Source organism: Aquila chrysaetos, chromosome 21, assembly GCF_900496995.4.
Source record: "Aquila chrysaetos chrysaetos chromosome 21, bAquChr1.4, whole genome shotgun sequence".
In the NCBI taxonomy this organism is placed as follows: domain Eukaryota; kingdom Metazoa; phylum Chordata; class Aves; order Accipitriformes; family Accipitridae; genus Aquila; species Aquila chrysaetos.
Genome location: NC_044024.1, coordinates 4,145,461 through 4,217,549, shown reverse-complemented (window position 1 = coordinate 4,217,549; position 72,089 = coordinate 4,145,461). Strand labels below are relative to the sequence as shown.

At 34.6% G+C, this 72,089-nt stretch overlaps 1 long non-coding RNA gene across 1 annotated transcript; it reads left to right on the top strand.

The window, feature by feature from the left end:
- The first annotated feature begins 52,710 nt into the window (after positions 1–52,710).
- LOC115333817 lies at positions 52,711–55,821 on the top strand. The gene is made up of 4 exons (XR_003920926.1): positions 52,711–52,993; positions 53,960–54,038; positions 54,566–54,709; positions 55,659–55,821. It is a non-coding gene; the product is annotated as an uncharacterized LOC115333817 (long non-coding RNA).
- The last annotated feature ends 16,268 nt before the right edge of the window (positions 55,822–72,089 follow it).

The following is a 72,089-nucleotide window of genomic DNA, read 5'->3' as shown; positions in this document are numbered from 1 at the left end:
TGTCTGGTTCTGAAGATTGAAAACAGTATTCCCCTTTCAGATGAGTCTTTTCAGACATAAAAATTCAATTCCCTTTTTTAGATCTATGACTATTTACCTGAATACAGGGGAAATAGTGTTCCCACAGAAAAAGAAAAATAACTCTTAAGAAATTTCTCAGATCATTGCAACTGAAGTATATAAAGTATGAATTGGATGCTTTGATTATCGACCTTCATGAAACTAGGGCTCAGCAGAACAAGAACTTTTTATGAAAGCAAGAATATAAGAGTATCTCTGAAAGTTGTTAAATGTTTACAGCAGCAGTAGAAGTTAGTGGAATGGTATAATCTTTGGCACTTTGCAGGAGAAACCCTGTATTTTGTCAGATTGATCACAGGTTGAACGTGCTTATCAACCTTTGTTAGTCAAAGGCAGCATCAGCTGAAACCAATGGGAGATCCTGGGTTGTAACATTTAGTTCAAAGTAATACATTTAGTAAAAGTCCAGTTCTTTTTTTTACACTGTCTTACCCTTAGTTCTAGTCATAACCTTTATTCAACAAGCATTTTTAAAACAGAATATCCTCAAAAAATGGAGAGGGAGAGATTTTAGCAATCCCCTTGCTATAAAGCTATATAAAGTGTTTAATTACTGACTTTTATTTTAAAAGTGGAATTAAATAAAGATATATAATCAAGTGAGATAAGGAGCTGGTAATTCTGTTCTACAGTTTTCTCTGTCTTAATCTTCCAATATTTATCTCAAATAATAATATAAAAGGTGGCTTGCTTTTTGGAATATTTACCTTAATAAAATTGTTTGTAATTGCAGAAGATGGTATCTTATTTGCCATATTTGTATTATATTTAGAAGGATGTCTAAATAGAAAATCTGAAGTGTTAAATATTTATCTAAGCTCTTAACAAAATCTCTTAAATATAAATGAGTAATAGCAGAACAGGGACAAAACTTTTATAATCCTTGTTGATTTTGTTATCCTTGTAAAGTTTTGCACTTGAAGTTAGTGTAATAAGTACAATATTCACATAAGAGAAAATGTCAGCATATTGGCAGTGTTGTAATATTTAATTCATTGTTTCCTTGGTTACATGACTTTATATTAAAACTGATTCATGTTGCCATGCTTCCTTGCACTATACCTGCATTTTAGTGTGCCTAGAACAAAAGTATAGCTTTTCCAAATCAGCAGTGTGTATTTGACCCACACTCAGGTTTTCAACATAGAATATCATCCTCTGAGCCTAGAAGCATGTATTTTTTTAAAAAAAGGTGAAAATTTAAGCTACATAAAATGATACTACTATCTCCTGCTAATAATTTCATACATTATTAAATGGTTATTATAATTTAGTCATGCTCAAGTTTCAAAGAAAGCTCTGTTCATCAGGATGATTATTTCTTTTATAACTTCCATTGAAGTTAGTATAACAGCAATGGTCTTTTGACATACTAATATTTTGCTTCGCTATAGAATTCCTTTTTAAGGAAAATTCATTTTTCAGTTACAGCTGGCAAGTTTTTCCCCATACCATGTATGCTGTGGTTTTTTTAATGGATTTACATATTAAGCTTCTGACATTATATAAATTGACTGTTGAATGGTATTGGTTTGTTCGTTAGTCATTATTTTAAATTATACTAATCTATGTTAATAGTTCAATACTCTGCTCACAGGTCAAAAAAAATGCTGGTCAGTCTCTTGTTTCTGAAATATTGTGCAATGAGAGAAATGAATTTATATGATTATTCCAGATGTAGTAATACTAGCTCAAGGCGTAATTTTTACTGTTCAGACTTTGCTCTTCTTCCCTTCCACCACAAAGGAGTCTCCATAAACATAAAGCAATTATTATAGGTATTTCTTATAAATTTGGAGCTCTTCTCTTTATCCAGGTTATCTGTTTTGTCCTCCATCTGCCTAACACAGTAGAAAATGCCAAAACTTTATGTTACTGTTCACATCATTCTGGGCCTTTTAATTCCACATTTTAAAAAAAAAAGATCTCTTTTAAACACATACTTTTAAGAACATCCAAACAGGAATATTTGAAACCCAGAGTGGAATTGGTAGCCCATTTGTTAATGCACAGGAGAGAATGAAAGGATATTATCAGGATTTTAAAGAAATTAATATTAATAAAATTTGACATACCATTAGATAATTTATACAATTACATCATATGAAAAAAGACAATGCAAGAATGTTTCCAGGTTACAGTGGTATTTAAAAGGGCTCATTTGTAGTATTCACTGGATGTGGGGTTACGATTTGCTTTGGGCTTGAAAATGGACCTCTGCATCTGTTGAGAAAATATATTAGTAAAACACATTAAGAAAACATAAGACATTCATTGAGCTGTTATAGTAGAAAATATGCATGTATGTCTTGGTCTTATTTGATAGAAGATTCATTGGATGAGATAATGTTATAAGATGAGTAATCAGCTGTGACACACAAGTGGGAAATAGTTTTGCAAGCAGTGTCTTGTTACTAGTTATTTTATCAATGAAATATGTTGGAATAGAACTATTAGTTTTTCAAAAATCATCCTCAAGTTTGCCAGAAATTTAGACGACTAACTTTACGTCAAGCTGATCACAGTTAGCAAATCAAAGGAAATGTTTTCTTTCATTTAATTTTTTACACTTGTCATGTTTCATCAATAGCATCACATTCTGGCCCCAGTTACCATGTCGTTGGCATAATATGAGTCAGGTATCACTGTACTGAAGTCAAAGCTCTTACAGCAATGTAAAACCATCAGGAAAAAGAAGAGAATTAGACCCCTTGTGTTAATATTTCATGACTGTTTAACATACACCAGAAGGATATTTAACTTTCACATTTTGGAAGTTTTATTCTGTCCATTGGAAAACAGCTTTTGCTGTTGTAGAGTCACACAACTGGAGTCGGAAGAGGTTTATTTGTTAACTCCCAGTCAAGGCAAAGCTGCGCGATACAGAGAAGGAAAACCTCTTCTTTCAGACATTTAAATTGGGTAGTACTGTGATGGGGCACACAGAATATCTTCCTTCTCATTCTTCTTGAAAAATTATATACTATCCGTTCGTACTGATGGGAGCCTGAAAGTTGAGTACGTATGAATAGCATTCCCGCGTGACATGCTTTTCTGGAAAAGAGGAACAGACATTTCCCTGGATTTCTGAGGAGACAGGGGACAGACAAGTTCTGTCACACTCCCTGTGTGGACCATGAGTGTCTTTAGAGTCTGGCCTATCTTCCCATTCATCATCTTCTATCCTTCACCTCCTTCTTTTGCTCTTACACTCAGCTTTACTTTGTTTTAGTCTAATCATCACAGTCATATGGTCTACTTTTGTCTGAATTCAGAGCTCATTGAAGGGTATGTGGACACTCTTTTGGTTTTTCTTTCCTGAATGTTGGCTACTGGCAGTGTTCTAGATTGCATTTTTTTAGACCACGGCTGCTATATAGATGATGTAGTCCTTAAAACTCACAGATAGAGTTTTGTTATATTCTTCACACTTTTGCAATAATCATCATAAATATTATAAATATGCAGCACTAAGTTTTTTAAATGAACTAGCAATCTTAGGTCGGTTACATGGTGGTGTATATGTTTTATTTGATGACAGAAGACTCACTCTTGCCTTAGGGAAACATCATCTTAATTGCCATTTTTTGCTAGCCAAATCTCCTTCTTTTCTGTCACAGTGGGCTCCCTCTTTTTGGTTCCCAGGCTTTGTAGATTCTGGAGGCAGACATGCCCCTCTCAATCTCAGAAAATAAAATTAAAAGCTTATTATTAAATGCTTAAGAATATAATTTCTCTTTTTCCATATTAATTGGTAAAATTGATATTGTACAGGCCTTAAAGACAAAAACAAAACCCTCAAAACTTCAAAACCAACATTATGGACATTTTTGCTCATGGCAAAACAAGATCTGACCTACAAAAAAGTACTCAGATAAAGAAAATTTGCTACACTAGAGCCTTTAAAATAGCTGGAAATCTGATCCATTGCTTTAAATAGACTGGCCATCAGATGCAGATGTGGTGCTTAGTATATGTTGGACACTGGAATTCATGCAGGTCTGTGTACAAGAGAATATGTTCGTTATCCTAATTGCCTGTCTCCATTTAGCTTATTTTCAAAAGAGTTTAAAGGAAAGTATTACATTATTTATTTATATCTAAGTTCAGAATGTTTTTTACAAGACACTGGGTGTCAGGACAAAACAACAGTGAACAATAAAAGGCAGTTTGCTGTGAAATTACATTTATGTTAAACCATATATATACTGACTTCAAAGGCAATGTCTGTCCTTCTGAAGGTATTTGCTGTCCTATCATTTCAAATTTACAGATGTGCAATGTCTGTAATAATGATATCAAAGACAAATCCTTAGCTCAGTACATTAAAAATGAATGATTACTGTATTGTTTTTTAAAGAAAAAATGCTTTCAAAATAAAATGTTAATTATGTGTGATCTTGTAAAAATGAAACAAAAAAACTTGATGCAATGGTTGCAGCTGCTTTGTAATTTTAGTGGTCTGCAATAATAAAGCTACAGCTGCAAAAAACAATATGGCATTTCTAATACAAATGAAAAAATTTGTTTACTGCCAAAAGAAAATTTTGATCTTACTTGGCTTTAAAAATTTCCATGCATAGGAAATTCCCTGTAAAGTGCATTTAATTGTAAACACAGAGCACTGAACTACTATTTCTGAGAATTAGAAGAGAATCGTGTCAGTCCTTAGCTGTTCACAAAACGGTACTGAGACAATATGCCATACCCAGGAGTGTAGTTGGACTGCTTTATTTATTTAAGAAAGACATGCAGACATCAAGGTGGCCTCAGAAACTAAGCAGGGCTCTAAAATTGCTAGAGGGGAACATTACCTGGAAGGGGGAGTGTGAAGGTAATATTAAAAAAATCCATACCTGACTTTTTAGCTGGCTACCCTACTAGAGTTTTTACAAGTAGTAAAGAAATGTTACACAAATATGCACATCCGCGTGTCCATCTTCACTGTAGTGAACAGTTTTGTAAAACTAGTGACATAAACAGTACTTTGATGACCTTTTTTCCCTCCTCTTCCATCATAGATAGTGCTTAAAGTTTGTATATTAAGCACTTAAGGAAGTGACAACAGTGTGGTCCAAGAGTGTGTTACATACCAGTCCAGAGGCACAGGACTCCTGTGGCATCTGGGTTTCTCTGGACTGTTACCCTTGATTGGTACACAAAGGACAGAACCTCTTCCAAAAGCTGGGAAGGCCCAAATATTTAGTCACAGTTGTTCATTTGCACAGCTGTAAGCCCTATCACCTGTTTTTTCAGTTAAGTTGTTTGGTTAGATTCAGGTGGAGGCATGGTAGGGTTGGTCTTGCCTCCTTTCCTAGAATATCGTGGCTTTTGCTTTCCTTAAAACTGTTTTTTTGCAGAATTTACTTGTATTAGCAAGCATTTTTCTGGGAGCTTATGCATTTAATTGGCACGTAGACTGTGAACCTACCATGCTTGACATAGGACAGTTACAGTGGTTTTATGCTATTAATCATCTAATAACAAGGAGTTCCAGGGTAAAGGTGGGGTTCTGATAAGGTCATATTGGCTGATGTTGAACTGGTGTTTGTCTTTGTCACGAGTACTTTTGATAATTGATGCACAGTTGTACTTAATGTCCTTCAGAATTCCTCATCTTTTGTCTGTGATAATAGACACAGGTGTCTTCAACAGCAGAGTAAGATGCCAGAAGCCATTTCTCTACAGAAAGGTGGGTCCGTGAAGGTTGGGAGCTGGCACCTCTGGCACTTGAGCAGCTCTGCAGAGGTGACTTGGGGGTAGGCATTGGACTTCGGGGAGTATCTGCATGGATTAGATTTCTCTCCTTTATAGTAAACATAGTGATATGCCTTGAGTAGAAATCCATATCTAGGTCACAGGTGTTGGAATAAGAAAGGTAAAATAGCAAAAGTACTTTCCCTGTGGGTAGTATGTGTGCGGTGATATGTGGAAGGGCTGTCCAACCTCACTTCTGTGCCAGGCTGTCAGTCCTGTCACGAGGCTTTTTATCGCTGTGCGGTGATGTTTTAGGTATTTGTCACAAAAACAGAAGCATAAACTGCCTAGTTTGAAAACCAGACTAGTGGTCTTTTTTTTATAGCTATGGCTATATAAAGTGATCCTTTTTGTTTGTGATTTAGTGAGAAAAAAAGGAGATAAAGGATGTCTAGAAAACCGTGACGTAGAGACCTTCCTCCACAGTTACCTCTGAACTTGTCTCAGGGTTTTTGTTATCTTCAGGTTTGTTTTTCTCGTTTGACTAGTTTGTTAAGTGTTTTCATCTTTTATAGTTATTAAGAGAATGTTTACAGCAGATGAAGGTATGTTCTTAACCTTTTAATTATAATTTGAGATCTTATTAAGTTTGATAGTTGGGAAATTCTGGGTCAGAATTCACCATGATTCTGGACAGACAGAAAACAGCATTTCTTAATGGCACTTAGCAATTATTAACAAAACCTCTCTACGTCCTTGACTTTTTTGACACTGCCAATCAAAATTTGTCTTCCCTTTGGGCATGTCTTATGAGCTGCTCAGATTCAGCATAATTTATAATGAGTAAATCAAACAATTCTCTAACATGTTAATGGCCTTAATTTCCTCCTTCTCCTCAAGGTCTGAAGATTTGATTGCTGTGTTGAGAATATAAAAAAGAACATTATAAATTGAAACCTGTCAGAGATGGTCAGAATGAGAAAAGTGCTGATATTAAAAAAAAAAGAATGTTAAAGGTGCATAAAAGTGGAAGACTTCTGGCTCTTGTTCATACCATGCCTAAGAAATATCTTCTCGATTTACATCATAGTAAATACTATTTATTTTCATGAAATGTACCCTATATGGCACTGAATCAAAGAAAGAAAAGTTATAATAGATATGCTGTATTGTAGTATATCTGTAATAACTCCTTTTGTTGTAAAGCTGCAAAGGTATTTGCTTGCATTTTGTGTGTGAGGAAAACTGATGATCCAAAAGAAAACGATGAAAAAATTAATCTGTATCCTGGCAGTACGTAGGGTTTAGTAACAGTTCATAATATAAGCAGTATATCAGTGAAAATAAAACTGGTGTATAAAAGCAATCATATTACGGGGCTTTGTCCAATAATTTTGTATTTGTATCAGTTTGTAACAGAGGCATTTATGACATTGGTCACTTTAATGTTGTTTTTTGCATCAGCAGAATATCACTTTAATTCCAGCTTGGAAGGCACTCTGGAGGTCATCTTTTCCAACCTCTTCTGCCCTCACACACCTTGCAGCAGGGCGAATTGGGTCAGGTTACTCCAGAAAGTTTTGAACGTCTTGAGGGATGCCAGTTCCTCAGCATGTTTGGTTCACGTGCCAGTGTTTGAGAACGCTCATGATCGGAAAAAAAAAAAATCCTAATATCTAATCAGAATTTCCTGTGCCCAGTATTTCCTGTTGCCTTTTTCCTGTTGCTGCACACCTCTGTCTCTATCTTCTCCATGTCTTTCCAGTGGGTAGTTCTAAACAGAAATAAGCTTTCCTCTCAGCCTTCCCCTTCAGGCAGAATGAACCTCATTTTCTCAGACTCTTCTCAGATGTGGCTGTGTGCTCTGCCTCTCAATCATCCTGGTGGCTTCTGTTGAACTGGCTTGAGGATGTCCATGTCTTCCCCGTACTGGGGAGCTGAAAACTGGGTGCAGTCCTCCAGATGCACTATCACACAGGAACACACCAGAGCCCCTAGTCATTGTTGAGGGCACCATTATGCTAAACGCTGTACAAGCACGGGACAAGGATAGATGGTTTGTGTCCCTACAAGCTTATAAGCTAAATGACTAGTGATACTAGATGGAAAAAGACAGAGATGGCGGTACCCGACAGTGACATAATAACTTTTATTTGGCACAATATGTAACATCATTGCCATATCAGCAGCCTAATTGTTGTTGAGTGTTTTACACAGTAAGGGAAAAATAAAGGAAGGGAAAATCATGAGAGCTATCTGTGCGAGTGCCTCACAAACACACAGAGTAGATTACATATGAAAATGTATGAATGCACTTGACTGGAAATGTAGCAATGGAGTTATTCGGTAAGAGTCAGGAATAAGCATGTCAGAAGTGATTGGTAGAATGTGGAGGTGACCTTGAAAATGAAAGCAAACAAAAAATAGTTTTGGAAAGTAGGAGGAGGCATGGTTGTAAAGGAAGGCCAATGATAAGGTTGATAAGGAAGGTTAATGATATAAACAGATCAACAAGCTAGAAAACTATCTTTTTAAAAATATTCTTAGTGAATAAGGCAAAGGGTGGGTCAGTACTCAAAATGTCGACAGGCTGGTCACCTTAACGTTGGAAGGACCAAGGCTTTGATGACATGAAGGGACAATCTGCAAATTTTTAGATGTACGGTATGTGAGAGCATTTGGAGAAAGAACTATGTCAAAGAAGATGATGGAGTTGTGTGCTGGAGTGACAGTTATGTGTAGCCTTAATTACAGTAATTAAAAGAGACAAAAAAAGATAAGCTATAGATGTGAATATGCTTGATGTATCATGGTGACAATGTTCATAAGCTACCTTATGAGATGTCTGTAAGATCCACTACATTTACTGCATATTGCATGACAGTAATGCTTGCTTGTGTCAAAAATTGACAGTACTTCTGTATTTGATATTCTGTTCAGTAATTAACATACAGCTTGCTTTGTGTGTGTATTATATCCCATATGTTTTAAACATAGTTTACAAGTTATTGGATGAAAAAGTCTTATTTGTATTTCTAGCTCTACATCAATTTATTTATTGTGCATTGTTAAAGGTAAGTAACAATTTCTTTAAGATTTACATATGATTAGGAAGCTGCTTCTCAGTGTCCATCTAATTCTATGATTCCAACATCATTTATGGAAGCAGCTGGTTTTCATTTGTCTCCTTGATTTACCCTTGTCAAAACTTGGACTGATAAGGGTCAGAACACGTATCCCCATTAAGAAAATTTTCCCCTTCAATTCTTTTTACTGTCATTTCAAGTAATCACAAAATAGACACAAGTTCAGTTAACATTTATGATTTTCACGTCTTACGTGAAAAAATTTCTGTGACCCATGTAGTTTCCCTGCCCGCCCCACTCCACCCCTCCGATGGTAATGACATAGTAATCTTCATGAAATCCTTTTTGTTATTGCATCATAGGAAATAGCCTGGAAAGAATTTTATTCCAAAATTTCCTCTTTCTTTCCTGAGGCCATTTAAAGAAAGCTGAATATTTGCATAGCTCTTATTATAAGACATGATTTTAACTGTTTTCCAATTAAAGTAATAAAAGCGTGTTCAAGGTAAATCAAAAGGAGCTGTTAGATATTTTGGATAATAAAATTCTCCTTCAGCAGGGTGTTTATGTTTTCAGTTTACTGTTGTAAAATTAATTTGTTTCAATTTTCAACAAGGTACTTCAGCATTCCATTTTGCTGACTTGAAGCCAGCCTGCTTCTTGCATCTGTGATAAGCAATTAAAACATTTATACTAAATACTTTCTGAAGTCTTGAAAAATTAAACATGGGACAATAAACCAAAGGCTGCTTCTAGCATGGATGGGATAAGAACTACTTTAATGACAATTTAATTTTGTAATATTTTTAAGAAGTCTGTTTTATTAAAGTCCAAAAATGAATGAATCTGACTTAAGTACAAGAGGAAAAAAGCCAAATGAATGAGATCCTATTTAATCTTTACACATAAAACTTGCATATAGAATTTTATGAGTTGATAGACTTGGAGAAAGCATTTGGGGGCTTTAGTCCTACCATCATTGTTTTTGAGACTAGAGGGAATTTTACAAGCATGCCCTCTTTAGAAACAAACAGTTTTGTGAGTAGCAAAGCTCATGACATCTGTTCTCTCATAGTTCAATTTTTTACCAGCTAACAGCTATGACTACAGTTTTTCCCCCGGTTTAAACATTCATTCTTTTTCTCTTTCTCTTTTCTATGTTGATACTCCAGTGTTTCAAAGGCCTGGCCTTAACCTTCTCCAGGGGAGATACAAATAGTATCCATCTTCCTTATTAGGGTACCTATTTCAGTAGAGGAAATAGGAATTTAGTGTCTTTGAAAGTGTGGCCATGTCAATTTTTGTTGGACCTGACCTACACATTGAGAAATTCGTAGGCAAAGCAGAATGCTTGTGTACATGCATTCACACAAAGTAAGATCTTGCAGGCATCATTTATATTTTTATTTATAGTATAATATGCTGGGTTTTCTAATACCCCCCCAAAAATTAGAAGTTAGTGCAATAGGCACAAAAAATGCTTAAAAGAAAAAGATAAATTCTTGATGATTCAAATGTCAAATATTCTCTGTAATTTGTTGGATATATTCAGGTTAATATTTCTGCAACATGCCAAAGATAAAACACATTTTAGAATTTTAATAGCATGATACTGAAATTGTTTCAAAAAATGCAGCAAGACTATTACAATTTAACACTGAGGGATTTTTCGAGGTTAGAATCTGTGCCACATAAAATTCACCTTTGACTTTGACAAAGATGAATAGCTATGCATAAAGACAGCTTCTTCCAGGAACTGGCTAAATAGGAATGAATAATTACTTTGTATCAAATAAAAGTATCATTCTTTAAACAGGTTGCTTTTTCTGCTGTTGTTATTGCTAATGATAAAATGCATCTTGTCTCTCCAAGCTTTTGACTTTAATCATAATACCATAGGATTTTCTTTTTACTTCTATGAACTGATTTTGAATTATATATGTAGCCGTCACTTATGGATACATTGAGGTCAACAAAAATGTGTTTTGTTAGAGTTATTCTGCTGCCCATCTTGAATTCTGGGAAAATTTAGAACTGTTTTCATTTGTATGAAAGCTTGAGCATCCAAGCTTTTCCCAAATGTGCATCTATATATTTAATGTGGGATGCTGCTACTGAGGATCTGTATTCTCATCCACAAAATATTTATTTAACTTAAGATTTAAGTCTTACAGGATATAGCTATTGGTATTTAGAAATGTTCATTTTGACACTTCATTTTTGTATGTTCAGGGTACCTCCCTCCAGGGTTATGGAAGGCCTGGTCCTCTTTCATTTCTTTATTTTCCTTATACATGCTCGGGGGGGGGGGAGAAAATCCTCAAAGAACTTGTGTGTATAAAGTTCTTGGTGTTGCCACTTCAGTCTCATAGCTCCAATACAAGGTGATTCACATATATCTATTATCTTCATGATCTCCTAATTAATCTCTGCCATGTTCCTCTGAGTTCCTGAGAGAAGAATGAGAAAACTAGGTCACATTCAATTCTTTTTTCTTTCCTATAACAGTTACCTTTTTTTTTTTTTTTTTTTTTAAAGTATTTTAATGGTGGTTTTTTAAGGTAAGAAAGATTGGCTGAAAGTGTTATTCTGGTGAATTTTGTGTGCAAGCATTTTTGGATGAACTGGGATCAGATCCAGGATTTTTCCAGTCATGGAGTTCTGAGTCTGGTGGGACCAGAGATCACCTTTCCATGTAATTCTCACAAGTTCTCTAAGAATCCCAAACTTATTCCCATTAAAATATTTCCATGCCAGAGAAATAAAAGTTGAACTCCAAACATGAGTGAGAGGCTTCCAAGAAACTTTTCCAGGCTTAAGTTAAATTATCATTCAGGTGGATGGAACGTGAAAGGAGAGGCGAAGAGAGGTTTCTGCATACAAGGATGTGGGGTGTTCACAACTCCAAATATTTGGAGTTGTGAAGTCATGGGAGTATTATCATGCTAGGAGCAGTATTATCTAAATCTTATAATTCTTTATTAAGTAAAATGCATTATATTTGTTTAAGTCTTTCTTTACTGTTTTAATGCTTTTTTAGTTGTGAGAAGATAGTGAGATTATTTACACATGTCCTGTTTCCTCTTTTATTTCTGTAAGGCTCATTTACCGGTGCTTGTCAGGGACCAGATTCTAGGTTTGCTGTACTCTGCTTCCATGTGATAGTACTTACAAGTCTTGTAATGAGGATAGAGCAAGTCAGAACATTGCATTAAGTGGGCATTACTGTGCAGCTATTACAGGGCAGAAGTTGCTTTAGTAGAAATCTATGCGGAGTCTCATATGAAGTTATTATATTGCCATTACAGTGTCAAAGCAATCTCTAAGTTAGTCCATGGAGACCACATTATTATGTCATGATAGGAGATTACGCCTTTGCACTAAATGGTTTCAGAATAAGTCTACAGAGACCTAATTATATTGCCATTGCTGCTTGAGAGGATTGTTTAACAGTAAAGCACTTTCTGTGGAAGCTCACTTACAAAGACAAAATAAAATGAAATTATGACAGTGTATTTTCTGCTAAAAAAAAGAAAGGAAACAAATAAAGCAAAATCAATTATCATGTCAAATAAAACCATAAATACATAGTAAATTCTGGATTTACGGTCAACCTAACTTAACTCTGATTTCCTGTAACTAAAATACACAGATAAAAACCAGTTCTTTAAATTCCCACAAATATTTTTTTACATGCAAATAATTTTTTAATTGTGAAAACTGTTTTTATTCATACAATACTACAAGAACTCTTAACAGTCAATTTTATGACCCTGTAATAATGATATGATGGGTTTTTAACAGACCAGCTCCTCTTCCAAACCATTTAATGCATCTGATGTTCCTAAACAGAACTTCTGATTGAAGTGTTAAGTGGTCAGTAGTAGTTTAAGTTATGGATTTATACATGGTTCTAAATGTATGGCTATTACCAAATTAATTTTAATGTATATGTTTAATCTTTATCCAGATAGAGAACAAAGTTATTGCTATGAAAATTAGATTAATATTAATAACAATCTACACAAAACTTTTCCCAAGACAGAGGACAAAACAAAGATGAGATCAATTCTTGCAAATGTTTATTTAGAGTGCCTCTCATACTATGAAGATGTTATTCATTACCTGTTCTATAGATGCAGTGTCTCCTTTAAATTGGTATAGAAAATCAATGCTCTGAGTAGGAGAAAAGACACTCTCCTCTATAAATCACAAGTATAGATTTTAGTGCTATAAATTTCATTCAGAAACAATGAAAACAAAACAAATATCTCTTTGCCATTTTTTTTAGTTAATAAAGAAAAAGTGTAAAGTTTTTATAGAATAACATTAACTTGAACTCAACCAAGATTTAGATTACCCTGCAAGAAAAAATAAAACCTGGAATTAAATTTATTAAATATTCATATGCAGGCATTTGCCTGTAAAGAAACATTTCGATTTATATATATATATGTTTAAACAAGTTTCAGTTTATAAAAATCTGCTTTTCATATATATAGTTGACTTCTAAGTATCTGTAGAAGTCTTCTGTCTCTTAAGTCTTCACCAGCTAAATAGAGGAAGCTGAAATTAGGCACAATTAGTTCTACAAATTGAAGAGTTGGAGAAAATTGGTTAGAGTTAATAAAGCTGGGGTTTAGAGAACAGTAAAGGGAATATAATACTCATCAAGTAATCAATCAACCTTAGCACATACAGTGCTAATTCTGTCTGTCTAATATATCTCTTTTGGTATTTCTAATGTATCTATCACCATAGTATATAGATACCATGTGTCAGATTTAGCAAGCCTCATTAAACATAGCATAAAACTTAAATTCAAAATAAGGCAATAACTGTTTTCTGTAATACAGAAATTCAGTAATAAAGACGTAAACTAAAGAAGTTATTTGTAGTTATTTTATATTAAATGCACATAGTTTCATCACTTGTTCACATACTGAAAAAAATATATATTTATTAATTCACTTACAGTAGTCTGAAAAATGAGATGAATGAAATAGTCTGTGATTCGTAAAAGTAATTGTTAAGGCATAGCCAAGTGTGGATTTTGCAACTGTAGAGCTCTGCTCAATGTAAACTGAGGCTAACATAGGAACATAATGATTTACCAGTAAGCTCCTGCTCATGTTGCTATTGCATAGACTCACAGATGACAAGGAACAACGTTACTTATATTAAGACTAACAGATTAAGGAAGGCTGTGATAGTGGGAAAGATCTGGTAAGGATGTTTATGTAAAGGAAGAAGAAAGGCCGTGTGTTTAAGGGTAGAATAATATAGAAGGAGGTGTTGGGAAGGAGATGTTCTTACCTCTTGTGTTTGAGATTAACATAGTTATTGAGTAATAACAAAATCGCTATCATGTAATGACATGTAAGATATCACATAATGGCAATGTAAAGACTAAGTTCTTCTCAAAGGAATGTGGACGGAATATTATCATTTTAATTAAAAAAAAAAAATTAGACTTGGTTAAAAAAATTGGAAACTGCCCTTTAGGGACAAATCTCGGAATGATCAAGGACAGACTTGAGAAAGAGTCCCTCCTTTAGCCTGTTTGCAGGAATGTACTCAGAATTTCAATGAATGAAGATAACCTTCATTCTCATTTAAAATAATGTCCTGGACAGGGGAAAAAAAACAAAACAAACAAACAAAAACCTAAGAATTACTTGACTTCATTTGTGTAGGACAGTACTATTGAAACAGCTGGGTTATTAAAAACATTGACATGCACAAACATTAATTTTTATAAGAATCTCTCCTCCTTCATCTTTTTCCTCTCCCCCCCAGCCAATTAACTATAAATTGTGTTAAGGAATGCAACCTCATAATGCATATGCTGTCCTTTCAAACAAACACTCTGATCCATAGAAAGAATGACAAATGTTATCTTTTTACAGCCTCTTCACTTTCATAGTTAAATATTGTACTATACTCACTTATTCATCATTTAACCCACAGATCATACTCACAAACAGATATCTGTCCTTTGCTACTAATACACCTGTAAGATATATACCTATATGACAAAGTGCTGAAATAATGTGGGTGGTGCTTTCCAAGTTTGCATTCTCTCTTTCCAATACCCACACAGAAATCTTATACCATCTTCCAAAGCTCTTTGCTAACTCAGATCACTTTATGTTAAAACCACTGGTCTGTCATGGTGCAGCTCTGGTACTTCCAACATTCAGGACATCTAAGCTTAACACAGTGAGCCGTAAAAGGAGCTTTTAGTTATTTAGTCCCTTACACTGCCAAAGGGCAGAACCAACAGTACCGCGTTGACTGCAGCCAGAATTCTTGCAGATAAATCCCCTTGGCTACTGTCAGAATTAAATCTATGTTTTCTAATTTTCAGTGGTGTGGGTTTTGCTTCTGGAAGGGCACAAAACGTTTTGTGTAGTCTTAAACTCACTGTTTTACTTTTGTGTTTGGAAGAGTGGACTGGTCACTTGGACTTTTATTTAAATAAAAGCCAAGATATGGCAGTTCTTCCAATGTTAGAGTAATACTAGTAAATGGCCATACTGGAAGAAGTTCAAGGAATGCTTGCTTCATCGTAAAATGTATATTTAAGAGCTTATGCTTTCCCCCTATTTCCCATATATAACCTGTACTATACTATGGCAGCGGAATATTATCATCAGAGTTTTTAAGAAATAGACCTGACAAAGAATTCAGAACATACAGTTAGAGGAAAATCTGGAAGTTGTAAAGGACAGATGTAATAAAACAGTATTTCTTTGACAATGAATTTGGCTTATAAAACATCCTTCACAAACCTTTAAGGGTATTGTAAATGTTCAGTAAGTATAAAATCAATGTAATTATCTAATTGAACTGGATCACCGAATGCAGTAATTCTATGCACAATTTTCCTAGAATATGTTGTCTTCATACTGAAATACAAGGAATTAATTTTGCTTCTTTCTGGTTGTTTCAGTCATCAGAACTTGTTATTATTTTTATTGTCCATGCTTTGCCAAGTGTGCTCTTACTGCACGTTGTACCAACGTTTTTCACTGACAGTATGAGCTCTTTGGATTCTGGGAAGAGAATAGATTCAGTTATCTACCAAATCAGCAATTATGAGCTAGAGAACTACTGTTCTTCACCAGAGAGACAATAATGGTTGTTCCAATATTCATTAAGATATGAATCTTTAAAATGAAAATATTCCTGCCAAGAATCTAAATTTTACTTTATTTAGTGACAGACTACTTATGTTTGATTTCTTGTTTGCTCTTAAAATTGTCTTTTGCATCTAATCAACTAAATTAAATTGTGCAATGAATGCAGTTTTTCAAGACAAAAAAATTCGTAATGATCCTACAGAAGTATTTGGATCCTTACCTCCTGAAATAAATGATCTTTCTGAAATATTCAAAATTATTTCAGGAAAAATATTATAATCATAGAAATCATTATGCATATAGCTCCTGTAAATTACATTAAAAAAGACTTCAAGGCTGATGACTGAGAACTAGGGAAATGCTAGAATTATGGTTGCCTGTAGAAATGAATTCATTCCAGTGTTTATTTGAATGCATTATACTATACACAGTGCATTTAATACCATACAAAGTGATTAATAAAGCAGTCATCCAGTAGTTTAACTCCTTTATTCATAGGCCCAAGGTTCAACCTGAATTCTATTATTTCCTAACTTTCAGGACCTTCATTTTGGAACCTGATAGGATATTATTTCATGTTAGGTGTGAACGTACTCTAAACAGTCACTCGTTTCATTGGAAAACCTTAATTACATAAACAAGAGTTTGGCCACTAAATACTAATTTCTGCATGGGATGTTGTAGGATTGGTATCTTCTAGATCCACAGGACAGCTCTTAGAAATCTGAGCTATAAAATACAACTTTCTTACCGCTTTTAACATGTGAGAATATAAACTTTGATATAACTGCATAGTATAAGTAGATTTTGCCCTGGTGTATCACCTATTCACTTTTCAAAATGTACAAAACACTCTAAACTACTTAGAAAAATCTTCTCTGGGATCAATGAAAGACATACTGCATTCATTCTAATGTACCTTTTCCAAAACCACTGTCTTAGAAGAACTGCATATCTGATGTGAACTCTGTCCAACCTCTTCAGAGACTGACAATACTATTTTGGCACCCATAATGTTGGGGAAGTCAGGTACAAAATCTCTTGAAAGCCAAAGAGAGTTTTTTTCGCCCTTATTGATATATTATGGTACTTTTTATTATTTGTTACTTTAAAGTGTTTCCTACTTGACTAAATACTACTGAGAATGCAAAAGCTGTACAGACACAAATCAGTTATTTGCCAAGGAAGTTTTAACTATATTACCCCTGAAATTTTATATATTTTCATGTATTGGTTTTAATACAAAACTCTAACTTTACCCATAAAAGTCTAATTTCTGCCTGATAAACTTTCAAATTAGCTTCAGATAATTGCTTTTTCAGTCTTCTCAGATACATCTACTGTCAATTTTTTACAGCTCATTGAGCCATTTCAAATTATGTCTGGTTTGTCTTGCAAAATAAAAATGAGTGATTAAAGATGTTAAGTGTTTCTCTATCTAAACCTTTGTTTTACTTTCTATGTTACAAATATTTTTCATTTGACTTTTTTTCATATATAATGTCTTCAAGAGTATGCTGAAAAGAAAAAGGACTAGTTGTGGTATGCTGTGCTATACATTATGTAGTCTTTACGTAATATGTTCTTTAATGCTTAAGTGTCAGTTAGTAACACTCTCAGATCCTGCCCTTTCTGATCCACGGTACCTGCATTAGCTATGCTAATGTACATTTAGTTTCCAAACAGGCTCAGAGATCTACACTATGAATATATCATGGTAGATTTTACACTTATGCTTTTAGTAAAGTTTCTAATTGTGGCAAAAAAATACATGCAACTTAATATCTCTTTAATTCCATCAACATGCTGCTATTAGGAAATTTTCTGCATATTAGTCTTCTTATTTATTGTACTCTTATGTGTTTGTGCATTATCTTTGTCATTCTGGTTTCACTTTGTGTTGACTCATTTAAACTCCCGAGGCTCACTTTTTCTTTGCCTTAACATACAAGACCTACAGTATGTTTGGATGTCACTTGTGATATTTGCACTTCCCTCCATTTGTGATTTTTATCAGCTGTCAGACTAAAAATTGAATAAAAGCATTATCAAATTAATTCCTTTCTGATGGTAGTAGCAGGGGGCACAAAACTGAACTGAACTGGCATAAAGAAAGGCTATGGTAAGATTTTTAAAGTGTTTCCATGGATTCGGGACTCTTCTTACTGATGTACAAAAGTTCCTTCAAGCTCTATGTTTTTAAAATCAGAGTAGGTTATTAGGATTTTTTCCTAATTTCCAAATTTTCCAAATTTATCTGTATTTATTCATATAACAAAGAGATAGTAGTATCAAACAATGTGCTAAACTGAAAAATACATTTATTACACTTGTTTTCCTTGTCGGTAACTCAGCAATTCTTACTCTCTTAGTAGAATTATTGCCACTTTAATTTCTTTGGGACCACAACAGCACTTAGCCTTTATCCATTTCAGCTCTACCTACCTCACAAATACTCATGTATTAGCACAGCTTTCTGTCAAAATCCTCACGTTACCTTCCGTGTTTCAGGATGGACCCTTGTGTTGGGCCCCCTCTGTCAGGCTACAAGTCTGCCTCTGTTTGGGGTTATGAATCCCAAACACCTGACAGCTCTCTTCATTTTCACATCTTTACTCCCACAACTTCTGAAAATTTTTTCTCCATATGCTCAATCTCTTCATCCCACTGGCCTTTCAAAGGACAGAGTTATTTCAGGACAACCTTCAGGTAAGCGTGCAAGTTGTAAGCTTAAGCAGGTCAGAGAGCAAATGCAAGAAGTTCATGGTGTGACTCAAGTCTGCTTAGACACTGGAGACTAGGAAAATAGGCAACATAAGCAACTCGTGAAAAAATTTTGCTTATGTTGTTCTGAACTGTTTGTAGGAATGCACTATGTCATCCTGCAAAGTCGAGAGGGTTGAGGGTAGGTCAGTGTGAAGGAGCAGGGCATCCCGAGTGCATTTTGATTATCTGTAGTTTGGGCTCTACACTGAAAAACACTAATGTGGGAATTATAGTAGCCCCTAACTTCCTCCTTTTACAATAATTCTGCTAGTTATAAAGAAGTTGTGGAAACACTTGGACTTTGCCTTAGAACTGTGTTTTTTCCTGGAAGACTAGGAATGGTGCTTTGTAGTAGACTAGAAGATGCCACTTTGGGATTTAACTTGACAGAAGAAACGTTTTGGTTATGTGTAATAACCAGGAACTTGGTAGTGAATGTAAACATAAGAATACACAGAAACATGAGAGGACCTTATATTTATTTTTAGCATTTTAAATATTTTCCACTAGACTTTGTTCTTGTAGACATTTAATAGAAGCATAAAAAATCATTTGCTTCACTTTGAGATTAGTATAAACTTGGAAGAATGCAATGATATTCAAAACATTATTGCCAAGTAAGTGGAGGATGAAATGTTATTTTATATTAAAAAAATCTTAAACTTTTCCACAATTTTTTTTGCTTTGGAAAATGCCATATAATTCCTTTAGTAGAAACACAAATGTTAAGTTTTTATTTTTGCCTTATTAAAATATAATAAGCTAATTGTTGCCAATAATTTGATCTTCATTATCTAACAATTATATTAATTGGGTGGTTAAATGCTTACTTAAGACATCCTATTTATCAGCTGCAGACAGCAGATGTAGATTGTAACAATAGTTATAATACAAGTGACTGCAGATGGTCCGGATTCCTTTCTCTATCCTAAAATATACTGTAGGGTTCTTGCCACTTTATAGTGAGAATATTTTGTGATTTTTATACAAATTATTTAAATCTTGACACACCCTGTCATATGGTTTTTAAGTAATTTAGAAAGTATTTTCTCTTCAGTATACTTAGGAAGAAAATTTAAAAAAAAAAAAAAGAGAGACTGAACTTCAGGTCATGGTTCAGATCATGCCTTGGTTTGCGATGAGACAAATGTATTCTTAACCCATATTCTCTGGATCCAAGTGCCAGTGTAATTAATTATTTTTGTTGCCACTTTCATATAAAGTGTGAATGGAGATCTTAGAATTAAAAAAAATAAAAATTAATATCATACACAAAGGCAGAATCATCAGTCTGAGACTTCACTAGCTACAAAAGTCAGTCAGAATATCAAATTCCAGTTTGTGCACAAATTGGCAAGATACACTTAATATGACTTTTTACTGCACAGTAAAGCACAGTTTCTAAGAGTGTTCTTCCAATATCCTCATTTATAATAAAAATAAAATCTGTTATAAAAGTTTGGCATGTCCTGTTTTCAGAAATTCTGAATGTAAATTTCACCAAAATTTAGTGAGTCTTTTTTTCTGAAAAAGTGTTTATAAAGAATTACAAGAAAATCTTCTGGTTTTCAGATAGAAGTTTTCAATATTCCTGTTTTCATACCTGTGAGTATTGCTTTATGGTAGTTGGTAATTCCTTATAGTAACTGTTTGGTTTGGGTTCCAAAACTATGAGTATGCTCTATGTGGCAGAATAATCCCAACAATGCACGCAAACTGTAATCTGTAACTGAGTATTGTCAGATGTTAGTGAACAGAAATAGATTATTTCCTTAAAGACTTTTTTTTGCATAAAATGATAGCTAATAAAGTAAATCTTGTATTTGAGAATTCTTTACTATTCATTCTTTAAAGGGGAAATGGATGCAGAGTGTATCTTTCAGGCCTTAGTATTTCTGCTTTTATTCTCTCTTCTTTGCTTTTAGTGCATAGCAACGCATAACTCAATGGCATCTGGAAGATGTTTTCTTTTGCACTTCTTTCATCTCTATGTGATAGAAACAATCTTCCCTAATCATTATTTTTCTTTTCCACATTGTTGGAAAATGTAAGAGTATTTTGCTTGTACCCCTTTTAATCACTTTTCTCCTTTTGTGTTGTGTAATATTTTGTACATTTACAGTATGCTTAATCTGAGATCACAAAGATCATTAATTTGACAGTCTTGCTGTGAATGTACATTACGTAAATAGCATGAAAAAGGGTGGGATTTTAAACTCTTTAAAGAAATGTGAGTCTAATAAACATCTACTAATTGGTGTGAAGGCTTACTGTGTAAGTACTAAGTTATAAAAAGGTCTCATAAGAGTAATCTTAACTGTTAGTATTATTTAGAACACATAGATGATGAGAATTTTCTGATGGAACAGCTTTAAATTGACTGTCAAAAAATCAACTAATCACTATGAAGAATAATAATTTAGAATAAGATCATTTCTGGTTTAAGAATTATCTTTATTTGTTACCATGACTGATATGGTTTATACATAGAACATTTCATATGTTAATGAGATAAAAAGAATGGGGACAGCCGGTTTGCACTTCGTGTGTACTCAGCATTTAGATCGCAATGAGCATTGGTTAACACCATAACTAATATTCCTCCTTTCTCTAGAAATAAGAACTGAAATGAGATTACAGTCCAATTATCTGGGATTATGCAATATGTTTAATTTTAGCATTATGTGCCTGCATAAAAGGAAAATAAATTTGTGATGATTCTGGGTAATATAACAGTATTCTTCCAGTCTACTTGTTATGTGAGTGGCTTATTAGATTTATAATTAACAGGAAAATAAGTAAAATGTCTTATGATACAAACTCAAGCTGATTCTAAGTCAAAATAGACTGATATTTCTTAACACAATGAAAACTGAACCCTTTATGTAGAGTTTTCTGAGAAGTTATTGTCCATTCTTGCCCGTAGGGTTTGTTTGATTAGGGGGTGTGTTTGGGGTGGTTTTTTTGAGAGAGATTGTTGCCTGTAGAAGATCTCCCCAGTTCAGAGGAATTTAAGCACAATGTGCAGTCATGGTCATAGAGGAGCTATAGCTTTAAGAGTAACCTCTAAAATGTTATGATAATTACCTCTTTAATCCTTGTCCATTTAACAGTTTTCCTTGTTGCATATCTGCAAATATACGGCATTATTATAATAAACAACTCATAGTGCTCTGTGGGGATAGCTACCCCTTTAGAATGCAATAAATAATATAAATTTTAATGATATTTTAACAACTATGATGCTTACTCATGTACATAATGGGCTACCACACTGGGAAAAGTGAGTATAAAGGAAGATAAAAGATATTCCTGGTAGAATTTTCATGACAGAGAATGCACATTTTTTTAGCTTTTCCAGTTTGGCTTCCATTTCTAGCAGATGGCAAATTTTATTCTTTAGAATTCAGTTATCCAAGTAGCTAATTAGAATTCTGAGATATTAGAAGTATAGAGCCTTAATCATAAAATCTTTTGGAGTAGCAAGTTTTTGTATTTATAATGTTTGAGCTTGTCCTTTTATGATGTAGGCCAAGCCCTCCTGAAATTTAAGTGCAATTTAGAGTGACACATGGGTAATGATTTCCTCCTAAAGAACACTAAAATGTTTAGTGTGTTGTGCATGTTGGAAATTCACTCTCTTGCTAAGTATAGCTGCCTCTAATTTAAGAAGACCAGAGACTTCTGCTGCAAGAATTATAGAATATTGCTCTTTAGGGTTTTCATGAATAATGAAAAATTATCCATTATATGGAAAGATTAATTTAGCTGAATAAGCTTTAGGATGCTTGGAGTCATTTTCAAATAAAATCTGAAATCAAATGTTCATCCATTCATTGCGTTCAGCTGTGAGGGGAAAAAATACATGTCAGTATAAATCATAAAATACTCAGTAAATGTGAACACCTTCTGCAAGTCTTCATAGATGGTTAAAATAGAAAATACAGGATTATCCTTTCTTTAAGTACTTTAATTATTAAATCAGTAGCATTTCTGATGCAGAAATACTCAATATGAGAAAAATATTTGATTCAGTATGATATTAAATCCCTAAGTAGTAAGAAAAATACGAGTGTGCTAGTCTTTCCCTTCAGTAAGAGGCAAAAGAGTAAAATGAGACATTGTTATTAGTGAAAATGAAAATTATATTTATCTTCTTGCATAAATATGTGAGACGCTTTCATTTATTTTTATTGCCTGGTTCTTTTTGAAACCAAAGATCAGATTCCAGAGGCATCTCACGGAGGGAATAGTAGCTGGTAACATCAAACAGTGACTCCGTAGGAAAAGCAGCATAATTTGCACAGCTTCATTAGAGCCATCCTTTCTGGGAGTCGAGCTCGACTCTGCCTTGCAGACTCCTGCAACACTTTCTTCACCTCCCGGTTGCTGACCTTTCCTTACTGTGTCTTGAAGCAAAATTGCTCACGGGTAGGGGACCGCAGTGTTCCTTCTCACAGAGACAAACAAGAGCCAAAGCAAGAACCGCGCAGCCATTTGCCAGCGTACTAACTTCTCCTGGCTTGGCTTCCGAGTGTAGCCTTTCAAAGCTTCTCTGAAATAACTTACGGCAAATTGACTATTTTAAACAAAAGGCTGAAGAAAAGGTTGTCATTCCAGCAAACGCTCTAGAGACACAGGATCACTTACACTCTTAATTAAAATAAATAAACGTCATAAATGAAGATTTTATAGCTAGTAAGCAACTGGAAATTTATAAAATATCTGCAAGAGGTTTTTAAAGCATCAGAGGTAATATTTACAGGAAAACAGGACTGTTGTGTGCATGTGCACATGTGCACGTGTAAACACATGTTTGTGTGTCCTAAGTAGATAGCTTTCATAACGCGAGTCTTTTCCAAGGCCTCTTCCAATGGGAAATACGGCTAGCAGACTCTTCAATTTTTCCCTGTCCCAAAAAAGGAGTATCAGAATGTTGGATTTGCCAGGTTTCTGAAATAAAGTATTTGTGTTAGATCCAAGATGAAGATTTAGACAGATTGCAGTCTAATCTTTACTAAATAAAATTAAATTCTCTGTAGATGCAAATAAAGTGTATTTGGTAGGAACAAAATCTGTTGCCAACTAAAATGTTTGCTTTTATTTAACATAAATCTGCATGTGCATAGTCTTCATCTTGGCAAATTATGCCTGCAAAAGTAGGAAATATAGAAGTGGTAAATATTAGCTTTTAAACCACACCAAAAATCTCCCTTATGCAAAAGCATTATTAAGATTTAGAAAAAGATGTAACATAAATGAGAATTCTTCTTGATAAGAACAGCAAAACCTTTGTACAAGTAAGGAATTGGAAAAGATTTTGAGAAAATAGAGGGAAAACAAAATTTCCCTTTTTAATTTCAATACTTTTTTTTAATCAGCTTCTAACAAAAGCTAAAAAGGCAATATGAAAGCCATCTGTGTGGGCAAGAACACCAGTTGCCAGATGAAAATTTTACACCTGCTTAGACTATTCTGTGAATGGAAAACCCGTGAGTAAATAACCATTTTCAATGGACTTTACTTTGACAGAATATTTATGAGCAATTTTTGGTTTGGTCATGACACTATTTTTAAAGCATCCATGTATATACTGAGAATAGTTTTCTAGAAGTCTTCAAAGCTAGTATTTTTCTATTTCAGACTAATTAATCAGTTATAATTATGTCCCATGCCATTGTTGTGTTTATTGATGGGATACAAACACTTGACTTTCAAATACAATGATTGAAAATATGATTTAGAAAGCATGCTCTCTATTCATTAAGTCTAACAAACTTAATCTGTCAGATGTTCATAGAAAGCAAATACATATGGCTATGGGTGATTAATTTCAGATTGCAAATTAGTAGGAATTTTTTTTTCCAGGGTTTTTTTGTGATTAGGTCTGGATAATCAATACCTCCTGGCAATTATTTAGGATAATGAAACTGTCAATTTTTGCTTCCCTAATTTATTTTGGCAGTCATTTCTGCTGGAGTTTTGTTTATTTTTTTAATTCAAAGTTAAACAAACTTTTTAATCAGAAACCTTGGGGTTTTGCTTACTCTGAATTAATGTCTGTACAAAATAATGGAACAAGTTTTTAATTACAGTTTGACTTATATGTGAGCTTGGGCAATGATTAGGTCCATAATTTGCAGTGCAATTTTGAACAGATTTTAGGAGTGAAATTGCTGAAGCAGATATTGCTGTGATATTTACCCCTGTAACCCTCAGTATTCTGAAAATTCCTTTTAGCTTTTTTCTTTTTATATTCCTATGAAGGAAACTAAATTCTGCTGTGGCTTTATGGGTTTTTTTTTTTCTTTTTTTCTAACAGATAGCTGTCTGGCTTTTCTGTAAATTAATATGCAGACCAAGGCAAATTACTTACCTTGCATATGGTTCCCTTTCCCACTTACAGATTTCTCCCTCCCCTTTTTTTCCCTCTTCTTGTTTTCTCCCAAATAGTCACTAAGTCATTAATTTCATGAATGTAAGGTGAGCTTTCACAGGGAAGGAATTCTGAAATTCCCCAATGTTTTTCTGGGGTCAAACTTTCCACCACAAATTTGAGAATTTTCCTCTTTTTGTTTCCTTTTCAACAAAAATGACCAAGTATGGTCTCCTTGATAGCAAGGAGTTACACATACATATGCACATATATATACATATAAGAGAGAAAATGATTTTTCAGGAATCTGACTGGTATGAAATAAAAGGCCAAACAATTGAAACCATGCTTACTTGCTGCAAAGATACTGATATTTTTATGTATGTTTTATAGAACCTGAATTTTAATCTGATTTTTAAGCAAGTGCCTGTTTAATAGACAGGATTATAAGGCTTCAGGTTCCAGGGGAGAAGAATATAGACAGTAGAAAGGAAGTTTGGACTTAAGGAATTTCCTGACTTTATCTGTTAGGAAAGCATATAATAATCACCACTAATGTCACCACTAAAGATCACAAGTCACCACTGAATTGTGTGATTGTTTTTATATACACTGCCTATGTCTTTGAAAACAGTACCTATAATTAGACAGTACAAGGAAAGTGCATGTTTTTTAAAAAAATGAAGTTGTTTAAGAGCTGATGCTGAAGTAAATTCAAATATAAAAAGTAGATTTAAAATAACACTTTTCTGTAATGAGTAGAAATCATGACAAGAGAATAAAGCATAAGAAAATATCCTTGGGGCATAAGTGAGATGATTAGAAATATCATTAAAGCTAAAGCATCTGTTTGAATCCTTTGTGAGACACCCAATTCACCCACATGCACACATAAATGAGGGCTCAGTTTACTAATGCTGCAGTTTGAACACTAAATATAACATGCTTTGCATTTAAAGAACATACAGATTAAATATGAGATGCCTGTAATACAAGGGAGCCTGCAGTAATGATACGCTGTGGATTTGAAGATTGTGTGTAAACAGGCAGATGTCCAAAGCGAGCAAATGTTTATTACAGAAAATTTCACATCAGGCATCTATTTCATACCACTAAAGTAAAATAAAGAGTATTTTTTAAAGGTTTGTAGGGAAAACAAAATTTATTAGCAAAGATCAGCAGAAAGGTGGCAGATGCCATCCTGATAATCCATTAGAACAAAATGCAGCAGGCACGGGGCACCTGTATTCACCGGGCCAGATCCCATCTGATGTTCAGCTGAGATTGAGACAGAGCCCTGTGATGCAGGAGAAAAAAAATTTTGAGAAACTAATTTGAAAAAAAAAAAAAAATCAACTTTTTTTTTTTTTTTTTAAATATAGGTTCAGAAATTCAGTATTTTTCAACCAGCTTTAAACTTCATTTAAAGGTTGGTGTACATGTCTGTCCTCAATTGCAGCTGGTCAAGTAAATCAAGACAACAAATACTTAGTATATTCTGATAAGACTGAAAAAAAGGTACAGATTTTGTCTTAATTTGGGGCAAAAAAGTCCAAACTGGATGTAAAATCACTGATGTCTGGATGTACTTACATGGTGATTGCATGGCAGTATCACAAGGCACACTTAGGCTTCTTCAGATTTTCTAGATAATTAATACTTGGGTTTAGTATACTTAGAATTTTCACATGATGCCCTTTACCACAAATTCATTCATTCCTTCTTGTGTGAATACACAGGAATGATAACTGTAGAGACTTTATCCACTTTCTCCTTGTTTGCCCCATCATTAGTGAACTGCTGAAGATTCCCTGATCCAGCCTCCTACTTGAAGAAGGATCAAGTCTCCATGAGCCAAATACTGAAAATCTCCAGGGGTCAGATTCCACCACTCCTAGTGCTTCACCAGTCTCCTTGTGGTTCAGTAAAACCAGAGATGGAAGTTAATGGCAGAAAGCAGGAAAAAAAGGTAAGCCTTCATGATTCTCAAGCTGCTTGGAGGCAGAAGTCTGTTTCTGCTGAGTTGGGGCTCTTCGTATATTACTGTCCTGGGAAAGAGTTTGATTTCCACTCCTTCCCCTCTTCTTTAAAGTGGCATTCCCTCTCTCCCGAGGCTGAAAGGACAACATCTCCATGTGATGTTATTATTTGGGAAAGAACAAGTTGAACATAGCACACTTTTAAAGAAAATCATTGCATTAGAAATACAGGAAAATAATATCCATCTAAAGCATTTCAGAAATTCCTGTTCTTACCATTTCTACAGACTGGTTTTGATAAGAGTTGGAAAAGGTTCTGAAAGAGAAGTGTCTTCCTTGAAATAGCATTATGTATGAGGCAATAATGAGCTGTACAGAAAGCTTTTAGATGGATCTTATTCAAATAGATCTAGACTGATTTTTACCCCTTCCTCTATGATTAAAACAATTCATTGGTTTAAAATAAGAGCACATATTTTTAGGGTAGATGTTCTTAATTCTGTGCTTTTAAAAATAATTTCTAAAAAATGAAAACATTTAGCCGGTTTCCTAGTCTTTTTATCTTTAAAGACTTCATCTATGTCTTATCTTTAAAAATACATGTTAATCTTTACGAGTTCCTGCACATGAATGACAACTCTCAAAGCTAATGAAAGAGTAGCTAGAAAATTCCTCCTAGTCATGGTTAAATGTCTTTGCACAGCAAAACCAAAAGGGTTTAAGAATTTACCCTGACTTTTGGATCTGCTGAAGTCCTTCTGCTGATATATAATTGTAATAAGAGTTGACCACTATTCTGTAAACTACATTCAAAAGGTCAGCAGAATAATGATTCCTTTCCCCTAATGGCTTAACACTTTTGTAACATATGTTTTTGAAACATGACAAGAAAATAGAAGTATACTTGCACGTAAATGCTCAGCTTCAAGGGCGGGGTATCATGCTAACACAAGCAAAAAGTTAATTTCCTTTTTGTGATAATAAATACTAAATTTGTAGGAGTACAGGCTATCAAAGTGATCAATCCTTCACACCCTATTCTGAAGTAAGGCACATTAATAGTTAATTTCATTGGAGTCTTGCATATGGTAAAAGATAGTTCTGCCTATGCTGTCAATCACCAGCAGCTGCAGAACTTATTTTAGAACTCTACACATTTTCCACTTATGCTCTACAACTGGTTCTACCCTGCTATCAGGGCTGCATTTCTTTAATGATCAGTAATTGATCATCTGTGAATTGTGTTTATTCAGCTGGGGTTTCTGATATTAGTCTGTGCTTGCACCTTCAAGCCTATGCTTTCCTCATTTTGTGCTGGACCTTTTGGAAACATCTGCTACAGCTTCTGATTTTCTTCAACAGGCTTTGAGATCTGACTTCCCAATAACATGAAGTCTTATTAAAACAGCCTAGTCATACATACATCCTTATCCTAGGGTCATTGAATAGTTCTCTCGACAAAGTAATAGTCCATTAAAATATACATTTATATGTATAGCCATAAAATGCATGGTAACTGCTTGGTTTTAATATCTATTAGTTACAGCAGCAGCATCGGTATGTTATCAAAATTGCCTTACAACAGCATGACAAAATATTGTTTACTACTATGAGCAGACCACACAGCAGTTCAAGTTTCTTGCCTCGGTAATTCTTCATTATGGTCATGTTAGGTGTTTTTTGCACGCTGTATCCAATATCAGGATACGTGTTGATTATATTCTTCGCTAGTTCAAAGATGTGATTGCCTGAGTTATGGAAATTTCCCATGTGCTTTTTACATTCTAGGCTTAGGTTCAGGTTCCTGTCAATCTTCTAACAAGAGAGAGCAAAAACCAGTCCCAGAAGCATCATGATGGAAAACTCAGAAGGGGTACAAGTTGTTCTCTGTTTAGTTTTTTACAGTCTTGTGAAGTGTTACGGACCTTTGCACACGCATAATAAACACGACTTTGGGCTAGTTCCTAACTGTGCAAGAGCTGACAAAAATGCAATCTGTAACGTTGCCTATTCTATGGATAGAGAATTAAAATTTCCTAAACTGTCATTTTTTTCAGTTATTAAAACTGACTTGAAAGAAATTAGATGAACAAAAGTAATCTTAGTGTTTATATAGGATATATTAGCAAACCTTCAAAGTAGTGCCACTTCCAGGTGTTCCTGTAATAACCGCATGAAAATAAACAATGCTAATAAACTTTGCTATAAGGAATGCAGCCACTCTCTGATACTTTTAGGCCAGAATCCTGAAGGCTATAATAATTATACTTAAGTGTTCCCAGAGTATTTATATGTGTTTATATATGTTCCTTTTAAAAGGAACAGACTTTTGCCCTTAAGGCCCACTCAAGTTGCAATGATTTTAATTAGTGACACACATAGCTTAATTCAACCTATTCTACATGCATTTTTAGGAACGTTTAAATCAGCTAACAACTCTCCATAATCAAGGAGCTGAAGGTGTATGTGCAGTGATATGGATTTAATGGAAAAATTCCCTTAACTCAGACAGGGGACTCTGATTCTGGGGCAGGTGTGATTAAAGTATAGCCTATATCTTTAAAGAAACCACAGGCTGAGCCAGCTTAGGGTGAAGGGCATTGATCAGATCTAATTGACTTGGGCAGGCATGACAGGTTTGGGCTTTTTAGTCAAGATTCCTGGCTGAACCAAGTTTCTCTAAGGGACTTAGGTCAGATCTGTACAGCAATTTTCTCATGTTCTTCTGCTGGCTTCCCTTCAGTTTTTTCAAGTCCTTCGTGAAAGATAGGGCCATGGATTTTTTCAAAAGAGCTGTAATTCCCACGTTGCGGTATTTGCAGGTGCATGTGACACTAAGCTATTTGTTTTGGTCCCTTCTTGCCCTATTTTATCTTATTCAACATGCAGCTTTAAAAGTGTGCAAGAGTGATAAATTAGACCCTGGGTGAGAAAGGGCAATTGTGTTCCCCAAAACACGACAGTATGAGTATGTCTGGGTGTTCTTACACCATTTTGTGGTTTGAGCTGATTTTCTTCCCCTCTGTTCCTTACTCTTCTAACCTCTTCATCTCCCTGCTGGAGCTTCGCTAATGCTTTCTGTATTAAAGGTATTTGATAAACTCTCATACAAAATTTATGACTGTTAACAGATTCTTCAGCATCAGACAAGACCTTCCTGCCTTCCTCTTTCTTTTTCTGGGCTATGGCTTTCGCATCCTAAACCAGCCTACCTAGGGAGCACTCATTCCAGGTGCATCATGTAACATAATTCCTGGTTTCAGACTTTTGCATGTTTTCACACACCTAAAGCTGTTATTTTTTGCTGTACTTACTGACTGACTTATTTAACAGCCATGCCTCCTAAACCAAGTAAATAAAACATATATAAAATTAATCTAGTTTGGGCTAGCCCTTCATAATTCTCTGGAGGAAGAATAACGGTTCCTGGACCACAGTTGCAAGGCTTAGGCATTTTATATATATATGTGTGTATATATATATATAGGCATCAGAAAAGAAAGTCTCTTTTCCTTTACAAAGCTGAAAATACCACTGGTGTGATGAGCAAGAACTATGCAGAAGGAGAGTTTAGGTGGCAGTTTTCAGTTAGATTATTCTAAGAGGATTTCAGGACATCACTTGATGTAACTACAATATAATCATCATTTACACAGGCAGAAAAATTTTCATTGTGCTATCTCCTGTTTGGTAATATTAACAGCCTATAAATCACCTTATAACGTACAAACATGAATGAGTGAAGCAGAAATAGAGGTAGCTGTAATCTCAGTAGATTTGTTATCTTTTGAATACTGATCAAAAATTGGACCTGTCGTGGACTTTAGAGTCTTTGATTTTTAGAATGGAATGCTTAGTTTGTTACATTTCAAAGAAACATCATAATGTCTTTAAATTTATATAGACTTGCTTCATATAATTATAGTATATTAAACTGTAACAGAATCTAGAGACATTGTTCTGAAGATCTGTATGTCTCTCTAAGATTGCTTTGTTTACTGGGATATCATAGCACAGAAATGTTTTTGGTTATCAAAATTATATTTTCATCAACAAGACAATTGAAATAAATCCCAGGTGAGTGTTTTGATTATGTTCTCTAAATTAACAACTTACATTTCTGTTGGAATTTTTTTTTATTACAGGCTGGGTATTTTTTCATATAGATGATTATATGGGTAGTACCTCTTGTAATTATACTTAGGTGTATGAGACGTTCTGAGAGAAGAACAAAGGATCTCCTTTAATCTGGATAGGTTACAAATCAGGTTTGTGTTTGTAAGCCATATTTTAAGTTGGATTAGTTTTCAGAGAGAGGAAAAAAGAAAAAGAAGAGGTGCTTTGAAGTGTTTGGTTATGGTCCTTGTTCTTAAACAGATATGTGTCTTACTGTCACAAAGTTGATTAAAGTAAAGCTCAGCAAATGTCATTCCTGTCTCTGCGGTCCATGTTAAAGAGACCGCTTTAAAATGTATGCACTCAATTGTCAATGGTATTAACATCCTCCAAATCTCAGCTTCACAGGATTGAAGCTTGACAACACAGATTTTCTGAGTGTATCTACTTTGATAGTAGACAGTATTAGCAACCTGTGATATGCCAAACCTGATAATACTCAGAAACACCAAGCTGTGAAGTGATACAAATGTGCTCTGTATGTGTAGGAACCTTAGAACTGAGTAAAGTAGGTGCCTCTGAGAACTTCATACTGAGGTCAGAGTTCAAAAGGGGCTTGAGTTAATCAGATTCTTGGGATTTTGATCTTATATGTGTATTTTGCTTTTGGATCAGAATTAAAACACAAATCATGGATTTTGAATTAGATCCATTAATCTACACATACTCTAAACTGAGACTGAAGTCTCTGCACTGATACCTGAGGAGTTTTGATTTTTTTTTTTTTTTTCCTAGTAGCATAAATGCTCTAGTTTTGACCTACATACTACACTCATACCAATTCTCTCTCATTTTCTCTATAATTCTTACAAAATAATCTCAGGAGGATATAGGAGCAGGACATTTAAAAGAGTTTATATATGATTATTACTTTTCTAATTAAAATAATTTACACGTGCATAGTTATTAATATGATTAAAGGAAAAATCCAAAAATACCCTTTTAATCACTAGAGTGTGACTCCATAGACCTTTTCTGCATTACAATAATTGAATGAGATCTATAAAGCTCAGAAAAGAGTCACATTCCTTTTAGACAAAGAGGCATTTTAGTTTTGGTAAAAAGGCAAATAATCTAAGAGAGGAATTTTGTTCCTAGTATATGTCAGTATGAATTGATTAAAAGACAATAAGTATAAGAAATCAGTATTATTGGCAGCTATATCCTCTTTATTGTGCAGTAGAAATACAGATGGAAGATACAGCTGCGTACCAGAATGGTACTGCACCTGCCCCACTCATCTGTGATGTACTTGTTGCATGTTTCTACTATGCTTACCTGCTTTATTTTATTCAAAAAATTACAGAAAACATTTGACTGAAGTTGACAAAATATCCAAATAGAGGGTACCTGTTTATTCCATCCTATTCGTGTGTCACATAATTTGTCAACAGCCATTTTGTTCTTCAAAATTCACTTATTTTTGACCGGGCTTACATTTAATATATTTTGAAGTAGTTTGCAAACTTCAAACTAAATTATTTTTTAAAAAAATGCCAGCATACATTTAAGAACTCCATTGCAGTCACAGATTCTTAGTCAGTAAAGAACATGTATAAAAAAATAGTATTTTCTGCACTCACTGCTGTTCCAATATATTTTGAATTTTGATGAAAATTGGTGTTATCAAGGAACACTGCTGGAACGTTTAATACCTCATGAATGAATGGTTGCAAATTCAGGATTCAGCCCAGTCAGGTTTATACTGTCTTTTAAACAGTATCTAAGTCTAGCCAGTTCGATGTTTCTCATATCTAATGCCATACCTGCATGTTTATCAGTCTGTTCAGTCCCTAATATTCCTAAAGAGAGCAGAGCCAATCCTATCGTGTCCAACCATTTAGGGTCCAAATTTCAACACAACTTCAGTACTACACTTTCCTGTGAATGGAGGTTAAAAACTGTAATTTCGCTTTCGTCTTAGGAAATACATACTCAAAAGAAACAAACACCTCGGGGCTATCCCTGACCCAGAGTGGGTCATCCAGACATTTCGTGATCTCAGCCCAGACAGACATGGCTGCAGCCTCCGGCTACTAAATCCCTCTAATTTATGCCCAACAGCGCTCATGCATCAAGTAAGCAAGCACTGGTAGGTCAATTACTTGGGTGCTGATGGGTGAATACAGTAAATCCTGCAATTTTTGCCCAATATACAGAGCTAAAATAGCAGTGTGGTTTGCAAGTACTTATTACTTAAATGGGCCTGTGGATTACATAGCTAGAGGAGGAAAAGTAAAATATGCAGCACCACAAAGATGGATAAAGCGGCTTGTCCTGATAGGTGTTGCCTTTGAAGCATTTATGAATTAATGGCATCATAGCTAATCCCTGAAATGGCTTGGACAATTGGTTTGTGAGACTAGGATATACGACGTTAACAAGGAAAATAGTTCCAAGGACATTTAATACATGTCTTGCAATACCTATTCCTTTAGTAATACAAATATTATTACAATCTTGGCAACTCTTATTAAAGATAATTCTTGATTTGAGAGATTTACTGTAGGTAAATTCTCTTCCTGGTAATTGTTCTATATATCCTCTATGAGTTTAAATGTCATGCTTCTCAGCTCAGAGAATGGCTATTGGCATACTCAATTTAAAGCCTTCAGAACCTTTGGATTTTAAGAAAAGTCTTTCTAAATGTTGTATTTTATACCTTAAGAGACACTGTCAGAAGCAGTGCAATCTATTCTGTTGAAATCTAAGGTTAACACAGAGACCTGCAAGCATAATGCAGGTTAAAAAATGCACTAAAGCTGATTAGGTACTGAATATGGTACTGAAATAAGTACTGTGCAAACATGATTAATTGCAAATCTGTTGGTATGGGAACTTCAGATGTATGACTTAGGATTCCCAAGAATAAATTGATTTTAAAATACATGAGTAGATATGATATTATTCAAAATTAACTATACTCTTCCACAGTTTCCCAGTTTTAGAACTTTTTAATGAGTTAAAATTAGACCTTTTCCTGAAGCTGCTAATTGAAAATAATATGAAAATTACAAGTACATCTGAATTATGCTTTCACAGCATAATTTTATCCACAGTAAAATTTCTTTTCAAAATATTGTATAGTTTTGTGTTATAGTAGCACGTCTCAAAGATTTGAAGAGCTTTGTTCAAGGCAATGGTAGATATGCAACAATAGTAAATTTCTGCTTTAACATGTTAAAACTTTTTATAAAGCGCAAATAGTTTTAAATAATTTTTATTTGAATATGTAGAATTGTATTGAAGTATAAATTACCTGTTCATGAGTTTAATGAAGGCCAGAAGAACTATTTGCGATTTGGTATAGATATTTCTTAGAAGAAATAAAAAAGTATTTCAGGGAAGCTAAAAAGTCACTTGAATATTTCACAGGTACACATGTGAAATCATTTAAAGATAGTGCTTTAGTCTTAACATTGATCTACATTAAAAGAAAGTGTATGATATGGTTAAATGAGACTCAGATTAAGACAAAGGTTTTGTTCTATGTTGAACAAAATGCTTTGATGTTGCTCCATCAGTCCAAAATGTCTTTTTCCTGCTTGGGTTAGCACATCTACTTAAATGGATATTATTTAACTCTTATTTGCATATGTAATTTAGCATTTACAGCTGAAATGTTCTCTAAAAAAAAATACATGCAGGAATTGCACGTTCACATTTCACATATTCTATGTATTCAGCAGAATGTGTCATCATTTATGTAGATATAGCTGTACCCATTCCTTTAAGTAATTGTAAGATACACTATCTTTTCCTCTGTTATCCAATAAAGCCAAAAGTATATAGTGGATGATATAATAATGGTCTAAAAGCTACAGAAATTGAATTTTAGCCCACTGTTATGATGGAATATAATAACAGAATTCACCTACACAAATTTTCATTTGCTTAACGAAACTGTGGTTCTTGTAGAATTAAGGTTGAAGCCAGCATTGCTGTCGCATGTAGATACCATTGTATTCGTAGTTGTGTTACACTTTGTGTAAAGCTTTCTGGTTTGTGGTTATTCATTGGTTATGGAATATTATTCAGAAATGAAATGTAAATATTTGTGATTCCTGAAAGGTAATATTATTCTTTCCCACTAGCCTGGCTTTTGCTTTGCTATTGCCTGCTGTAAAAGATGAATTCATATTTTAGTATTTTTTACCAGCTGTCTGGACACTTACAAACTCTAATTCTCTTTTTATTGCTAGCACACACTCAATGAAAATAGGAGTATTTGTAGCAGAGTATTGCAGATTGAAAGTGTTTCTGTAAACCTGGCATTGGGTTTCAACAACTCCAGTTAGTTATAGTCACACAACTTTTAACTATGCTGAATTTAGCTTTCTTAGTACAAAATAAAAATTATGTCCCAGTAGTGAGTGAGAAGCAGAGACAGTGTATCACTATTTTTGTTTCATGCTAACACTTACAATACTATTTACCAAAGCTGGCACTTTCATTTGAACATGTAAAGAAAATAAATCAGGAAAGCAAGCTATAACTATCGTTGCAGCTGCTAGAAAAATTTTGCAGAATCACATGGCATTCATTTTCAAACCAGTGTTTTTTATTAGTATTTCCAGATAGCAATGTCAATTAAAATTCTTTTCTTTACAGATCTGATGCCATACCCAATTTTAACACTTGACTAAGAAGAAATTGGTTCCATGGATAAGGTCAGATCTGTGGTTAGCAGCATTTTAATGTACGATCCCCTTTATGTGTGTACATCCAGAAATATCTAGCCTGGTAAGTGCAAAAGAGAGATGTGTTTTCCTCAGGGCACTATCCATTCAAGTAATCATGACTGCAATTTAGTGAACAAAGAAATACACTCTCCCTGATGCCTAATTAGTGTAGTGTCACACAGCTGAATGCTTAAATAGAAAGTAAACATTTAGCATAAGCAAATAGAAAAACTTTATTTAATATTTTTTCAGTTAGCCAGATAACTCTGTGAGGAAGGATATCATCACAAGATCGTTCTCCTGCCTTCTCCAAATTTTAACATTCCATTTGATGCAACGCATTTTAAATTTTACCTTTTTTATGTAACAAAGGTCTCTTAAATACAGAGAATTTCCACAGGTCAGCGTACTTTAAGAGCAAAGTTCTTTTTTATTTTCTTTCCCAGCAGGAGATTTTATGCAAGATGATGTAAGCAGGGCATACCAATTTCCTTGCCTTAAAATGATCATATTAATTGATTGTTACAGAGTTGTTAATAGTATAATTAATTTCATAACTACATTATTATTAAAAAAATTAAGAAAATCAGTGAGGGTTACTCCATGACCCCAACAGTAGAGTACTCTTAGTGCTGTGTCTTACGTTGATGTTCAGAATCATTGAAGAAGATGCATTGCCCGGAGCTGTAGGATGGAGGCAGAGTTACTGGTATTGTCTGGCAATGAAGTTAACGTGATCACTGTTCGCTGACAGCTCAGGTGGAACAGAACGCATCACTTCCAACACCTGGTGAAAGCTGGAGGCCTGGGAATTAGCCAGGTTTCTCAGCAGGTTCCTTTTCTGAATTTTGGTACTGCCATCAGAGCGTATGAGGAGGGGGAAAATTCTCTGTCATAGAGACAACTGTATTGGAGAGATCTTTTTCTGTGTTTGGTCAAAGCACTGATTCATGAGAGAGACTGCCTGAGCAACGGAAGGCTTTTACAGAGTAATTACTTTCAACAGTTATTGTAAAGATAGGCTTTTTAAGAAGCAGAGCGATGTTTGTGTTCAAGGGCAGTAAGGAAAAGGAAGGAAAAAAAATAATATATGTATTAGGAGAATAAGAGTCTCTGCAGTGATTTTCCTGAAAGGAAGATTTGCGAATGCACACAAAAGCAATAATAAAGAAAGGAAAGGTATTGACAAGAAAGGAAATGAAAATGAATTCAAAGTGTCAATATTTCCCTTGAGTAATTAAATAAGAGCGTTCTTGTCCCTCATCCATTCTGGGGTGCAGGGATGTTGTGGTTCACTGCAGTGCCATAAATTATAGAAAGGCAAGTTAGTCTCCAGTTTCACAGCTTCAGTTACAAACCAGGCTTGGGGCATGTGCTAACCCCTTCCAGTCAGCTACACAGCCTGCCTTCTGCAAGCTGTCAACCAGGTCCTGAGAAAGATCCAGACAAAAAATAGCAATTTTGGTTATGTTTATATTTTAATCTAGGTCATGTTCAGGATCCAGTTTATACTACTACTCCATGAACATCTAATGGTGAAAAACGTAGTGTTGGGGCCTGAAAAAAATGACATATGAGGAAGCAGAAACTCATTAATGCCATTAAAAGCTGAATCTTTTGGCTCTGTGTACTAGATGTGTAAAAAAAGGTATCTTTCCACATAGCAGTTGCGCACTTTAATTCAAATTGGAATGAGGTGATGAGTGTATGGGTCACATCGTGCCCACAATTTGCACTTGTTCAGTTCTCAGCACATTCAAGAGGAGCTTCTTTTGTTTACCCATGGGTAGAACAGAGACACTGGGATTAGAAATATTTGCAGGTTGGTTTACAGATGTGCTTGTGTAATCCATATAGACTGTAAGAAAACAATTTAAAAGAAAGATTGTTTCTGTTACACTGATATAGATGAGGTTTATCTTTGTAATCCCAAAACTAGATTACTTGCATGCCAGCAAATGGCTTTTTTCTGTTTTCTTTTTTCTGTAAAATATGAAAAACGTTAACATCAGTCACTTCAGTTCCTGAAAATCTTTTCAGGTCTGAAATTCTGTTGTGTAAATTAATAGCACAGTTCGCTAGAGAAAAATATTTAAAATGTATTTTAACATCATATAGAAGTAGACAACTTGTAAGGTAACATATTTTCCTCTAGCAAATATGTGTCAAATTAGCTGAACAGGTTTTAACAAGTGTGTCCTCATTCCTTCAGGAACTAAGAATATAGTTGCTAGATTCTCAAAGCAAATTAGGCACCCAGCTCCCCTTAAAAACAGAAGCAGGTAATAAAAGTTATTCTGCTCTTGAAGACTTGAATGAACTTGAAAACATCATCTGGTTCTTAAAGAAAAAGAAAACATTTTAGTTGCTGCATAGTATGTGCTTACCCACCTACTTTGTCTTGTGAGTTTTCTTTCAAGAACAGACATTAGTTGTTTCCTGTGGTCTTGAAAGTATACACTTCATCTTTCATGGAAAAAGAAATGTTAATTACATTGCTATGTCAACAGCTTAACGTTTTATTTTAAGGTTAGCGTAATTTAAGGTTATGGATAACGCATAGTTCAGCTGCATTGAGTTATCTGTTGAGTTGGTGTTTAACTGTACATATGCAAAATGTGGTTTTCCTTCCCTGATCATCATGGGAGAGGTAAATTACTGAAATATAGATGAGCATTTAAAGGATAAAACAGAAGACTATAAAACAGACTGTGTGCAGCAGCACTATAGAGTGTTTGGTTGATTCTGATACTAGGTACCCGCAAACAGGGGAGAAGAGGAAGAAGAGAGAATAGTGCTTTGGACAAGTTTGCTGTGTGCCCTTCCTATAAACTCTGCTAACTGTGAAGACAGCAACACTACACTGTATGCTTTGTAGAAGTATATGTAGAGCAGTTTCTAACAGTGTTAAGTATTCAGGAAATGCTTGGGAAGACAAAGGTAACATCTGCCTCCTTGACTACCTGAGGTGATGCATTTACACTGAAAGAGGTACTATTATATGCTAAGAATTAGAGAAGAATAGAGACAGCTTTTTGATCTGTTTGTTGAAAATGTGTTAATAAGTCAAAGACAAAAATACATACAAAAAGTTTTTCATAGTCTTTTGGAAGTATAAACTATACTCAGCGGGTAAAATACAGTTGTAGTTTTACTGAAGTTTGAGTTGCCACTTTACTCGGCTCGTGTACACCCACCCCTTTGGTGTGTGATTTCCTGTCTCATATTGCCCCTATAGATGTCAATACCTACCAACTCTCAACTAGGTGACAAAAACATTTTTAAAAAATACTTAAGACTGACTCATCCAGTCATCCTTGCACATTTTTGGGTCTCTTCCATTATATGGGTTCCTATTAAAAACATGGATAAAGAATTTGGACACAATATTACAGTATTGTCAGCTTACACCACATACAGGTTAAAGTAATAATATTTCTCTTTTTCTTACTTCATATTTCTTGAGAAACTATCAACTCACAGGATTGCACATTTCAAAATAATTGGCCAATATGACTTGAGAGATCTGATCAGAGCAGAATGATCATTACCAGATGTGATGGGCTTTATCCTCTGTCTGAATAAAACAAAGATTACAGAGTACTTGCAAGGACAAAGGAAAAGCAGTAGCTTCCTCATGTCTATGGATATTTTCTGAAGGAAGAAAAAAAAGGTAAGTTGCTGACTTTAAAATTAGCTAAGCTCCCTACAGTCTGTATCACTGCAGTTCGTATACAGTGGTTCCATATGAATTTATTACTGTTAGTCAAGATCACAATAAATTCTATTCTTTTCTTGCTGTGTAGTTGTACTACCTCCCATAGCTGTATTATCTGCCAATTTAATGAGGATACTTTTCGCCTCTCACCCATGACAATACTTCAAAATAGTGAATTGTCATTCCTAGGAAAGACATATCTGAACTGCATTTTATTTATCCTTTTAGACTGACAGTGATTAATAATCATTCCACATAGGGTAAACTTCATCTAGACAATCTTTTTTGTGTTCACTCATGAGAGTATCGTGTGAGACTGTAAAACACTAAGGTCGTGATGAATTATATAGTCTGTTTTTCTCTTATCCCCAAGACCTGTCACTGTACTGCAAAAAAAAAAGTTTGATGGGTTTGAAATGATTCATTCTGGAAAAAACATGTTGGCTCTTATTTGTTTTATTCGTATCATCTAGATGTCTTACAAATGGATTCTGTGCCTATTCCAGAAGCTGAACTCAAGCAAGTACGTCTATATTTAGACCTTATATTTTGCCTTTTAAAAATTTGTTTCCCCTTTTATCTACCTTCTCTAAACTCTTTAACTGCTCTAAGGAGCATTTCGTCAGGCTATATTTATATTCATCACACATAAACTGTATGCTGGAGCAAAACTGAATACAGAGGAAAATAACAAATTAATGGTTGGGTTCAAACACTTTACAAAATCTGACTGTGAATAAATGACAACACTAAACTTAATGGTTTCTTTTTTACCAAAAGAAAATTATCCTCCTATTAGAAACAAATCATTGTAATTGGCCAGTGAGATTGGAAAGCTGCTTATTTTTTCCTAATAAAATACTTATGAATCTATAATGGTTTTTTACATTACTTCTGTTCTCACTATATGGTCATAAACCATACAAATCACTAACTCAAATATATTTTATTCAGTATATGAATAATTTGCTTTATGGCTTATTTTAGGAATAATGCTTTAGGGAAAAAAATTACCTTAAAAGTGATCTTTGTATTTCTTTCATCTCCCATGAAATAGATATCCTAGAATAACTTTTTGTCATATGTGAGGTATATCTACATTTTAGATATTGATAACAAAATTAAGACCTGGTTGTTCTAATATAAGTTATCAAAACCAAAACTATCCAATCTAATTCCATGATCATGGACGATAGTTCCTGCCTTCCAATAACACATGGGGTTTTTTAATAGAAAAATAAATGTTTCATTGGATTTATGCACATGAAGATGAAATAAATGTGGTTTAAAATGTGTGTAATTACACTGAATGAACAATTTAGAAGAAATTAATCTGTCACCCACTTTAATCTTTAAAATAAACATGCGATCTAATGGTGTTTTATAAAATTACATTTGTCTTTTAAACTACTACATCAGAATATGTATCAGATAAGCATGAGGATAAAACTGTACTGCTTCTGAATAACTAAATTACAATAATTTGAAAATAAATCAGGCAATTTTGACTACATTATTTTATAAAGACTTTTTTTAATACATTGCTAGGAAAGACAGGCTAAAAGAGTCGACATAAATATATATATATATATATAAAAGAATATATAGAGTAAATGTTGATATTGCAGGTTGGAAGGTACCTGTGGTGTTTTTAGAAGTACATACAAATGAGCCTGATGGACAGAAACAGAATAAATATGAAATCCACAGTGAGTGTATATAATAATAATTTGTTTATCATCCATTTTTTAAATATGCATGTCTTTCTAGGTTCTACAATTCTGCCTCATAGGCCATTTGCAAATTACAACTAAATGACAAGTTTCCTAATGTTCTTTAACTGGCAGTTTACGTAAATTCCAAAATCTTTTGTATGCTTGTGACCAAGGTGGTTTTGTGACCAGTATCTATGAAGAGAACTGGCTTACTTCTTGCTTTTCACCTCTGGTGTTTTCCAGTCATCGTAGCTGTATTAGCTTGAGAAAATGAAGCAGGACATATATTACATGCTACTGCTTGCTCAGTTATTTTCTATTATTTTTGGGGGGTGGGGAGGTGTTGTAGCACGATGTTATAGAGTGGTGTTGATTGCAACAGCTTTTTAATTCTATCAGTATTCATAATGAATTTTTAAGATACACACGATTTTAAGTATATGGATAATTGTCAGGCACTTAAAGTTAAACATATGCTTAAGTACATTCCTGGAGCTGGGCCTAATGACCTAACCTCCCCCATGAAAGTCAATGGTAACATAAGGCATTTGTGTATAATACTGTACGATATAGCTTTTAACATCTAACTATTAACAAAATTAAATTTTAACCTTGTCCTGCTAATAAAAAGGGACAACTATTACTAGGGACGTATTTATTCCACAACTTAAAATGCAGTTTATCACTCTGATGCTGATGTACATCTTTGGACATCCTCTCTCTAACTTTTTTTAAACATCAAAATATCTTCCAGTAAGTCAGCTAATGTTTCTTCCAGGTCTAAATCACTGAGTAGCACTTAATTATAAGAACGAATTCTCTTCTCAAATTTCATTATTATTTTAAATTATATTGAAAACCAAGCTATAAATGTAGTTCCATTGTTGAAAATTTATGGTAGATGAGGTACTCTGAAGGCAACTAGAGGCAACCTAAGTCGTTGAGAACATTTACATTACTGTTTTGTGATAAAGAGCTGCTGTTTGTGCCACATCTAAGCATTAATCTTAAAACATTTATCTTTCTCCTGGGTTATTTGCTTATGAAACCATCTAGAGAATTTCAGGAAGTTTTCTTGCCCTTGGCCTATACTACAGATCATAGATGGTTACATTTTTTCCCACAATTTTCAAACCAACAAATAGAATAATGTTAATAATGATTTTCAGGTTTATTGTTTTGTTTTCTAAAAATAGGTGCAAGTGATACAGGAGTTGTTTAAAGTACATGTCACTTAATAACAGTATATATTGCATTATTATTACCTTTTTACCTCTGGAACCTCTCAGTGTCCTTATTGCTTTTCAAATGACTTGTGCATTTCTTGGCCTTCCAACAGCAATTTGAGGTGGGGAGAGGATCAGAGTTCCTTGTCAAACTTTTTTTAAGATGTGCTGAGCTGTTACAGCTACTGAAGTTGTTAATCATGTATTTAAGCAATTAAGAAGCTGGGAGAATCACCAGCAGTATTATAGACTGGTGCATCTCTCAACTGCTGAAAGACTATGTTAGGCAGAGGTTTGCACTGAAAATAAGCCTAAAAACAGTGAGTCAGGGTCAGCTGTAAAACCCTTCAGCGACAGAAAAGTATCACCAAAGGCTGAGCACTGGAAAACACTGTCCTATAAAAAAGCAGTGAAAGATATTTTTGCTTATTACTTGAAGAAAAATTATGCGATTTTTGAAGATGGATCTCAGCAGGTCTATTCATTGATAATTGCAGAGATACATGTCTGCATCTCTAATGCTCAGTTAGGTTATATTTGCTTCAAATTTTTGCTCAGTCATTTGTAATTCTGGGCTTGACTATGTCTAGAGAATGAGAAAGGGTTAGTCTAACAGCCTGTGCAATTTAAGATGCCTGTATATCTTGATCCTTTATAAATGCTGGAATCTGGTAACTTTTTTTTTCTTTTTCTTTTTTTCTGAAAGACATGCAATTACGTTCACCCTTGTACTTCAGCTATGGCTGCCCACTACCTGTTAGTCTGTACATCACAGCATGACAATAACTAGCAAAATATACCCATAAAACATGTGTTTTTCAAATTCAGAATGGCATCATTATTCAGTAATAAACTTGGAGATAGACAGCACAGCTTCTTTAAGTTCACTTAAGAGATAGAGAGCACACACAGAGCTTTGGGTCTGCTTTTGCAATTGTGGGCCATATTTCTGCCCTTGTTTTTCCCATTACTATTTCATTCTCTTTTTGAAACAATGTGCAATGTAACAGCTGTGGTAGTTTAAAGGCTCAATTTTTCTTTTTTCTTCGATCAAAAAAAAAGAAGTTGAAAAATTGCGATGAGTGTTTTCAAGCAGTAAGCACAGCTGAACTTTTTACATGAATTCCTTGGACAGACCTAGAGAGATAAATCTGAGTACAGGTGGCATCTGGCTGTCAGCTTCACAGGTGTGCCCAATGTTTTGTGCAGATCCATGTGCGTAGATCCTTGATGCTGGAGGTGGTGGGGGCTGCTCTTGTTTGCCCCTCAGTTCTCTTTCCCTACCTCTCAGGCAATTATTTTTGGCAGGGGGAAAAAAGCCAAAACAAAGTCATAAATTAGATTGGCAAGCACACTTGAGACTTGAATTTAGAAATAGTGACTGCTCAGACTGTTAAAGCATGGCTTATATGTAGATAGGAATAGCTAATTATAGTAGTGTTGATTTAACAAATGAAGAATTTTCTCTTAGTAAAATATATGCAAGTCCCATTCATGTACACAGAAAAAAGTTGTAAATGTATATCATTACATATCATACAACTTTTCAGTAATATCTTGACACACAGGATACCTTCCAGTGAACAGAAGTATTTCAGAATCTGCCACTTCTGCTGAGCTATATTGTCAGAAATCAAACTATGTCATGTCTTCCACTTCAACAAGAGACTTGTCATAAATCACAAAAGAATGTTTTTATTTTCACACTGTACCCTCATATTTGCTGTCATAACATGCTTAACTGTCCTAACATACATAACTGTTACTTTAAGTTAGATATAAACTAGCATAAACTTATCTGAAGAATACTTGTCTCATTATAATCAAGATTGTCGATATCTTACTCCTATTCATGAGCAATAACCTGATACAGGGAAGAGTGAGATCTATTCAAAACACACACACAATACTCCATAAAATAACACAAGGTCACAAAATCTTCTCAGTGGGTCATCTTACACTTTGATACAAATTAGTTTGATAGATGTGACATGTTCAGTAGTTCTCCATATTAACTGAACTTCTAAAGAGTCCCTTAAATTTTTCTCATTACATGAAAAATCAAAGTATCTAGCAAAATGTGGCAGTGTGAGCATAAAAGAAACACAGGACTACAACTTCTAGCTTTCATGGACCCTGTGTAGTATGATTACACTCTGAAAGAAGAATACCAGGTTTTCTTGGAAATCAGTGCAAACAACTTACAGTATTTTTGTCTGATTTTGAAGGAAAATGTTAATTTCTCATTTTTTACCAGACAGAAACAATGTACGGACTGTTATAACTGATCTCATTATTGCCTGTTTATTTTCAGTGCAAATACTTTGGAAGAACATAGGCTGTGGGCTGTGTTATGTGAGAATTTTTTTTTTTTTAAATCCTTTTTTGACTAAGTGGATTGACTTACAAAAAGCAAAGACGTAATGATTGTAAATTACTGGAAAACTTAAGCATCTGAAGTATGTTGACCGTACACTGAATGTATTACTATAATGGGAAATGCTAGGAGTAAAAGTTTTCATTTATATTATTGGTTAGTAGCTTTGGCAATTTTTATTGTACAACAGTTATGTTTTTAACTGTGAGATGCATCCTGAACAATGCTAGGCAATAAAAAATAGGAAGCTGCACGTCTATCAAGCGTGAATCACTTAATTAGCTTGGATTTAATATTGATTTATCCAGCCCTTATATTTATCCCTCGTGGTAACTTTTCCTGTTCTAGATACTAGTAAGTTAGGCTTTTGTACACGTTGCTTTGCGGTTGTCCTTTGAAGGGTCAAGCAGAAATCTGCAGAGCTGTTGATATCTGTAAGTTCAGTTTACAAAGCTTTGACATCCAGAACTCTTTTCACTAGAAAAATCAATGTGCCTTACAGTGATGTCTTCAGTGCTATTTGGCGATATAGACTTCTGCTTTATTCCTTGGTCAGATTATACGTGATACATATCATGGAAATGCCAGTTTTCTGCAGAAAATTTTTACATAATATGCTAGACATGAAGTGAAATGGCATCAAATTGCTTCTTTGAAAACATGGAAACCGCATAAATTTGTGTGTACAGTACAGGCATTTCATTCCCTCTTGATCTTGCTGGAGCTTCCCTTTACCTTCACCTCTTTTCTCTGGAAATCTCAGCTTAAAACTTCTTTTTCCCCTTTCCTTCTGACTGGCACTCTTTCTGCAGGCTGTTGTGATGCTCCACATGAGGACAGCTCGGTGTAGAAAAGCAGCTTTCTGTTCTTGCTTTTTATTGGTTTCTGCTAGAGCATAAAGGAACTTTGGCTCTTTGCCTCAAAACACCCGAGAGTGGTTTCTGATCACTTTAGCAGGTTTCTTCTCACTACTCTCGGACTCACATGAGTAAGTCACAGGATTTAAAGCATTTACAAAGAGAACGCATTAGAAACTGACACCTTTAATCAGCAGTTATGGAAATGTAGAATGTACTTTTAATTGCCTCTGCTGATCACTGGCACTGAATGAGAGAAAAAGATCTACCAAACAGATAGTGGGCAGTCCTAACCTGCACAGCAGCAATAAATACCCATCCTTTTGGTAAGATGCCTTGTAAAATGCTGCATAAGCATTTCATTCTGACGTATACAAGAAAGCCGAGGAAATGCGAAACTCTTAGGCTGTTGGAGCAAATTAGATGTCAAATACTTTGACATCCCCATAGCTAGATAGCTAGAGAAAAGCCTCTGTATACAGGTGACACTTGAGAACTGATTTGTAGTTGCAGGGGGGCCTCACATAGAAAGCATTGCTTTTTGCCTAGAGAACGCAAAACCCCCGCTCCAAATGTCAGCACCTGTCTCCTAGCAAGTCCTGATGGTTTAGCAGGAGTCAGTCCCCATCATCCGAGTCCATTAATCACATTTCAGGAGGCCAATTTCCTACAACCAATCTCCATTTCTTCCAGGGATTCTAGACAGATTTAATTTTTCCCCTGAATGCATTAACCTGAAGGAGCAGCCTACTTAATTAAAACAGATATTGTTTCACTTTCTTTAAATATGCAAATGTCTTTATTAGACTAGGTGTCATGTGCTGTACTTTCCTGCTTAATTAATCTCAACCTCAGCTTAATTTGCCTCAATGGGAATAAAACTCTCCCACTTTCTTTTGGTGACTCACCTCAATACATTAGCTGCAACAGGCTTGTTTTCGTAATTTTTTTTACTGTGTGGAATAGATAATCTGTATATAACTAAATATACTTTGTGTAAACATCTAAGTACAGTAACCTACATATGTATGTAGGTCACTTCAGCTTTTAGTTCACTATTTGGGGTTACAGTGAATTTGGGGAGATGGATCCCTCACAGCACAGAGTCGCCGCAGCATTGCAGGTCTCGATGCTCTCTGGACGTCTGGGCCTAATGAGGGATGGAGGTTTTTCACCTTTTAGATTTACTTCGGTCCCACCTAACTAAGGATGGGAACTAAGTTCTCATTTTCTAGATTTTGGAAATATCTTTGATGTGCAGGAATAGTAGAATAGAAATAGTAGACTAGTAGGATAGTATAGGATTCCCAAAGGAAGAAAGGTAAATCCAAAAGATAACTATTGTTTTGCTTAAACTTTTCTGTGACTGGCGTACTATTTCACTACTGTAGCTGTTTGGTTCCTGAGCAAGGAAAAGGGCAAGATAAATCAGTGTTCTGGCTGCACTGTTGTTCAGTTGGCTGTGTGCTGTCACCTATTGCAAAGTGCTTCCTGAAAGCACTTTCTGAAGTTTTTTGATCTTTTCCAGGCATTACAGTGGTGCTGAGCTAGCTGAATTGTACAAGCTGCCTTTAAACAGGACATGCCATATGTTGCAGTCCCTGAGAAATATCACGCTAATCTCTTACATGCACAGTTAGCACAGTGCGTTATCTGCTATGGGTATGATATTCTGCATAACCTTTTTTTTCTCTATAGGATAAATTGATTGTCTGAGGTATTATGAGACTTGACGTTTCCATATGTTTTAACCAAAAGCGTTCACTCTTGTGTTGTCTGTGCCATTCATAACTGGAATACAGAAAGGAACACAGTTCCTTCAGATCTTGCCTCTGCTTGGTTCTCTTCCTCGGTCATGGAGAAATGTTTATAGTTTAACATTTATTTGTGTCTCGCTGTCTGTCTGCTGTTTGGTCTGTTTGTCTCTTGTGCACGTTGACTTTGCAGCTATTGCTATTCTGACCACAACAATTTTTTTTTTCCTTTATTTGTTGTTTTATGTATGTTAAGACGATATACTTCATGCTTTGGCTTGATCTATCAGCTGTTGTATTTGGTGGTATTGCCTTTTGACTCATCTTCTTCATGACACCCAGGCATCATCTTATTTCTGGTCTCTCTATTCTCTGTTTATGCACCCGGTTTTGCATGTTTTGGTGTACTTCTGCAGCTTAGCAGAATAGCTAAGCTGATAGCTGGAAAATTCCTTAACGATCTAAAGCAACTAAAACCTTTTAAAGAGTCATCTGTGGACTGAAGGCATAGTCTATTCCATGCATTTGACAAAAACAAAGTCATTTCTCTCCTTTGTGTAACACCAAGGTTTAAAATATGTCGTACATGTAGGAAGTCCAAAAATTTCATGGTAAAATCCATTACTTTCATAAGTATGTCATACTGAACTGTCTGCTGCCTTCCATCTATTGCAGTATCTGTTCTGTCACATAAGATTTTTGGACAAATTTATTGCCTGCTGTTAACTTTGTAGTTACATATAGCACTAGATGCATAATTATAACTTAGTTTACATGATAATGGGGGATATTTGCATTGAATAAATGTCTTAGATGACAATTTTATTTGAGTAATTACATTGCAAGGCCAGATTTTGATCCCATTTACATTTTAACAAATCTGGAATAGATGATAGAAGTTATTTGGGATTAACAATGATTTAACTAAGATGAATTTGTGGACCACATTTCTTGCTTCCTATACACAAAAGAATCCTGGTGGTGTCAATATTACTCACATGAAAATTTAAGTATTTGTAAAGCTTCTAGCAAATAAACTTAATTAAATATCTAGCAATGAATCACAATTTTAGATTGAAATAAATTGCTTCAATATCTTCCTGAACCGACAAGGAATTTGTATCAATAAACAGAACTAGTTTATTTTGACCTTATTTTTGAATTGAATTTTGTTGAAATTCCAATTAAACAAATCTAAAACCACATACTTTGACAGCCTGTTTTATTGGTATCCAGTCTGTGTAAATACTTACATTCACTCTGTATTGTTAATTTGTCAGAGATCTGTCACGTAGCAGACAGTAATTTGTTAGGTTTAAAATTAATTGGACAAACAAATCAATGATCTACTAATAGTGGTTATTGGGTTTTTTATTTGACCTCCTTAGTTGTCTCTCCCTCAGAATTAGTCTGCATATTAGACTGCTAATTAATACAGCGATACTTCAGCTTAGTTTGTACAGTTGTTGGCTTTGACCTTCTTCTGAACTTCTCAGCCAGTTTTCCAAAAGGAGTTTTCTATTTCTGTTTTCTTTGGAGTAACAGTATGCCTTGTATGAGAGTATCTTCATGGCATCTGCCTCCTTTTTCAGGAAAGTAGGCAGTATAATACCATAGTTAAATGCAAGGGATCAATTTTTGTATGCACGTGGAATTTTCTAATTAAATAGATTAAAAAATATTGGAATCCGAGGTTTCCATAGCCTTTCCTCAGTACATCAGAAAACCACTAAGAGTACATAGATCACAGTTCAAGGTCCTTAATCTATCCAGGGTTTAATTTCTCTCTTAGTAATCTATCATGTGGCCAGAGCATACTGAATGGGCTATCCTTCTGTCCCAGTGAACATAACTATTACCTGTGAGCTACTCCTGGCTTTTGATATCTCCGAGTTACAGTGAAGGTCCCTTTCATTGCCATTTTCCTAAACTTATTAGGAGCATCTGTAACTGGACAAATTCTGCATAGGGGACTAGTTTATACTTTCAACCTTTTCTAGCACAAAAAACTGCTTGACTACATCACTGCTGAGTGTTCCATCATCCTAAGGAAATTCTACACATTTTTGAAAGAGAAAATATTAAGCCCTTTCTTTATGAGTAGCAGCATGTGAATCAAGTTCTTACCACTCTTGATATGGAAGAGTTATTCTACATAAACCAATAGTAAAGTCTTTCAACATTACATAGATTAATAGGGTCATTTCATTATACAAAACACAAATCTTTTGAACTGTGGAAAATTCAGAAGCCTTGTCTCAAAAGGAGACTTCCGTTTACCAGGATAAATAATTTCTCGTTCAACAAACTTTCCAAGAGCTGCAAAACTAATGTATTAATTCTTGTTGCTGTTAATTGAAATCTCTGTGAAAATATTCCACACTATACATTTTCTCTGGTAATAGTTTGTATGGATTTTTTTTTTTTTTCAGTAAAGAATATTACTGATCCAAACAGTTCTTTAAGTTAAATTTTATATTGTGGTCAATACTATAATAATAGTTGCCTATATCTACCTTTGCGTCCTTCTAGGAACTGCGACAGTATGAAGTTTTGTGTGGACTTAAAGGAAAACAGCGGTGTTCTTTGAAAGATCCCCATTCTTCTGTCCAACTGGAAAGAGGATGGTGGGTGTGAGGTGAAAGCATAAACCAAGTCCCAGGTTTACATATGGCTTTTGTGTTCCTATGGGAAAACTATAAAAGCCTTTTCCGCTTGAAGCCTTTTAATAAGTTTATAAGGAGCTTTCACCTGTCTCCACTAGACTTCTTATTTAAATCTGTTGGATACTCCATGTGTGTCATCTTTTGTGGTCCATGGAGGAATTCTTATCTTCATGCTATCTCTGCTTGACAGGTAATCTAGATTAAACACTTTGTCTCATGGAAATCATATTTCAGAACTGGAACTATGTGATGCACTTTTATTATTATTAGGATTGTGTTCTGTAGATGTAAATCACAGAGGAAGATCTCTTGCGCTGTCTCAGCTTGCTATTCTTGATAGATATTACACATGTAAAATAAGCTGTGAAATGCAAGATACTGCATATATTAGACACATGTTTTAAGATAATGCTCTAAAAGCTAAGTAAATCACTTCTTTCACAAGTTGTCCTTTTCTTGCCTATAGTAACTGTGGAGAGAATCTTCTCCCTTAGCAAACTTCTGAGAAGGGTACAGCTGTCACAAAGGAAAGGAGACCAAAGAGGTGAAGGGAGTAAGGAAAGTCTGACAAGAAATTTCTACAGCTGGAGTCTAGGATGGCCAAGTGTATGGAAAACAACAGGAGAACTTAGAAATATCAATGTTGTCCTTCTATGGATAATGGAAGTTTGTTTGATCTAGTTTTCAGTGTAGTCATAGTCACATTACTTGCTGTAAATTATCCATATACCTATATACCAAAACCTATACCCAAGTGCTATGGCTAAAGATGATCTTACATTGCCCTGCATTACAATAAACATTCTAAAACTTGACAATTTTCCAGATGAACCTGATGTTTATCAAAAAGAATATAAGGAAGCATTTATCATTCTCTGTGAATCTTAAAATTAAACATAGGTGTCTTTAAGTAGTTGTGGAAAAGAGGTCTCCCTCAATACAGGAGAGAGATTTAATGGCAGTGAGTCTCCCACCCAAAACTCACATTCTGCCTATATTATTTTCTGAAAATTCTTTGATCTCCCAATGAAGAAAAAAGCAAAATAACTCCAAATAAACTGTTATAATGTGTTTTTTTTGTTGTTGTTGGTAAAATGTTTTATCTTCAGGAAATACAAAAATGGAAATGAAACTTTTATATCCATGGACAAGTGGAAGTTACTTATCGTATTTAGAGTTCTATATAATGGAGTGGGAGAGACCAAACAAAGTAGAATTTTGCTTCCATTTTTTTGAATTAAAAAATAAATAAGAGAAGTAAATGTTAGAAGAAATAGAAGTTAATAACCAATGTTGAAAAGAGCATGAACTTTGATAACAGTCTGTGAGCTCTGTCAGTCTCTCAACTGGATAGCATCATCCTGTTAGTGGATGGGTTTAAAGCATACATTATAGCAGTAGTGGAAACAAAAGTCAAGGAAGTTTCAGTCTCATTTATTTTAATCTTCATTGTAAAGGGATTTATACTAATGGAACGCAATTACATTAGCCCACAAGATTTTAGAAGAGAACTGATATATAATTCCATTCTATATCATTTGTAGTTGTCTAACTCATTAGCAATTATAAATAATTCCCTCTGGATTAATTGCTTAGATAGCATTCAGAATGTAAATCTTTTCACATAAGATTTATATTATTCAGACCAAAAAACCTACTTTGATTTTAGCCTTGGCTGACTTTGAACCTAGGTCACTGAACCAAAACATTATAAATCATCTAGTCCTATCCAACTTTTACTCCAGTCGTATGTCATTTATACCAAGCATTTCATATTCTTTTGATTTAAACTTGATCTTAATCCTAATTATTCTAGGAGGCATGTGTTTTAAATTCAAATATTGCTTTCAAATAGATAAATGAAATTTGGTTTTGCCACTGTCGTGTCAGAGATCTTCCATGCTCTATGAAGATACACTACTGAAACTTTGCTGTATGAATGGTGTTTCTAGGCGTAAAACTTTTCTGTATACCCTGTCTGGTTGTCTCTTAACTCTTTGCTTCTGTTTGGATTGTTTAAATTAGCTTTCATTACGTCCAAGTCTTAATTTTCATAACACAAAATCCTTCTGAAGAATAATGTATTATTTATGCAGCCGAACAGGAGTTTCGAAAGATTACATAGGTGACACCCTATCACTATTTGGAAAATAAAGGACCTAATTTATAGTCCATCTGCTATTTAGTAAAGAGCCTCCAATTGCGGAAAGCTGTTGCCAAGACCTTGCTTTATAAAAAGGCCAAAAAAATTCAAAAGGCAGTTTAGCAAATGACTTGGATAGAAACTGGAATGTACTGTTCTTTAACTTTTTGTACTAGCTCCAGAGATGTGCTTATAAAGCCTGACCTGTCTTGGCATTGGAATTGCTGGCTCCTCTCCTGGGAGCACTCAGTTCATCACTGGAGAAACCACAGTCTCTGAAAGTGAATTAAGATCAGGCGAGGAGGGGCGGACCACCAGGCACTGAATGGCACTGCAGCCGTGCCAGCAGTGACAGCGCTGCAGCCAGCCCCTTCCTCGCCTTTAGTTTGCATCCACCCCTCCAAAGTTTCACGCATTTGCAAGTACCACTGCGCTTGTGGGAAAGAGCAAGAAATAAACACAACACTTAATAAAAGCCCGAGTAACCCTGTTGCAAGAGCAATGTACGTAAAACGAGCAGTGTCGGAAGAAGCAAGAGGCCACAGACAAGTGAGTTTCCAAGATGCTTTTGCATTACTTATTTTCTAATTTGGTTTTGTAAGCTGCCCTTCTGAACCCTGTTTGTGTGCTTGCATGAAACAGATCACGTACAAATAACTTCTGCATTTTTGGAGTCGTCTTACTTTTTCTGGTACCATAAATATTTCAACCTTGTCACGATAGCATTGAAGTTCCTCAGACTTTAGCACACATCAGCTGTAAGGAAGAGGGAGTAGGTCAAAGAAATTCTCAAGAACTAGCACACTTCAGTCTTCCCTTTGTTTTCTGGCCAGCCATTTGTTTACTAGTTATTGGGAATAAAGAGCAAATATTTGCTGAGGCAAATGAAATTGCAGTGGTATATTTCACATGTAAAATGAGGATTGTATGGCACAATAATAAAATACTAAGGGAAGTGGTGGGGGAAAATATGCATCATAACTGCTACGTAGATTAACTATGTCTGCAAATTGCATAGAAGAAACCTACTATTTTTTTCCCAAAGAGTTTTATTGAGGAAAATACATTACCTAATTAAGATGAAAGGGATAACAATCTCAGTGAATTGTTATTGTAGAAAATAAAGAATAGTACATTAATGGAACTTAATTTTATCATTATATGTATTTAAATTGCCTTTCATATACAACTATATATTTATTTGAAATAGATTTAAATACAAACATAAACATGTTGTAACAGTTTCCAAAGGTTTATAATCAGCAAGAAACTAACGTTAATGAAATATTCCATTCCTTTTATTGTTAGGAAAAAATGGAAATGATCTATCATTTCTGTGTTGCAATTTCTGTTGCCTCCAGCCTAATTCAGCCCTCTGTAACCTGAATGCCTTACTGGTATATGGCAAGGCTCTGGAGGAAAAGCAAAAAGTCAGTCTTGAAATGGGGAGGGGGAGGACTGTGTGTGCATCTAATGTGTAGGTACACAATTTTTCTCATTTGAGCGAAATACAAGTGTATTTCCAGGTCAGCACTACAACTGGAAGAAATGGAATCTCAAAAGGACCGTGGATACTATCCTCCGTATTTTTAAGGTTTGTCTGGTTTTGTTGTGTTGTGGTTTTAGACAATATCCAGTTTCATTTTGTTTTCTTGTGATTGTCTTTCCCAGCTGGTCCCAGCCAACAGGTCAGTGAGCAGCTGCCAGGAATCCCCTCTGGGCCTGCCATTTCCCCGTACAGATTAAAGTTTAGTTTTAAAAGATCAAGCAGGTGTCTTGAGTTTGCATAGAAGTGTAGCAAACCTGAGAAGCAGCCTGCTCACAACTCCGCTGGAAATTGTCTGACAGGCTTTCAGACCAGCAGAAAAGTCTCACTTTTGTTACGTGCCATGTTCTTATAGTCTTGTTCAGAGTTTAGCAAACAAATATAAAGGCCTTGCCAAACAAAACGGTAGACCCTCTGTTTGTAGTAATAGCAATTTCTGAAGAGTGAGGAGAGTTTAAATACAATGACTGTAAACTTGTCAGCAAAGCAACTGATAGCATTGGGGAGCAGTGTTGGCTACATCCAGTATTAACCAATGCACCTCACTATGGGCACGTATGTTTTTTTAAATGTAGGTGAAAAAAATAGTCTGCCACACGGAGAGCAGGATCCAGAGCTGATTATGCTCATGGCTGTCAGTGAGCTGGTTTGTCTGAAAAATGAAGCTGCCAAAGCCCACGGGACCAAGGAAAGGACCCAAACCTGGCTCTGGGCATGTGGTAAGTGAAGAAAGGAGGATCTGAACCTAACTGGTGCAGAAACTACTTTCATAAAAATAATCACAGTCAAAGATGTCTATGCCTAAGTTCTGGAGCTTGGCCATAAATTTTCCTTTTTGTTTTTGAATGATTGCAAGATATTTTCAGTTTCCTTTAAATACTGTTTTTTGGATAAGAGCAGCTTGGTTTTGTTTAAAAGCACTCTGTAGCTGACTGAGGTTGAAGTTATGATTTATGAAGAAATCAGTGTGAGATTAGATTTGACAAATTCTACATAAATTACAATTTAAAACAATATACAGAAATATATATATGTTCCCATATATGTATATAAAGAAATGCTGGGTTGAAGTTGCTCCCTTTTTTTTTTAACATCTCTTGTGATTATATGCAAAAATAATGCAGTGCATGTATATTATATACATATATACTGCCTTTGTGTATCATGTATTGACATGTTGTCTTCTAAACTAGTATTTTTCATAAAACATTAATTTTTTTTCTCTACTCAAAAGACCTACTTTCCCCAAAGCCATATTTTTCAATAACTGCTGACAGCTATCAATATTTCCAAGTATTAGAGACTTTGCTGGACAAGGTCTTTTGGAGTGTGGGATATCAGTCAATCTTTTTTCTCTGCATACATGCTGACTTTTTCAAAGAAAGTGTGACTTTTCTTAACAAAAGCTGTGTTGACTCATTAAAGATATCTTATTTATTCACGTGTCTTTAAAATACATGGGGTTTTTTATTACAAATTCTGCTAGTTTGCGTGATAAGGAAGCCAGGCTTATTTGCTGTAATTTTCCATATCTCTACCACAGTTGTCTTTGTGGAAAATTGGTGTCATATTTGCCCCTGGCACTGAAGTATCTTTGTCTGTTATTGAGACAGTTTTGAGTTAAATTGCAGTGAATAATTCAACTGTTTCATGCTTGAATTCTTTTAGAACTCCTGGGTAAAATACTGTCTAGAGTTGGAGATTACTCTTCAAAATTCTGCTGAATTTGCTCTGTAGCTTCTTTTACCAGGACTTTAATTTAAGATAGATCTTCATTGGGTTCCCTGCTTCCATTTAACAGGCCAGAGTTTTTCTTTTCTGTTTTCTTCATTTAGAGATTAATTCCACTTTTTGAAAGATACCCTAATTATTGAATGTCCCTTTCTGATTTCTTTAACCACAGTGGAATGGGTTATTTTTACCTATTTTCTGTGGAGGTGAATATTTCGATTTCTTTACTGGAGGTATACATTTGCAGTGATTTGCTGGGTCCTCCTTCACTGTTTTCAGACACTTTGCTCAATGATTGTTGTAAGTTTTCTTTTAGAATTCATGTGACTACTGCTTACTCTAGAAGATGTTCTTAAACACTTTCAAGATAATTCAATTAAGCTATTTTAAATAAAACTATCTATTTTAGCAGAGTATTCTTGTTAGCCTTGCAAAGCTTGTATCTGTAGGCTGAAGCATTGAAAAATGTTTCTGTTTCTTCTGGGTTGAGACTAGTATTTTGATTTTGTTGCTTCATTACAAACCTAGACCATGTTCTCATTCTTACTCAATTTGAACTATTAGAAAGCTTTGTCTTTGAATGTGGGTACTGACACTGAGATCTCACTGTCACAAGGAACTATCAGGCCAAAAGACATAAAAGTAAACCTTTCTCTTGAGTTTACATGACTTATGTGCTTGAATTTGAGAGTTGTATTTTTCCTAAAGTTTGCATTTTAGTAGTAACCTAATATTCACACAAAATTTCATAGAAGAAGTATTCATAATAAGCCATCTATAAATATTATATCATACAAAAATACTTATTATACAAAGGATATTTTTCCAGCCATCTGAATGAAGATAATTCTGGGGGCATTACAGTAACACTTTAACAGTTAACACCAACTCATTAAACTTTATGGAAAGAAACCCATTTTTAACTGAAAATATCAGAAGAATTTGAACGCTATTGCCGTGTTACTGAATAGAAACAATTAATGTTGATGAAGTCTCCCATATTGGAGTTAGCACAGTGGGAAGTTGCATGCCAGATCCAGGCTTCTTAGGACACCGAGCCCACTGGCTGCCTTTACTGAGAGAGGGGTGAGATAAGAGGGTTCTTCCTCTGAAATATAAAAAGCATTGCATGTGTAGGAACATGGTAAAATTTACTAGGAATGCAGACTCAGATGTATGTCTATTATTTGAGTATGGCTGAGCTACTGTTAACTGATCAACAATGTGTCTATTACTGTCCTGGTCTGTGGTTCTCAAGAAAGTTTTCTTTCATCTGTTTCAATGAGTCTGACAATTATATTCTGAACAAGGCTTTCTGGGTTTTTTTGGGGCGGAGGGGTTGGTTTATTTGGTGGTGGGGATGGATGTCATGTGAATGTTGTAGAGGGGGATTCAATGGATTTGGTGAAACAAAAATCTTATACTTTTTTTTTTTTCTGCTTTATGTTCCTGTAGCTTTTTGGTAATATGAATAAAGTCATCATAATTATTGAGTAATTAAAATAACACTTTGACAGGAAACAGTAACTCCGCGGTTTACCCAAAGAAAGAATAGAAAGGCGTTGGTGAACCTAGGTTGCTTGAGATGGAACATCTAAGCAACTCTTTACTAGTTGGTTAGATATCACTCTGAAACACAAGGCAGAATTTGTTGTGTCTAATATAATGCAGGATGATGTCATTAGCACTCTTTCTGTAATTAAATACAAGACACGTATAATTAGGGAGAAACAGGATACAAGAAATAGGAGTTGTTTCTAGTTAATCCAGCATTAAAATATGGTACAAATAAAATATGCTTCAAGCTTAGCTAACACTAAAACCAGCTTAAAGTGATAGTTTATTCACTGTTTTTCTAGATAAATAGCCTACTTCACAGTCATATAACAGCAGCTGTTTCATAGGAATAGTCTCGTCAAAATTCTGACAGCAATAATTTTAAAAAATGCTTAAATTATTATTTCTTGGTTGCTCATCAGAAAAATGTCGCATTTTGTATATTTATGATACGATGCTTGTATAAGCAGAATATAAGATGTGGAACAGCATAATTTGAAGTAGGTTCCTGTGCTAATTAAGAAAATCATGCAAGTTGCCTTTCAATTGGAATTTTAAGAGAATTGACGGGAGTTACAGTGGTGCAATGCATACATTTGTGAAAGTAACAATTTGAGGCAAAAGTAGTATGACCTGGTCCTTGCTACATAATTCTTCAGTCAAATACTCAGGATCAGATGTTTCATAATCCTTTGTACCTATGTGATTGAATTTCAAATTTGGAAAGCTTCTGTATCAACATCCTAGAATAATACCACCTTTTGTTGTCTTTTGTCCTCTTTGCATTTGCAGATTATGCTGATTTTGACAAGAATGTATTTAAAGAATGAATTTCTGTGATAAGGGTCTCAAAATTTCCCCCCTTTGCATAATTAATGTTTCTAAAATGAAAACATCAATTTCACTGTATTTGAGAAAATAAACTTAATTTAGAAGTAGTTATTTCTTTCCAAAAGGAAAATACCAACGTAGTGAGAAAAACTGGAGGGAATATGATTCTTATATGAAGCTCCATCTTTTGGCAAGAGATAACAAGAACCATTCTATGTGGTAATGTTAAATCTGTTTGACAATATAGTTAATTGTTTATTCAGATTCTTCCTTTGGAAACTCACACATTTTTCCCTTTATACAATTTCTACATAGAAACAAAGGTTAAAGGTTCAACTGATTCATTGACAAACAATTTAAAAATCAGTATCCAGCAGCAATACAATCCGATTCTTTGGCAGTCTGTAGTTCATAAAAAAAACCCCACGTTTCTTTTGGTCTTACTGCTTATTTCCTTTCTTTGTACTTTGTAATTTTGTTAGTGTGTGATTGGGTTGCCTATGAAGTTAGTGCTTAGCATTATAAAATACATACTTGTTTCATACTTTGAGTACAAAGTGAGAATAAATAATAGCCAGGGGTTTTTGTAGGATGGTAGAAAAGGTAAATTGACCTTATAAAAATGCCTGGAAACTATATTTAAGTGTATCTCAATTACTCTATGTGTCAGTGACCATTTGACATTGTATGTATGACATTCATACATCCTTATGGCATCCAGTGTTACTAAAGTATTGTAGTGGTTCTCATGGTGTCCCCTCTCCCATTATCAGTGAATCCATTTTTGAAGGAGAATGTGTCTGTAAATTAAAAATACAAATGCCTCCATTGCATGTTACTCTCTGGCTTGAACTGTATCTGAAAGGACTGCCTAAGTTCTTGAACAATCTATACTTCTTCCTATTTGTTTTCCTCATTAATTTTCTCTTTTTTTTTTTTTTAATCTTCACAGATTAATTTATTTATTCTTTCACAATATCCATTTTTGTTTGGTTCTTTTCTTTGTATCCCATGCTGCTTCTTATGTTTGACACTGCTCACAACGAAAATTCTTCTGCTAAAATAACTTTGGGGTTTTTTTTAAATATATTCTCATTATGCATCTTCTGGAAAGGTGTGTTAACTTTCTGTATCTTGAGCATCATACTCTGGGTCTTACATTACTACTTAATGTTTTCCATAACTTCATGCTCTCTCCTGCATGCTATTCTCATTTCTTTCTTTCTTAAACTATTGCATTCCAGGTAATCCACTTTCTTTATTATTCCTTTCATTAACTCCTTCATTCTATTCTTCAGTTAAGCTATTTCTACTTTTGGCCTTTCTTCCTTCTGTGCTCACTTCCTGTTCCAGGCTTTTCTTTCCCTTAATGTACTCACACAGTTCTTTTGGGTTTCTCTATATAATGGTATATGTAGGGCTTCTTGTATAACACAAACAGTGTTATAAAGTAATGACTTATTCATATTAGAATTGTAGATTACCAAGTATGTGTACCCATATCATGCAAATGTGTGTTAATAAGAAAGAGGGCAGTTCCAATAGACCATAGAAAATATAAAGACATTACTACTTCTCATACATATAGTGATTGCTTTGTTTTGTTTCATTTTAAGCACTGGTGCTGAGGAGAGAGCGTTACTGAACACAGGATAGAGAAAAAAATGGTCACTGCTTATTAATTGTGATTATATAACTGGAAAGAGTAATGAATCCACCAATTTTCTGGCTGAACTACCGAGTTTGTTTAATGGTGAATGTTTAATGTATGGAAATGCATTAAAAGCTGCCAATGCTAATAGGAATTTTACTTGAATTCAAGTGTATTGATGATACAGGTCTAAGGACTAATTTGATCTCCTTTCAAATTCTTGAGGCTGGCTTGCGCAGAAGGAAAGATGTCTTTTCTACATCAGTCCCTGCTGATCTGAAATCCAATTAAGTTAGGAACCTACATATTCTTTGAGATTCAAGACTACAAGGTCTAACTTTGGACTGTGCCATTATTTGTCCATTTTGAAATACATTAGTCCTTTCTCCTAAATATAAAAATTTAGCCATAGGAAACTTCTAATTGTACCACCACGTTCATGATATCCTAGTGCTCTTTTAAATCCACAGTAGCAGTGATGATGAATCAGGTTGCCGTGGGTTTTGATGGCAAAACTATTTTATCTCCATATCCAGCATTATGACAGATCAATGTACTCATTATTTGTTACTGAATACTGGTTTAATATGCATGTAACCCGCTACATCACTTCAGTTGTATATTTAAAAAAGAAAATCACTGAATTTTCATGATGAATGATTTGCAGTTTTGTGGTTTTACTGGTTTCAGTCATGATCATTTGTTTTTCAGAGAAAGATAGTTTTCAAACCTATCAGCTAGTGGAACTTTAATTTAAAAACATTAAAGCAAGCCATCTATGATGGCTGCTACTTCTACATTCATTTAATGGAGCTTTTAGCTGTATCACCGTATTATTGGTTTCCTTTTTTTAAGTACTTAGGATGTATTATTGCTTTAATGCACTTCATGGAACATTGCAAAACACTTACTTAAATTATTTTACTAATGCTAAGCAAGGGTTGCTGCATTATTAAACACCAGAGGGTAGGCAAATTAGTATAAACATGAATTTAAAGCACATTCTTCAGGTACCTGAATGTTTATATATCACGGCAACAACACAGAAATTTATAGTAGTGCAACATTACCAGCAGACTGTATTATAAATATAAGTTCAGATTTTAGTGTAGTTCAAAGTCATATTTAGTTTCAACTTTATCCTCATTTCTGATACATAATTTCATCCCCAAATGAGATCAATTAAATACGAAAACTGCAGAAAGTAGTACATGCTCTTGTAAAGCAAAGCATTAGTCAAGTTGATTCTACAAATGCTACGGCTTTTTTTGGCCTACTGTTCAGAACGACCGAAAAAAGCTCCACAGCTTACTTATTATGGATGCCTGGTCATCGTGTCTTTCATCTGATCCTTAGTGTCTTTATCTTCCCACATAAGGAAACTCAACTCCATATTTTCCTCAGCTGTATTTTCTAAAATTCTTATTACCCTTTCTGCTCGCCTCCAGTTTCTTTCCACTACCCAATAGCTTTCTCAAGATCTGGTTTTCAAAAGTGGACAGAGTATTCTGGATCTATCAGTAGTGTTGTGTTTACCAGAGTAATTACCTCTTGTGTCCTAAATTCAACATCATTCTGGGATAACATATCCCAGAGAAGTTTTCCCTTTAATCTGGTGTCACACCATTGACTTGTATTTGTTTTGTGATGAATTGATGAGTAAAATCTCCCAGTACTGTTCTGCCATACAGATAATTACTCCCCATTTTATCTTTTCATTATTACTTAGGAACAATTAAACAACAGTATTCAGTAATACTAAAAATGTCGTGCAGGGAAATGAAGAACATAATAAAAGATAATGTTTTTAGTAACAGCAACAAAAGGAAATGTCAATAAATAGTGTAACCACGCTGTATTTCACCTTCAAACAGGTAGAGAGCTTCTGCACAAACTATTAGACGGATGTATTTTTTTAAAAAATACTTATATATCTTCATAGTATTTTAGACATTCAAACATTTGATACTGCTAAAGTTAATGTATATGCTAATAAAATTCTTAATTAGATTAACACATAAGCTCCTAACTAATGCAAATGTTATTTTAAAGACATATTTTTTCTTTAAAGTTGGTACTGCATTTTTAAAAAGTAGTACTTTCGAAAAAATTATATTCTCTAACATTTTCTTTTTAATCCTATATTATAGAATTTGTGTTATATTCAAAAGATAGTATTAATCATGGAATATATTCCAAAAGTATAATTAGCTGCATAAAGACTTGGTTACTATCTATTTAGGATGCCTCTAGCCCCAGAATTTTAATGTTTCAGTCTCAGCCAGAATAGAAGATTCCCTACAAGAAAGATCTATTGAACATAGGGAAATGGGTAATAATTAGTACACCATCTTCAAAGATGTTGTACTGTAATGTTAAAGGGAAAAATTTACTTGAAAAGCTAATGTGAACCAGGGATTGTATCTACTTGAAGGGAAAGAAAACCCACACAGAAATCATATAAAGTACAAAACGGTTAACAAGTGATATCCCTTGGATTTTATAATGCACAGAATCTTTAACTGTCCTGCAAGACCTCTAGAACCATGTTTCACTACTTATAAAAACCATGCATAGCCACCTCTTACAAAAATAAGCCATAATATTAAAAGCAAGCTATCTGGAAAATGCCCAAGCAGAAAATAAATTTAGAAATCAGTGGAACAATTTTCCATGGATTCTTCATGCACAATACTTAAGGAATGGATAGCAGTATACTGTGATGAATTTGAATGGTCCAGTAGCCAAATGTGAATTTGCACAGCCACCTACCCCTGCATTCTTCTGCAGGTAGAGCCTGCAGTTAAAACAACCAGGTGCATTAGCTGGCTAATGAAAAATAATAAAAAGTATGGTTCCTGACAGTATTAGGTCACTAAATTAGGTTTCCAAATAATTAGCCATTATCGTTTCATATAATAATTACAAATGATGTAATAATTAATAATACTCTCTAGTAAAGGGGTCACTAGCTTGCATAACCCCGGCTGTGCTTTGTAGGAAGTTCAGTGATGGCAAGTTTCACTTAAAAGATGATGAAAATAACACAATCTGTTACCACAGAGGCAAAGACCTGTGGCTGCTATGCATTGATAATTAAGTCTGTCTAGAGCCATGAAAGAGGCAAAGGAGTGGCAAAGGCACTTTTCCAAGATGCAGATGGCATTATATATGAAACAGATTCAAACTCAGGACAGCACTGGAGCAAGAATGAAGACATCTGCAGAGTAACACCTGATAGTGTCTTACGTGAGCAGATGAGGCCAAAGTCTACGGAAACTTGGAAAGAACACTACTGATCTGGCCAGATGAAAGTGAGAAAAAAATAAGGTACATGAAATAAAGGACAAATAAAATGTCACTGACAGGATAGAGGTAGTGTTATGCAGGGAGAAAATATTCTTCCACCCACACAAGCAAAAAACTGGTTTGAGAATCACTGTATTTGAACATCATCAAGCAGGCCACAGGCAAATCAAGGCTCTGTTAATCCCTTCCTCTACCATAGTATGCAGCGCAAACCAAAATAATTTGACAGAAAAAAAATATAGTTTACATGAAATCTGATAAGAAGTACCCAGCTTACAGAAAGAGAGAGCAAGGGAAAGAATATGCGGTATTGACTGCAGGCGCTTCCCCAGCTCATGGGTTGCAGTATCTCTCTGAACAGTTCCCTTGATTACAAATTAGGTTAATTTTAGAAAAGCATTGCCCCTTATCTCATTACTTAGTATGTAATATTGGGCAGGGGAGGGGGGAGGGGGGAGTAAAAAAAGTAGTAGTATCAGCCTTTATCAGACTTATGGGCTTTATCAGAAACCAGCAGTTTCTGCTGTTGGCTCTGACATTTAACTATTTAAGTTTAATATAGTTCTATGACAGAAGAGCAAAAAACATTGATTGCTTCATTAGTATGCTTTTCTCATGAAAAGAAAAGAATTAGATTGTTCTCAGAGTTGTGGAGCAGAGGTAGCTTTTTTCCCCCTCTTGTTTTGATGTTGTATATTTTTGATGTTACATTGTTTGTCTGCTTGAAGTCCACTACTGTCTATTCTTTGCATTAATGTTGTTTATGCATATACAATGAAAAAACAAAGGGAACTTTGCAGGGCTAACTGCAAAACCCACTAGCTAAGTTCTGATGAAAAAATGCTTGGCGGTTCCCTCCATTCCTGATTTTAATTTGTTCAATTACTTAGCTACAGCTAGATGGGAATATTCCTTTTTAAACAGAATTTTCATAATATGTTTTTTAAAAAGTGACTCCCAAATGGGTAAGCTGTGAACATTAAGGAACAGGTTAAAATAATGAAAGCTAAGGAACAGGTTAAAAAAAACCTTTCATGTAAAACTCATCACGTTCTTAATTATTTTCAGGATATTCAAAGATGATGTGCTATATCTCAAGTAAGAAAGCGGACCTGTACGGACTCAGGAAATTAAAATGAATTTAATCTCCACAATATCTTTTACAAACAAGAATATCATGTCAGAGATTTCTGAAAAATGTCTTGCCGTTGGTGTATTTATTGAGACTTCTAATTTGAAAATAGAGGCTGTCATAAATTGAATAGTAACAGAGTGCCTTGTGATTGGATTCCCCTTGATAGTTAGCAATACCAAAATAGAGGCATGGTCTGAAATTCCTAATACAGTCCGTATATTTGGTAATTCGTGAAGCACTATAACATGATAAGCTATCTATGAATTAATCAGAAGTCAGTGAACACTAAGAGCAATGATTTCATTTCATAAAAAGAGCTCATTAGCATGTTGGCTTCTGATCTTTTGACATCAATGATATTTGGGCAGGGGGGGCTTTGTTTGTTCGGTTGATTTTGTTTTTCTTTTATCAAACAGCTAATCACAGTCAAGGACTTTTAATGTTTCTTAAAGTGTCTTTAACTTTGAAATTTGAGCAATGCATATTCCTAACTTAGTCTATAATATAAAAGATTATGTGTCCAAATTACCTGGAATGTGTGTTCTGTAAGGTATTAGAAACAAGAGGGGCAGAGGACAGACTTAAATTGAAGTTTATTCTTCAAATTGAAATTACACAAATACAAGTAGTATCTGCAGAGATGCCAAATTTACCACCAATGATGAAAGATATTATAATGAATCCACACTTACAAGTCACCCAACATAAAATCTTAGTGGCTGAATAATAGAAATTTTCTGTCCATAATACTGTGAGATGTGCAGATGGTTGAAAAATGATATGTGATCTCATGCAGTGCATGCTGAGTTAACAAGAGAATTTCATTCAAGAAAAATAGTACATTTTAGTTCCACCATATGTGTGATTATGTTTTCTTCATACCCATGGAGAAACCCTGATGTTAGAAAGCAAACTATGATAGCCCATTAACATGCCCTCTTTTAAATAATTTATTTCTATGCAAGAACCTTACATTTTTGTAAAGATAACTTATATACACAGCAAAGATAATAGCTGCAGTTGGATAGTCTGGGTTTTGTTTTTTCCATAGAATTGTGACCAGAAAAACAAAATAGAAGTGCTACTCATTTCTCTCCTACGAACAGTCTTTGGGTCCATACACCATTACTGATAAAACAAAATGCTGTCAGAATAAGAAGTATAGGGCAGAAACAGGTATGAGTCACTTCTTATCTTCTTCCCAGTCTTCCTCACCAGAAAACCTACTGCACCCGGCTTCGTTTAAGATTCCTATCAGAACCAAATCACAATCATTACATTGACAGTACTTCGTATTATATGTTACTGTCAGTCTTCTAGAACTTGAATCCCATATTTTTTAATTTTATTTATAGTTGTACAAATACTTTTGTTTGTATCTTGTACAATAATGCATATGGTACCCCTTAAAATTACAGAAGTCTGATTTGTTTGCATACAAAAATATGCTTTGGTTACAGTTATGAAAGGATCCCTTGACGTATTAAAATGACTTTTAAATATATGGAAACAGTTTTGTTATAATCAATAAAAATAAAATTTCCTTTGAAAAGTACTAAAAATAATATTTTCATCAAGGTTTTATGAAAACTTAGAAGATATTTTCCCCTTTACTCTCCACGTTTGGAGAGTGGATTTTATATAATCTATAAAATTCATAAAATAATACATCAGTTGAAAATGCAAATGCAGGGTTCTGGAGAGCAGAAAGCAAGTGTTTAATTAGCTTAATTTCAAACTTCAGGCTATGTCAAAAATTAAAAAGAGATATGATCTTATGATAAATTATATAACAGTGACAAATGATCATCTGGTCTTTCTAAATGGCCTTCTCACATTAGACAATTTAGGTGATGAGATTTCATTTGTGCATTCACGGGAGAAGATTAACCTATGTGAAAATGTTCATGCTGTTAGGGGAAGCACTGAATATTTAAGTTTCAAAATTTTCTGCTTGAAAAGGTGATGAACTGATGAAGATAGAGTATTTGGCCCTGACAAAGGCCTCTGGCATCTATCAATCCAGAGGTATATCTGTTAAGAAGGCTGCTCAAGAACATTTCCCCTTACTCATATTGCTCCTCAAACACTGAAGTGAGGCCTGTTGAAGTCCCTGATATTAGTGCAAACTTCTTTCTGTCCTTAGTAACACCAGGGGTTATCCAGAATATTTCAGTAGATTATCCTAGATGCACTGTATTTGGTGTTTTCTCTCCTAATTAGATGATCACCCTAACTTCAACTTTGATATCTCCAAGAATAAGCAGACAACAGTCAGAAAATGCCTATGATTCTTTTCAGCTTCAGGTCAGACTTTCAAAGGTGCACAAGCTACTTAGCAATTGCTTAGTCATTTTTCCACCTGGCAAATTTATCAGCACAAATTTGGGGGGGATAACTATTTGAAGGAATCCAGACTCCCATTTGCTTCCTCACGATCCTTGCAGCATCCACGTAGGTGTCTTCCTAGAGCTTTCAATTTTCTTATGAGCTCATTAGGATGTTTGCCTCTGTCAAAGATCCACAGTACCAATTTGATAATGGTACTGTTGTATGTTCCTATGGATCTTCTCTTTGAATCTTTAGGTACGTACTGACATCTGCTTTCAAAGAAAAGGGCATTTAAGTTATTCTTACAGAAATTAAATTCTCTGGTCTCAAGGTATAAGTAACCCTAGCTCATCCAAGGTAACTCTGAAGGGAGTCTACACATTATTAAAATGTCTGGTAAAAAACCTTTAATATTCTGAAAAAAAAGTGTGATGTGATGACAGAAAGTTCTTTTACTTTCACTTTCTGGAAACCTTTATATTTGTTAGTTTTATTAAACAATCAAATTTTTTAAGGTATTCTTAAGTAAGTGTCCTTTCCTGGGGTAGAGTTTGGATGCTTGTTTGGGGTGTGTTATCTGTCATCATCTGTACTTTACGCTTTGGAGAAACAAAAGACTGCGTTTTCACAGAGCAGTCTTGTCAGAAAGATCAGAAGGCTTGGTATTTTTCAGATCACTCAAAAGTTATGCCTTTGACACTGCTTTGACTGAATTTTTCATTTTCAATGACCTGCATGTGTACAAGTTATAGCAATCTTTTTCTTTCAGCTAGCTGACCTGCATCTAAGAAAAATCTCTGTTCACACTGTTGAAGGTGGTGGGAGTTTGGAAAATGAGAAGAAATCTGGAGGCTAAGAAAGCCCAGGTACTTTGGGATAGATTGGTTGCACGTCACAAATTGAATTGTTGCAGCCAGAATGGGAGAATGTTTGTTGCCTTTTGTATGCCAAAATAAAGTTCTGAGGTAGTGAGGGATACAGCCTCTTGCTGCTATTGTCACATAACAGAATATTGCTGTCTGTTAGAAAAGAAGTATCTTAGGCTGACCAAGGACAAGAATCAATCACTTTTGCAGACAGAATATGCTTAGGCAAGCTTTTCTAAATATATATATATATATATATTTTTTTTTTTTTTTTTTTTTTAAGGGGAATTGAAGAAAGAAGGGAGCTGCCCAAATTTTTTTTTTTTCCTTGTGTATATACTTTTTTATCTATTTCACATAATTCCTTTTTTAAGCAGAGAAAAGTTTAGGGTTAGTTTGCTTTAACTTAGAAAAACAAACTCTTCTACTACAATAGATGCCAACTGAGTACACCTTAGAAGTCTCTTCAAATGTCAGTGAAATACCAGCAGTATACAAAGATACCTTTGTATGTTTCTTTCAAGCAAAAGCAGTAGTCTGCGTTGAATGTAGATGCCATTTAATGAAGTCAATCTTTCCAATATCAGCTTTTCAGCTTTTTTTGTAGAGTTTGACTTAACATCAGTAACTGTCAGCCCCAAGAGAATATAAAGAGGGGAGGCAACCTGACATAGCTAAATGTGGGAACTTTTTATTTAAGAGTTTCTAGTACATCTGCATCCAATTATCAGTATCTTCTGATTTTTAGAATGATGTATTAGACTTTCAGTCTTTTCTATAATTGGTTATATTTGATTTTGAGGTGGCAAGGCAGTGACAAAGACTGGAGATACCACTCTCTCTCATCCTGTGGCTTCAGTGGGCTTTGGATTAAGCCATAATACATTCTGAGCATCGTGAATGAGGAGATCCTATAAGCAGGGCGAAAATGGACAGCTATGCATCCCAAAATACCATTTGCTTATAAATATAAATGAGATAGCTAGAAAAGAACAAAAAAAATGATTTCCTTTGAAAATAATTTTTTTAGGTCTGCCTGCATAATGGAAAGTGTGGCATTCAAAAATATCCTAGAACATGGAATTTAGCTCAAAGTATGCAACGCATCAGATAATACTGTAAAAAATGAGAATATATGCATGGTGTAACAGTAATTTACATCTCCATAACAGTGCTCTCTACATTCTCAAATTCCCTAATGTCTGTAAAATACTTTAGGTTGTCCATGTCAGTGAGCTCGAAATTGTCATTGTTGTGATGTACTTGTGAATAAAGCAAGACATGAAGATGTAATGCAATTACTAAAAAGTGCATGGCAAAGAAAAGAACAGAATTTTTGTCTACTGACTCCAGGGTTTATGCTCTAATAACAAGGCTGTTTTCATAAGCACACTAATAGGCTATAAGGTGCTTCTTATGTATGTGCACAAGCAAATATATTCTAAATTTGTTTCTGTTATCAGACTGCTTGTGTGATTGTGTTGGTAGAATATGATAATAGATGTATAATTGTATGTGAAGAAGAATCCTAAACAATTGGCACAAACTACTGTTCCGAAGAGTTTTCTAACTCTTTAGATGTATTGACAAACCATTTTGGTTCCCTTTTAGAACAGTTAAAAACCAAATTGTTCTGTGAACAGAGAAGGTATTTAATTCTGTTGCCCACAGAATTTTAATCAACATCAGCTGAGTACCCTCCATATGCATTATGTTCCAAAAATTTATTTTCTAGGCTGGTCTGCTGCACCTTATTGATATCTGACCTTTATTCAGGTGACCACCTTTTTTATCTAACCAGACCAATTATCTACATTTTAGCAGAGAAAAAAGTAGCCTAAGTTGTTTTTCTCACTTTATTAGTGACACTCCCAGTTTCCTCATTTGTGTCATTTGTAAATAACGGTATGTTTAGAAGAACTTGAAAAGTCATCCAAATTTTATTATCATCTCTGATTCTGACTCAATTTAGTTTCAATAATGTTGAGGTTTGATACTGGTTCAAACTGAGACCTGTTCATGCATTGCTGCAGAAGGGTAGCTTCCTGTATCTCAAAAAAGGAGTATAGCCTGGACCCAACATATCAGGAAAATGTCAGCATTCTGCTTAAAAACAATCTTCAAAACATTTTCTTGATATTTAAAAATTCCAAGAAACAGTCTCTCAAGTAAGAAAAATTATGGGTTACCATTGAAACTGAAATTGGCTTCCATGTTATAGAACTTAAGCAACAAGTTATTACAAATTAGAGATAATAAACTCATTTGGTATCATTTTGAAATGGAAGACACAAAAAGTTTTAAAACTGTTAATGTCCTTCACCTAGCTACTGAAATTATTTCTGCCTGGGAACAGCACGCAGCATACCACATACCACTACTTGTCTTCTCCAGTTACTTTCATACTTTGCCTATCTGATTCTCTAAACACTAAAAACCTTTTCTTCACTTTGTGTACAAACAGAGTAGTTTCTGCCAGAACCTAAAGGAAAAAAAAGGTCCTCTAGAAATTAGTATCAGTAGTTTTCACTATCTTGATTAGTCTGGAAACTTATGAGTCTCAAAAGTCAAAGTCGTATAAAAAGTTCATTGCTCAGTATGTAAAAAGGGATCTGTTGTGTACTGATAATCCACACTGACATGTGTGATGCCTTCTCTGGTTCACTGAACCATGATTTCCTGCTATAAGACTAGCTGCTATTTTCGATTCTTTATGGCAACTGCTAGTACAGACAAACCACAATTCACTTGCAGCATCGACAATGAGAGTTTCAAGATGCAAAGGGAGAACTGATGGAATGATTTGTTCTTCCCTCTTTAATTACTTAACATTATCTAACATGGTTTGATGAGTGCAGTACAGTTCCTTACAGGAATAACTCATTTATGTGATAACAGCAAACTAATCGCTGTTTAACAAAGTGCTTTCTCCTCAACATATAAAAATAATTATTTCCTTAACTGTCACAAATCAGGTCTTCATATTGGAGAAGATCTTCACATGGCAATTTCCTTCTGTATTTGGCTCGAGAGGCCCAGTATTTCAGAGGGAGTGAAAGGAAAATTGTAATGACTTTTTCCATTAACTTACTCTAGCTTGTGTGGCATTGCAAGTCACTACTGTGATTAAAAGAGAAACTTCGTCCCCAGACTTCCCAGAAAAAAACAGAAATTCTTTGCACAGGAGACTGAAATGACATGCTATAGCAAAAGGTCAATGAGCACAATGTCTTCTGACTTCTGAACTTGAAATTTTAAGGGTTCCTCTAAAGAAATGGAGAGGACAAAACATGATCTTCTATTCCATCATTGCTGTAAACAAGCCAAAGGGGAATTCTTAAACATATTTGGGTTTTGCAAGGTTGAACTAAAAAGGATTTGACATTTTCAGATATTTTGCTGTTGCTTCTTGATGGCAGATACAAAAATATATCTTGAGAGGTGGGCGAGAGTTGACACAAATGTTGAGGAAATGTTGCTTCCTTGCCAATAAAGTTTGTGTTATTTGTTTAACATATTAATTAAAAAGAAAACATCAGTGTTTCCCATGAAGTGAGTGAGGCTACTTCCACGAAGTAAACAAGGTGAATCTGCTAGAATGATTATCTTCTGAGGACTAATGACATATGGCATACAATGTGAGCCTCTGTTGGCCACTGCAGTCATTTCTGAAGCTTTATGATCCTCCTTAAAGACCCTTTTAGCAATTTTAAAGAAAGCTAAATAAAAATGTGGTTAGGTCAAAACCCCAACCTATGCAATTGGAGAAAAAACAATATTTTTCTTTATCTTGTAAACTGCTTGAATTGATTCTGTTCACAGGTCTGAAAAATATTATTGAGAACAGGAAAGCAATTCTCTGCACTTAAAAAAAAAAAAGTATTAACTTATTTGTAAACAAAGTATCCAATTGCCTTCTAGGTCTGTTTTGATCTTTTACACTGATTTATTCAGAGGTTGCTCAGAGTGCATTCTGACTGTCCTCTTCTTGGCAGATTAAGTGCCTCTCTGGACTGGTGAAATTCTTCAGTTTTTTTCCAAGCTAGCAATATTTTTTCTAGAAAAAATAACTACTAGACTTTTTGTGCAGTTTATTTTCATGTAGGAATAACAGAACAACTGTATAGGTTTTCAAGATTTTGTTAAATTTTGTTAGAATCAGAATTTAGTTTATCTACGTAATGCTAATTACTAAAAACTAAACAGTCTGCCTGTCAGTGTTTGAGACATTTGGACAATGCCCTTAATAACATGCTTTAACTTTTTGTCAGCCCCAAAGTAGTCAGGCAGTTGAACTAGATGATCATTGTAGGTCCCTTCCAAGTGAAATATTCTATTCTATTCTGAGTAAAAAAAAAAAAAAAAAATTCATTCTCCTTTGAGCAAAATTTTTTTTTCTCTCTTTTGACGCAACTCACCAAAGTCAGTGTTTCTGCTTGTTTAATTGATACGTCACGCAGTTTCAAACATTCTTAACCATTGATTTTTCCCATGATACTTTAACAGTAGGTGGTTTTGGCATCTGTCAACCTATTTGTTGTTTTGCAAGTGGCTAGGGTATGTTCAAGTGTTTAAGTTCTGACCAGACTGGTTTGGGCAGAATATCATGTTAAACTTCAGCTTTGACGTAAGGGTTGTTTGGATATGGGGGGTGGGGTGGGGCGGTGGGATTATTGCTTTCACCCCTG